This window comes from Octopus sinensis, linkage group LG6, assembly GCF_006345805.1.
Source record: "Octopus sinensis linkage group LG6, ASM634580v1, whole genome shotgun sequence".
In the NCBI taxonomy this organism is placed as follows: domain Eukaryota; kingdom Metazoa; phylum Mollusca; class Cephalopoda; order Octopoda; family Octopodidae; genus Octopus; species Octopus sinensis.
Window position 1 is genome coordinate 18,513,199 of NC_043002.1, and position 72,089 is coordinate 18,585,287.

Consider the following 72,089-nt stretch of genomic DNA (forward strand, 5'->3'; position numbering starts at 1 on the left):
TTTCGATTTGAGATTGTGTGTTAAAACTAAAGAATTTACACTTAAAAACTCATTTCAGCCGTTAAAAACACAGAAACGCTATTAACTTCACTTGATTATTTATTATTTGATGTGAAAATTTTCGTCGCGCGATCTGCGACCTAGTAACTGACAGAGGAAATACCAAAAATATATGAAACTACTTTATTGAGTATGAAGTGTTATAAAGAAGACTATAGATTTTATATTTCAAATAAAATTTTAATTTTAAATATAAATTGTAGAAATACAGGATATTATCTGATTTTACTAAAACTTAATCAGTTTTAAACTGACATCTACGAAATTTGTATGTTATTAAAACTTTCATTTCAAGTAATTACAAACTACAGACGTTGCAATTATTTTAGTCATTCTTTTACTTGTCTCAGTCATTATACTACGGCCATGTTGAGGCACTACCTTGAAGGATTTAGTTGATCAAATCTGCCCCAGTACATTTTTATATAAGTCTTTGTTGCACGCTTTTTTCGAACTGGTGGGTGACGGAGATGGATACAAACCAACACCGATTATTAAGCGGTAGGACAAATGCAAAGACATGCACACAGACTTACACGCGTATATGTTTATATGTAGGAGAGGAAAAAATAATAAGGCAGGCAGAATGCTAAACTGAAAGTAAATTTTAATAAAAATGGGTGCATTAAAAATTAAAAAAAGAGAAATCAAACCGACTTTCATTGCAAGGCAAATTTTCAAGATTTGGAAGTTCAATATTATTCCATGGAAATACTTCTTTGGAGGATTAGGATGCATGTGTTTTAGTGTAATGTTTTGTTTGAAAAGGTTGGATGTTATGTGTCAAAACAGGAAATGGGGTAGGAGTTATCCAGTTCCAGTGAATCAGGCGAGACAATTCTGTGGATTTTATACTCTTTAATTGGAATGCTGGATTTTTTTGTCAAACAAGATGCTTATATCTATTTTTTATCAGACAGGATGCTAGCAAAAGGAATACGGTCACCGTAGAGTTTGCATATTAAGAAGCGTTTGGAATTTTTCAATAAAAAGATTCTCCTGGTTGATTCTTTCTTGTGTAGAGATTCTGTCTTTATATTGATAGAAAGGGAATATATGAAATTTGGGATGTTTATTTCTAGCGCAAGAGTCTATGTGGCTACTGAGTTGAATTTGACGGTATTGTGGGAGATTTATCTGTTCTTTATGGACTGCTACTCTTCTGCGTAAAGGAAGGCTCGTTTGTCCGATATAATTGTGTTGGCAACCAGAGCATGTAAGAATCTAAATGAGGTTCTCGGAGGAACAAGAGAAGTTGGTCTTGATTTTAAACTTTATTCCTTGTTTGAAAGTAAATTCAGAGCCTTCAAGTAGACGGGAGCAGGTACCACAGTTAGAGCATGCACATTTTTTAACTGATGTGGGTGTATGTGGTGTGTGAAGTTTAGCATTTTTTAAGAGTTTTTTCAATGATTTATGTTGCCTTTTGTATTTAAAGATTTTATGTGTATTCATTTTGGGGGTCTGTGAGCAGTAAGAGGAGGTTTTGTATGATTGTGGTGTATGCTTCGATGTTATTTTTTGGGGGGGATGTATAGAAGTATTTTGAGGTTGGATGTGTTAATGTGTTGGGTGGTTTTCAGTGTATTATTGTCGAGTTCCTTGGCACGTTTTATTCCAGAGTCTATGAGTGTAGAGGGATATTGGCGTTGTGATAGTGTTTTTTTTTTTTGAGGTCTTGAAAACTGTGTTTTGGATGGCATGAACTGAAGAGGAGGTATTGTTGTGATTCTGTAGGTTTGTGGTAGATGTCGGTTGTGATTTGGTTGTTAGGTGTTTTTATAATTAGGAGATTAAGAAAAGGGAGATGATGTTTGCTGAATTCCATAGTGAATTGAATATTGGGATGTATGTTGTTAAGTTTGGTTTTGAATTCCAGAAGTTTTTCATAAGATTCTTTCCATATGAAGACACAATAATCTAAGTATCTTTTCCAGTTTTCCATTAAGTATATGTGGAAAAGGTGTCCAAGTTTCTGGCGTGATATCTCATAAAGTGATAGATCGAAGAAACCCATTATGAGGTTCGCAAGGACTGGTAGTGTGTGTTTTCGAAGAGGAAGTAATTGCTTGTCAGAATGAACTTGAGTGATTCCGTAATGAAGGTCTTGCTAACGTGGTTAGGAAATGCTTCTGGGTGTTTCTTTTGCCAGAAATCAATTGCCTCAATACCATATTCAATCTGAACGTGAGAAGAGAAACACCACCAAATTATCGAGTGATTAATCACATCCTGAGCTTAAAAGACTGTAGCAAAGAGTTTAACATCAAGTACAACATACTAGAAATTTTGTAGCCAAATACAGAAGGAACCAAATGATGTGACATCTGCCCAGCTGAGAAGGTCCACATTTTCTGGATTACAAGAATCTTTAATGCATACTTAAATACTAATTCTGAAATCTTGACAAAATGAAAATGCTTCAACAACATTCAGCTTAATACTTGAACCCACCACAACTTCCTACAAACCAGACAGTATTATTCTACATTAGCCTATTTAGAACTCAATAAAGTCACCCGAACATTGTGCAGCTCTAGCATGATAAAACCCAAGTTTCCCATCGAGTAGTTGCTCCTTTTCTTTGATTTATATTTTTACTCTCCTCATTTCCTCCGCTCTCTGTTTTCTTGATCGTTCTTCCCCGCAGCCGCCATATTCACCACCTTTTCCACTTTCGCTGCATCTCAAATCTACGTTCTTCTTGACTCCAAAATAATATACATGGGTCTATATAGATAATCACCTGTACTCTCCGTAATGTATGTGACTTTGCTTCGAAGTCAGTAGTCAGTATAACACAAAAAGAACCAAACTTTCAATATTGTTGTTATTGTTGCTTATCCACATAGTACATATGTTGATAGTACCTATTTCTTTACTATCCACAAGGGGCTAAACATAGAGAGGACAAACAAGGACAGACAAACGGATTAAGTCGATTATATCGACCCCAGTGCGTAACTGGTACTTAATTTATCGACCTCGGCGGAATTTGAACTCAGAACGTAACGGCAGACGAAATACGGCTACGCATTTCGCCCGGCGTGCTAACGTTTCTGCCAGCTCGATGTTGATAATACTGTTAACATGTTAAATGTATGATTAAGCACACTTAACGTCAGTGGTTTGTTTGAGAGGTGCCTTCACAGCGCATGAATCCGTGTTGTGTCTTCATCATCTGAAATTGACATTTGATTGCCGTCTTGGTTTTAGGTCAGTACAAACCTAACTATTCGCTCGGTACTTATTTTATCCACTCCACAAAAGCGATATCGGTAATCAACAAATACAAGGTACTACTACAGAGTTCTCAAATCGATAGACTTCTAACAGTTACTTTTAAACGCCATATTGATTTTTCCCAGCTTACAATACAACACCCACATGGATCTACGTTTTATCTGTCTATAAAAAATTACTTCTACGCCTCCAATATTTTATTATTTGCCCATAAGTGACTGTTTTTGAGAAGATTCGACAAAATCTTTCGACAGCGAATACCATTTCTCTCCTTGATACCTTGATTATTTTGTAAGAAACTCAAGACAATATTTTTAATGACTTGAGAAGGAATTATAATATTCAGAAACATCTGACAAGCATCTTCTCTTAATTCAGAGACAGATTATATGCAAATTTCACAGTTATCTAGAATTCATGTTATTTGTATTTGAGGCAATGTAAAGGTGAATAATGAGAACAGCAAAATGCTTTCTATTTTCACTCCCTTTTGGTGAAAAGCACAATCCTTTGTTTGCCTGTAAGCCTCACTTTACCTTCACTATCCATAAAAAGCTATTTTTAATCATTGTAACACAACCACACTGCAAAACTGCCTTCTACTGCTTTAACCACTCATATCAACATCAGTATTTATTCAATTTATTTCAATTTTATATTTATTTTACCAGTATCATTTTCTACTCTATGTACAAGGCCCGAAATTTAAGGGGAGGGGCCAGTCGATTAGATCAACCCCAGTACGCAACTGGGACTTAATTTATCGGACTCGAAAGGATGAAAGGCAAAGTCGACCTCGGCGGAATTTGAACTAAGAACGTAAAGAGAAACGAAATACCTATTTCTTTACCGCCCACAAGGCGATACACACAGAGGGAACAAACAAGGACAGACAAACAGATTATATCGACCCCAGTGTGTAACTGGTACTTATTTAATCGACCCCGAAAGGATGGAAGGCAAAATTAACCTCGACGGAATTTCAACTCAGAACGTAGCGGCAGTGAGAGACATACATACATACATACATACATACATACATACATACATACATACATACATACATACATACATACATATATATATATATATAATATATATATATATTATATATAATATATATATATATATATATATACATCATGAGCTAATAACTAACGGAAATAATGGTCTTTCAGTGTGGCAACGAAGGTTTAGTTATCTCTCTGTGTCTGAGTGTGTGTATGTTTATGAATGTGTGTGGTTGTGTGTACATCTGTGTGAGCACGCGAATATATGTTTATGCGTATGAATGTGTGTATATTTTATATATTATACATATATATATATATATATATATATATCTATATATATATATATATATTATATATATATATTATATATATATATATACATAGGCACTTGTATGTATGTATGTATGTATGCATAAACGGCTAACCTTTCGTTGCGACAACGAAAGACCAGTTGCTTCCGTTAATTCCTTGATTGTGAGAGAGCACACAGAATGTGAAGTTATAGGCGGAAGTAGTTACGATTCTCCCGGCTTCTGCACGTCTGCGTCCACTACTGAAACGCTGACGGTGTCTAAGTGGCGTAGTTTTGGTGTTTTTTCATTCAAATGTATGTCCTCGTTATCCAGTTTGGTGAAGAGAGGCACTAACTCATTAAAAAGAAGCAAGAGACCATATATATTTGCATACGTGTAAGCACGCAGATAGTTTTTGCACACGCACACACACACACACACACACACATATATATATATATCCATATTTATATATATATATATATATATATATATATATATATATATATATATATATATATATATATATATTCATATATACATATACATACGCATATATATGTATGGATATATATATATATAATATATATATATGACCGCGTTAGTGCCGTTGGCGATTTTTTTTCCTCCGTCTTCCCTTCTCTGGATCTTTCCTTTTCCTATATTTCTGATGAAGAGCTCCACTCAAAACGTTAAACCCTCCTTCTTTCCTTCTTTCCTGAGCGTCCATAATACTATATTTGTTCCACGTCCTCGCGTTGTTGTGTTTTCTGTTTATGTTTTCATGTTTGGATTAACTTTAACTATATATATATATATAATATATATATATATATATATATATATATATATATATATATATATATATATACACGTATATGTATACACGTAGTTTGATCAACAAGTATCTGGAGTGTAGCCATAGTCGTATTCCACTATACTTCCGCACTTGTACACGTTTACACTCATACACACATCACATCTCAAAAATCTACATACGATCACTATCTCATATATGTCGACCTCTTTTCGTTACCTTTTCCCTATAGAATCTCGTTCTTGCCTAGCTTTCAACCACAGGCCAATTTTTTTTTGTTTTGCTTTTTTTCTTTCCTTTTCTCCCTCCTTCTCTGCTTGTTTCTTTCTTCTGATGAAAGATTAATGTCCGAAATATTAAGAATCTTTTCTTCTTTTGAGCATTAAGCTAATACAGCGCTTGTTAAACGTTGACCCTTCTGTGTTCTCTGTTTCTTCCATTTATTGCTCATTTGCAATCTAGTTTTAACGCTTTCGTGGACATAATATGTGCATCTGTATGTGTCTCTATGTATGTGTATAAGTGCACATATATACAAATGTATGTATATATACGTACACAAATATACTCTTCTCGTTAAAGAAGAATAAATTTCTACTCCACCATATGTATTGAGTAATCCTTCAATTTAGTGTAAAAAAATATTGTACCATAAAACACACACATACACTCATAAATATACATGCATACTTACAATATACATACATACATATATATATGTATATATATATATATATCTATATATATATATATATATATATATATATATATATATATATAATATATATATATATTTGTGTGTGTGTGTGTGTGTGTGTAGAAGTAGAAAATGGGGATTGTGAAGTAAATAAGAGTTTATTATTAACGAAAAAATTATGCTCGATTTGTTGTTAATAATAAACTCTTATTAACTTCACAATCTCCATGTCCTTCTTCTTCCTTTATATGAATATAAGCTACCTATTATTTTAAGGAAATCATTTCCCCCAAAAATATTAGGTATTGAACCTATGTTTCTCTGGATGCCACCATCCCTTCAGACAGCCGACAACTGTTGAAAGGACATTCTTTATGTTTTCCATTTGTTTCTCTCGCTGTTTACGTATTAAACTCATTCGTTTTCGTACTTCATGTTGTTTACTGTTGGTGACGTCATGTACCCATACATGCATACGTATATATATACACACATACAAACAAACATATATATACATATATATTATATAAATATTTTACATATTATATATATACATACATACACACATATACATATATGTATACACACACAAGTATATATTCTTCGTTGAATGAGAAGCACCTGAACGTCTTCTTGCATTCTTCCCCATCAGTTGGTATTCTGGCGTTAATGATGATTCGCTGAAATACTTGGGTACTTCCCCACCATTCTATCACCGTTTCTGTTGGTCACAGGAGATAGAACTTCAAGTCAAATTAGATGCCACTAGATACTCTTTCAACCAAGCGCCTAGGTGTAATACTTTATCTATATTCCCAAAGCAGTAAACGGATAAATTTGGACAGGTGTTGTGTTTCTTTTTGGAATAGGTGCTGTGTGTTTCTTTTTTACACCAGTGTATATGTTTCTTTTTGGAATAATAACCCTCCTGAGATAGAACCATATATCTTTCAGATCATTCAGTTTGTATTGCTTTCATATGCGTGTAGTTATGATACAGTAACCACATACTGTTGACAATCATCACCATAGCTTTTTCAGTTGAATTTGCGTGGTATTTGATACATCAGTATGACAGTAAATATCAAACTACTTCATCTTGCTGATATTTGAACAGTTTACCATCATAAGAACGCTCCAACGTCTGATATTGTAATTTTGTTATAAAGCCATTCTCGACGTGAAGGCGAAAATTGTCTTTACAAGAGGCACTTGTAAACATGATGTTGAGATTTGTTTAAAGCTGAGATATGTTTGACAGATAATTCTGTCATTTAAACTGGAACCAAACTAGCAAGAAGAAATTTACAAATATGCCTACTGCTTTCTTTTTCTGAACATATGGAAACAGTCGCTATTTAACGAAGCCTATCTTTTCTAATAAAAACAATGGTCTAATAAACGCACTCTGATTGCTATTAAAATGCAGCATTCATGGGCCCGAGAACAGGGGTGCAAGTGGTGCAAGTGCACCCCCTAGAACTTTTGCAGAGTGCAGAACCAAAATTTGCAGCCCTATTTATTTTCCTCGGGTTTAGAAAACGGTAAATAAAAAGTGATGTGTAAAAAGTAGCTTGAAGTTGGGTTCCTTCTCAAAGAGCAAAACACAAAAATAACAAAAAAAAATAGACCTTTTTTGTAAATATTTTTGGACCTGGGTTTGCAACCCCTAAGCAAATTTCATTCCCGAGCCAGTGGCAGCATTAAAATTAACTTTTACTTTGTAACTCAAATGCAAGCTTGAAGATAGAACTTCAAGTCAGAATACGTACAACCCAGATAGACGCTAATAATAAGCATTACTTTCGATACTCTTTCAACCAACCATCTAGGAGTAATACTTTATCTATCTCCCCAAAACAGTAATACCTTGCGGATAAATTTGGACAGGTGCTGATGCTGTGTGTGATATCTTAACCATTGGATATGCAATCTATACTTTCTATCACGTCGTGTACGTTTAGGAACAGCCTTAACTCTAATCTTTTAATACGTATTTCATGTTTTTGCACTGAAAAGACGTAGCCTTCTAGATGAGATGAGATGTTGGTATCACAACTCCCCGTGAAGCTATAAATCATGCCAATGATTAATTGTCAATGTTGGTATTCTCCAGCGATGCGTAACTTTCTGCTGGAATGAGTATTTTCTTCACCACGTTTATGTTAAGTAAGTTAAACCAGCTATCCGTGCTTCACATGGAACAGCTGTACATTCGGATTACCTGCTGAGTAGTTCTTCATTTAATTCAACTGCGTTATTCATTTCTCTCTTTTCTGTTATCTAAGTGATATTATGTGACACTCAAAGGCCGTCTGGATTGGCCTTATGCTTCTGTAGCCATCCCTCCGTTTAACATAGATCCTGCAAGCGTCACTAGTGATGTGGAAGTTACTAGGTTGTATCCTTCTAGATTCGATGTTTAATTTAAAGATCTCTTCAAATGTCCATTCTAGTATCCGAAATGTTAGTACACTGGTCCTACCAAAAGCATTCTGAGTGACGGTCACATTGATTTCAGACAGCACTGATGTCTATATATATATATGTGTGTGTGTATACATGTGTGTGTGTGTCTGTGTGTGTGTGTCTGTGAGTGTGTCTGTGTCTGTGTGTCTGTGTGTATGTCTGTGTGTGTGTGTGTGTGTGTGTGTGTATGTGTGTGTACGCGCGTGCGTGTACAGTAGAAGCCCTTATTAAGACGACTTTGAAATAGAGTCTCTTTAGTTTGCAGTAATCAGCTGATAACTTAGGTATATGTTAGAAGTGTCCGTGGGTAGACATATGTGTACTTCCCCCCATTTAACTTACACTAGATCCATTATTTTAGGTCATCCATAAAAGGATATTGTGAAGTTAATTTCTATATATACGACAATTATGTCTCAAATTAAATGCTTGTTTTATCTAATCTTGCGCTCAGGCTGCTTTCTTTTAGTGACACATATTCGTTGATTCTCGACATCTGGTGTTCAAGTTGTGAATTTTTTGCACCTGACTGTTTTCACAATCGTTTCTAGTTGACGATGTCAGTAATAAAGCATTTAATAATGGACAAGTTTTAAAATCATTCCACGACTCTGTAAATCAGATCATCTCCTCCAATAGATTTCTCACTCTGCCGAAGTCATAACATTGAGAAATGATTTGATAAAATCTTGTTCGACAATGGATGACATTTGCTTCCCAAGTGCCTTTATTCTTGATTATTTTATTGCAAAATAGACATTGTTCCTAAAATAAAGTGTAAGCAACAGAAGCAGCATTGAATTGAAATAACCATCTGTAAGCTGTACTTACCGTAAATACACCATTGCAAGACTTGATGCTATAGTTTGCAAAATGTCTGCGAGAAAACTTCTTCACAGATATATCTTGTTAAAAACACAATATATTTTGGAGTAAGACGAGTATCGTCCTAGCAGCGACTCTCATGAACATCAAACATGTTTTTCCCTTCTTGGGCCTAGTCAGTGACAAATACCCGATTGACTCGTTCCTAGACGGAATATGTCACATCCGTCATATAGCGATCATCGAATAGCACATTCACAAACATTGCGCACAGCTTGCCGAGCGTAAATAAACTCAGTGTACGCAATTGAAACAGCATTAAATTATAAATGCCATCTGTGTATCATATTCAGCAAATACACACCATTGACAGGGATGACAAGCTCCAAGAAAGGCGAAACGCGTCTGACGTTCTCATGATTCACTGCTGTGGCGATGTTTGTCTCTTTCCGATACATATTGTGTTGAATTTTTGTTTGTGAATTATAATGTTGCTGTACTATCAATAAAGAGATGACTTTCGGTTTCAAATCTAGTGAATTGTAAGACAGCATTTTTTGGTGAGGACAGGAAACTGTGATGCCGAGCACTTAGTGAAAACACTTTTCTACTGGAGAAAGCAGATTGTCTTTAGCCGAGATCAGAATTTCTGATATTCTTACAATCACAGAATAAGCATTTCTAAATAACATGCATTGCACAAAATGAAATACACATTTTTATGCGTACAAAAATATGGAGTCGTAGAGTAAATTATTTTTCACTGTGGGGCTCAAAGTCTATAAAGCTATAAATGTTAGTATGTAGAATATTAGATGATAAAGAGTTCCCTGGATGGAAAAAAAGTAGCACGTTGACCACAGGACCCAAACCTACTTTTTTGTAAGAATGACAGACACGCCAACCATTACACCAAAGCAACGCTTCAAATTTTTTCATCCAATTTAGAAGTTTTGTTCTTATCGGGGCGGATTTTTTCTCATTGGCAAGATGTTTACATGGTAAGAATTCAGAAAATGAAAGAGATATGAAGTAAATTGATTTTTGACAGTGAAACTGTAAGTACAGTAGAACTTCGTTTTACGAATGCCTCTCATCACGAACAAATCGGTTTACGAACAAGTTTTCTGACATAAAATTGTTAGTCGATGGTTGTTTCGAATTGTATTTTGTCAATTGTGGAAATGGAAGTTGTACGGAACCCATGTCTGACAAGTATAGAAGTCTTCAAACATTGTAGCAGGGAAGACGTATCGAACACTACTAGGTGTCGCCTCTTGAAGCAGGTAGCCAGGAATTTGTAGGCCCCTTGTTTTCCTTTTTAATAGTCCTCAATGCTACAATGGCCTCGATCCTTTTTGAGACATGAACGTTAGGAAATTAAGAAAGGAAATTGGTTTACAAATTATTCAGAGACATTTCAAAAGAAAATTGAAGCTACATGCATATAAGACACAAATAGAATAAATATATTATAAAGACCAGAGAGTCAAGTTAGTACAAGTGTGTTTTAATGATCCACTTATCAATAACTTGTTCATCTTTTGCCTCACCGATTTTCCGACTCATCACCTCATCGCTCATCTGCGCATGTCCAGTAAAAAGTTGCTTCTACCTCAATTAATTTTGTTCATTAAAGCTTTCTTGAAGCTGGTGGCCATCTTCACCGATATTACTACGCTGTACATGTAAATAAAAGAAAAATACATTTGGAGAGAGTCAACTGAATGATAAAATAGTTTGAGCAATTGAAGTAATACGTGGGTCTGGGACTTTGTGTGTATGTGAGTGAATGCTTGTATTTGAGAAGGTATACGTAATTAAAAATTTGAGTGAACTGTATGTAACAACTGGGATTGTTTCTTGTCGTAGAAATAGTGTAGTCATTGAGGATTTTACCCAATTTTAATAATAATAATAATAACAATAATAATAATAATTATTATTATTATTATTATTATTATTATTATTATTATTATTATTATTATTATTATTATTATTATTTTGTCTTGGTATAAAAGATAGGCTACAGCAAATATTCTGCTCAATACCACAGATTTGATTGTCAGTTGTTTGACCTTAACCAGTTGAGTATGTCCCTTAGTGGCTGACGATATGTGCATCTCTGATCATGAGCAGAAGTAGTGGAGGAGAATCATAGCCATGTGTTGAAAGGAATTCTTGGAGGTTTGGATAATTCACCTTGGAAACATGGGTGGTTCGTCCAACATCCTTAAACAATCCTTATTCAGGGACTTTTTGAGCGGGAAGAAAATTCTAACTGGGCCCCACCTGCAAGGTCATGTGCTGTTTATCTTGATATGAGATCACCATGTCGCGCACATATGGTTGTGATGCATGTGCCTGGTGTACCCTTTTCAGACGGGTAGTCATGATGGGTATACTGGGCTTGGTATATTTTACCCCAGTATCACTTTGATGGCATGCACTACTCTCTCACTCAATAATGATAATAATAATAATAACTGTAAACCACAGCAAAATTCATAGAAAGAAAAAAAGAAAAATTCAACGATGTGACCATCAATATGTGTGTGTGTGTGTGTGTGTGTGTGTGTGTGTGTGTGTGTGTGTGTATGAGTATGTGTGTGTATCATTTTTCTATCAGTAATAAAAAATAAAACAAGGTGATTATTTACATTATTTACATTTGACGGATATTTGTTTGTTGTTAACACAACGTTTTGACTGATATACTCTCCAGCCTTCATCAGGAGTCTTAGGGAAATTTCGAACCTGGGTTCTCATTCCTTAGTTATTTTTCGATGTTGATATTATTATTATTATTATTATTATTATTATTATTATTATTATTATTATTATTATTATTATTATTATTATTATTATTATTATTATTATTATTATTATTATTATTATTATTGTTATTCAGGTCACTGCCTGGAATCGAACTCGGAATCTTGTAGTAGCTCTTAAGCACTACGCCATATGCCCGTGGCGTAGTGGTTAACAGCGCGGACTACTAACCCCATGATCCCGAGTTCGATTCCAGGCAGTGACCTGAATAATAATAATAATAATAATAATAATAATAATATAATAATAATAATAATAATAATAATGATAATAACATCGAAAAATACCTTAGGAATGAGAACCCAGTAACAATAACAAATAGTAAAAAAAATGAAAATAATAAAATCAGTGATGATAATAATAATTATGAAAGGAAGCGGTTGGAATCTCCCCATGTCCTGATTGATGATATATCTAGTAATGGTGTCACGATAAAAACACTGGTAATTGCGCAACCTAATAATCGCTACCTCATACGAATGACAATGAAAAAACAAAATATTGTGAATAGCGGTGGTAATGAAACTAAAGCCCTTGATGGTGACAGGGTTGCGCCCAGCAGGCTCAGAGATACTGGTCTGACTCCAGCCTGTCGTTATTCAGCAAGGGACCAGCACACACGGCGTAGATGGGACAAACAAGTCAATGCTGTGGTTATGGAGTGTTACGACCTGAGCAACCCTGTAGACGAAAATGGTGTTCTTATTAGGGGATACCGACAACGTATTATGGAGAGAGAGTGAGGATTGTTTCAACTCACGGAATAAAGATTATGTGATCAAACTAGAGCAATAAGAAAAAAAACGTTGGCTCACAGAAGTAGAGCTCGAGGCTATCAAAAGACGGGTATTGGATAACAGCAACAGTAAGAACGATAAAAATAAAGTTCTTATTGATAAAATTAATCTCATGGCAGAAAACAGAGGTGAGATCTCTAATAAACCACAAGAAACAGTGATAGCTTGTCAATGAGAGACAAATAGATGGTCTGGAAGAAGACAATGAAACTAATGGTGATATGACAGATGGGCAAAAGACAATCTACGACAGAATAAAGGCAAGGCTACAGGAGAACGATAGCGACATTATTTGCAACCTTAAAAAGGTTGATGGGTGGAAATTGAACCAAGAAACGAACAAATGTGAATGAAATACATCAGAACAAAAACCATCACAGAAACAAATAATTTGATCAAGGTAAGTATTGTTATAGCAGAAAATATGGGTGTTGATGTCATATAAAAAAGAAAAGATCCATAGTGGAAAAGAAAAATACAGGCGGGGTTAGACATGTTCTCGAAAAACATTTCTGTGTTAGACCGAAAAGATAAGGGCGGGGCTTAAAAGCAAATAAAAATACAGAGCACTGAACAGGAAATATGATATTGAAGGTAAGGGCCTGAAAGTGGTAATGGAGAAACTGAAACAGCGCATCGCTGCAAAGAAAGCAAAAATAGTAAAATACAACCAAAGAAGGAAGGGATACAAGCAGAATAGGTTATTCAGAGAAGATCAGAAGGGATTTTACAAAGAAGTAAATGGAGTGTGTACAGATGAAAAGTTGATACCAGATAGCATTGAAAACCAAAAGTTTTGGAGTGACATCTGGAGCAAAGACAAGGAACACAATAAGGATGCTGAATGGTTGCAAGAACTGAAATAAACAGTAGTCTGTCCAAAACAGGCAGAACTACTCATTTCAGTTTGGGAAGTAAAGGAAATCAGCAACAAAATGGGAAACTGGAAGGCCCCAGGACCAGACGGAGTTCAAGGTTACTGGATAAAAAGATTTGGTGAATGCCATGCATGAATAGCTGCACAACTCAACATCCTGTTAAATACCGACCAAGTAACACCAGAGTGGTCGACAATGGGTTGGTGCTATGCCTGAAAAACTTCGAAAAAGGCAATACGGTAGACAATTACAGGCCGATATCCTGCTTGCCACTTGTGTAGAAATTATTGACTAAAATAGTCGCAGTTAATATACGAAAAAATGGAGTCCTGCCACATGAGCAGAAGGGTTGCAAACGTAAGAGCAGAGATACCAAGGATCAACTCCTGATAGACAAAACTGTACTCAGAGACTGCAAGAGGAGGAAAACTAACTTAGTTATGTCATAGATCGATTATTGTAAGGTGTACGATATGATCCCACATTCTTGAATTATGGAATGTATGAACCTATTTGGTATTGCATCAAATGTTGAGCGATTGCTTGGAAAAAGTATGGTGAAGTGGAGGACGGACCTGACAGCATACGGAAGAAGTTTAGGGAAATAGAAATCAGGAGAGGCATCTTCTAAGGAGACTGCCTGTCCTCACTGATCTTTGTACTGTGCTTGATACCACTAACAGTGATTCTGAGGAGAGCAAAGGCTGGGTGTGTATCAAAGAAACGCCAACATAAAGTCAACCATTTATTACTTATGGAAAACTTCAAACTTTATAGTAAAGATGAATCTCAAGTCAGTTCCCTCGTTGATACGGTGCATACTTGCAGTACTGATATCAGAATTGAGTTCAAACTAAAAAAGTGTGATGTGTTAGTCTTGAAGAAAGGCAAATATCAAATGTATGGACGGGTCAGCGATACCGTTGGGGGAGGTTATGAAACAAATAGAAGAGGTGGGCTATAAGTACTTGGGGATATTTGAAATTGATAAATTGATGGAGAAAAAAATGACAAAAATATTTAAGGTGGAGTACTTGGGCAGACTGAGACGGATCCTTAATTTGAAATTAAACGGACGGAATAAGATTGAAGCGATCAACACCTGGGCGGTTTTACTCCTTAGATATAGAGCAGGGGTGATCGCATGAACAGTAGACGAACTAAACAGCTTAGACAGAAAGACAAGGAAGTCGCTAACTAGATATAGGATATTCAATCCAAAAAGTGACTCAGACAGACTGTATGTAGAAAGAAAGAGAGGAGGAAGGGGACTGTTTGGATGCGAACACAGCATTAGAGCAAATTAAAACAACATAACGTGGTATGTAACAAATGTCTCAGAACTGCTATTATTGGAAGTAAGAAGGTCAGGCTTGTGCAGGATGGAAGATTGCAAAAATAAAGCACTGTGCAAGCACTTGAGAATGAATCAAACTGAAAATAGGCGGATAAAGAAAAGAATGCATGGACAACTTCACAGGGATGTTGAAGATAAAACAGACACAGAAAAAAGATGGCTATGGATGAGTAAAAGTAATTTAAAAATGGAAACGGAATCTCTAACCTGTGCTGCCTAAGAGCAAGCGTTAAGAACCAATTACATCAAATACAGAATAGAGAACACATCAAATAAGTGCAGAATTTGTAGACAAAATGGGGAAACAGTCTGGCATATTACCAGCCAATGTACGCCACTAGCCCAGAAAGAATATAAGCGATGTCATAATATAACAAGGATTGTCCATTGGACACTTTGCAACAAGTATGGACTTGACAGAGCAAAAAAGTGGTATGAAAGGCATGAAAGGAAAAAATGTACGGCCAGTTTGCAAGAGATGAGAACGCCAAGACAGATACAGGTGGCTATCAATGAGGAGGAGTGACCTGAAGATAGAGACAGATACATTCAGCCCAGGAACAAGCGTTGATAACCAATTATATGAAGCGCAGATTTGACAACACTACCGATAGCGACAAATGCAGAATGTGAGGTAAGAGGGGTGAAAGAGTATGGCACATCGTTAGCGAATGCCCGAATACAAACGACACCATGACAATGTGGTAAGAATGATCCATTGCGAGTTCTGTGGAAATCACGGCCTACAAAGAACAAAGACGTGGTATGAAAAAAACCACACAAGGAGTCACCGAAAATCAGAACTGCAAAATCCTGTGGGATGTAATGATCCAGTACGATCACCTGACCAGACATAGAAAACAGGACATTGTTGTGGTGAATAAAAAAGAAAGAACATGTATGATTATCGACATAACATGTCCCGGTGACAAAAGGATTAATATGAAAATCGAAGAAAAAAATAAACAACTACGACGATTTAAAGTGAGAAATACGAAGGTTGTGCTCAATGAAGAGAGTAGACGTGATACCAATAGTAATTGGTATACGGGGACGTATCAGCATTCAGCTACCAACATGGTGAAAAGGATTGCTTAGAACTGCAAGAATTCATCGCAGGGTTCTTGAAGCATGACCAGTAAACAAGTGTCACCTTAGTCTGCTGGCTGTGGACAGCTAATACTTCCCATCATACCCAGCAAAATGAGCTGTGAGTTTTCATATACTAATAATTATAACAATTCTCTCTACTATAGATACAAGGCCTGAAATTTTGGGAGAGGGGACTAGTCGGTTACATCCACCCCAGTGTTTCACTGGTACTTAATCTACCGACCCCGAAAGGATGAAAATCAAAGTCAGCCTCAATCAGAACTTAGCGACGGGCTAAATACCGCTAAACATTTCGTCTAGCGTGCAAACGATTCTGCCAGCTCGCCTCCTTTATAATAATAATAATATTAATAATAATGATAATAATAATAATAATAATAATAATAATAATAATAATAATAATAATAATAATATAATAATAATAATAATAATAATAATAATGTCTTTTTTATTCTTACTAAAAGGCTTCAGATCATAAAAAATATATTAAAAAAAATAAATAGATTATTTAATACAAACGGTAAGACTCTTTAGTAAAGATATAGACATGGAATTTGGTATAGATAAGTGTGAAATATTTATTTCTTTATTACCCTCAAGGGAGCTAAACATAGAGGGGACAAACAAGGGGATCAAGTCGATTACATCGACCCCAGTGCGCAACTGGTACTTGTTTAATCGACCCCGAAAGGATGAAAGGCAAAGTCGACCTCGGTGGAATTTGAACTCACAACATAACGACAGACGAAGTACCGCTAAGCATTTTCGCCCGGCGTGCTAACGTTTCTGCCAGCTCACCCCCGCCTAATAAGTGTGAAATATTAGTCATGAAAAAGGGTCGGGTAGTCAACAGTGAAGGCGTCCAATTACCAGATGGCCAGACATTAAAATCATTAAAAGGAGAGAGTTGTAAGTATCTAGGAGTATTAGATATCTAACAGAGCACTAACTATAGAAAGGAAAACGAAAACTGAGAAGGAGTACATCAGAAGGGTGAGAAAGCTAATGAAGTCAAAGCTAAATGGTCCGAATTTGTAGATTGGACAAAATCTGAATGAGCAAGTCTACACAGAAGTAAGAAGAAATTCAGTACAAATAGAGGACCTCTCTCAAGAACAGGAGTAGTAAGATTATACTTACCTGGAAAGGTAAGATAGAATAGGGTTAATATCAGTGTAAGACTGTGTGGTGTTAGCTAGAGTAGATGTAGGTAATAGTGAAAGAAATTTAAGAGCTGCTAGAGTCACAAGACATAAGGAAACCAAAAAGCCAAATGAAATTAAAACCCAAGAAAGGAAGAAGGATATCAGACTGGCAAGAGAAGACTTAACATGGTAGATTCCCAAAGATAATTGCAGCAAATAGTAGCAGAGAGATATGATTATGCTTGCAGAAATACTGTTTACATTATTTACATTCGATGGATATTTGTCCTCATCTTGTTTGTTGTTAACACAACGCGTCGGCTAATATACGCTCCAGTCAGCTAGAGTAGATATAGACTCCTATGTAGGTAATAGTGAAGAAAGCTTAAGAGCTGCTAGTGTCACAAGATATAAGGAAACCAAAAAGCCAAATAAAGTTAAAACCCAGAAGAAACATTATCTGTCAGGCAAGAGAAGACTTTTCGTGGTAGATTCCCAAAGATAATTACAGCAAATAGTAGTAGTGAGACATGATTATGTTTGCAGAAAGAGAAGCAGAAAAGGGAGGCAGAAAGTTTGTTAGTAGCTGCACAAGATCAAGCATTAAGGACTAATTGGATAAAAGCCTAAATAAACAAAAACCAGGTAGATTCCTAATGTCGGTTATGTAAATCAAAAAAAGATAGTGCTACTCATATAGTAAGTGAATATAGCATGGTGGTACAGAAAGAATACAAGAATAGTCATGACAACCTAGAGAGCATAATCCACTGGGAATTATGTAGGAATCTAGGATTTTACGATAATGATAGATGGTATGAACATGAACCTAGTAAATTAGTAAAAAGTAAGAAAGATGTTGTGGGACTTTAACATTGAGATGGACAGAGTAATAGAAACTAGAAGTCTTGATTTAGTAGACAAAAAGAATAAAAAGTACCATATAACTTTACAGTTCCAAATGATGAGAAAGTCAATATGAGAGGTATAGAAAAAATAGCAAAGTACTACGATCTAGCCATTTAATTACAGAGACTATGGGAACTATTAGTAACTATCACTAAGTATTTGAACAGATGGACATGGAAAATAGGCATAAAACATAGTCTTGTGCAACTCCAGAAAAAAGTGTTATTAGGGACAGTTAGAATACTTCGGAGAGTTCTTGGCATCTAAGATTACTTGTTGTAACCCGATGTTAGGAATTTTTCCAACAGTCTAATCTGTTGTGCGTATATAAAATAATAATAGTAATAATAATTTATATACTTACCTTGATATCTCCGCCTGACAGGAACACTTCAGCCACCAATAAAGATCCAGCTATAATCATTCCAATGAGCAATATTATCAAAGGGCCAGCAAATAAAGTGATGTTAAGACCGCTGAAGATGTTGTCATGTATTGAAGTGATTTTATCAAAGTATGCTTGACTGTCCATGAAGACTTCCCAAAAGATAGTCGTGTGACATTCACCCAGCATCCATTTCTTATGTATTTGTTCAATAATATCCATTTCTTTTAGGCTAATAATAGCATGATTTACCTCATTACTCAGTAAAGAATTCTTCTGCGTGACAAAGGAATAAGAGTGATCTCCTATGTCTCCGACTACCATAAGGTCACAGGGTTTTTGACTAACTAAAAATTCAGCCAGATCGCCTTCCATAATATAGGCATACATGCCATTTGATTCTCGCACCCTTTGCAAACCTTCCTCTGTTGACGATGTCAAAACACTTTGATCCTTCATGATGTTTTCATAAATATGTCTTTCCATAGCAACTGATGACCTTTTAAAATAACGGAGAGTTGAACCTGATTTTAAGGCCCCATAACGGACTTCACTTTGTTTGGCCATTTCATAAAAAGTTGTGAATGGTAGAAAAGCATTCTTTGGTCTGTTTGCCAGTAAGTGCGCTGCCATGGAACCGATGTAAAGAACCAGTGTTACCAAGACGAATATCCACCAAAACACGCTGAGTGTTCTTCCAGAATAAGACCGAGGCGCAATACGATATCCTAAAAATATATATATATATAATTATGAATATGAATATATGAGTACCTATGTATGTGTTCGTGATAAATATATGTGTGTGTATGTGTATGTATGCATATATATATATATATAAATTTACATGTGTGTGTGTATTTGGGTGTCAACCAGAAACGGTCAGAAAGACACGAAACGCCGCACCATTTGACTTTTGTTGGCAAAGTATGAACTTCCGGAGCTGATGTGATGAAAGATTTAAATTAATTTAATTTATTTCAATTTATTTTCCCCTTTATTTCAGTATGACTAAATCATCCTTTTAAAACGACTGAAACTGGAAGTTTACTTTCTTTAAAATGTTATTAATACATTTTCCAAGATAAAATTTCCAAAGCATTTTCTTTTTTTTCTATTCTTAATGTATTTTTAAATGTGTATGTATATATATGTGTGTGTGTGTGTGTATGTGTGTGTGTGTGTACTTGTATGCTTGTATGCACATATAAATGTGTGTGTAGGTAAATATGTATGTGTGTATGTATTTATAATCACAAATCAGGCTGTTATAGGTGGTAAGAATTCATTTATATGAGATGCTACACATACATATCCATATTACAATATGAAGATAGATCTTTACAGCTGTTTCAAAGATTCAGTGACTGGTTGAGGCTATAATGCATATCATGCAAAAAGACGTACATAATGAGGTCATACATATACACAGCAAGTAAACATAATTATTATGAACTGGCATGAAACATGATACGTTAATATTTTCAAGCAGGATACTCCGAATATTTTCATCAGAAGGATTAGTGACAAATGCAATAGTAACAGGTCACATTTTTATGATAATACACAGGCATCACTAAACAGAAATTGAAATTATAGGAAATTTCTTAGAACATGAATTTGTAAAAGTAGTTCCAGACGGTAAAGTTTTTAATATTGCTTTCTTTTAGTACTTTTAGTAATACATACCAAATACCTAGTTGGTAAGCAGCTTTCTCCATTGTAGTATAGATACATAAGTATAGCTAAAAGACTGTATCTAACATACATACATACATACATACATACATACATACATACATACATACATACATACATTCATTCATACATACATACATACAATCATACATAAATGCATACATACATACATACATACATACATACATACAATCATACATAAATGCATACATACATACATACATCATACATACATACATCATACATACATACATACATACATACATATACATACATACATACATACATACAATGTGGCTAGATTACAAGAAAGCCTTTGATTCCGTTCCCCACTCATGGAAGCTAGAAGCTCTTCAACTTCCTAAAGTTCCAGTGAGAATAGTCAAAGCCATAGCTGACCTGGCTTCATCGTGGACCGCCATCTTGAAATTAAACCTGATATAATGATTTAGGATAGAGGAGAGAAACTGTGTTGTGGAAATTAGCTGCCCAACGGATGTAAACGTAAAGCTGAAGATCAGTGAAAAAGAGAACACCTATGCTGAACTATTGAGAAATCTATAGTTACTTTATTCAGATTACCAGTTCAGGTTTATACCTGTAATTATTAGGGTACTTGGATATGTAACACACTGACTAAATACCAATCTTCAGAAATGGGAGTTACGATTCAAGAAAATTCTTCTTATAAATGTTTTGCTTGTATCAGGTACGTATATATATATAAAGTGAGGGAGGAAGAGGAGGAAAAGCATTTCTCTTAAATGTGCACTGAAAACATGTATGCGTTCTCGCTGTGCCTTTTTACCAAAGTTTTTCTCATATTTCCATGCAAGTTCCTTTCCATTTTTTCCTTAACAGTTATGTTCCCAAAGCCACCATTAAAATTTGTAGAGCCTTCATGTTGATGTATGAGATAAAGTGATGTAGGCTTGTGTTGTTGCGTCGAACCTTTGAAAGTCTGATATTTTGATAATGCGTATGAGGATTTTACTATAATAATGATAATAATAATAATGATGAAATAATAATAATAATATAATAATAATAATATAATAATAATAATAATAATAATAATAATAATAATAATAATAATTATGATAATAATGATAATAATGGTAATATTAATAATAATAATAATAATAATAATAATAATAATAATAATAATAATAATAATAATAATAATAATAATAATAATAATAAACGATACGAAATTATAGAAAGGACCTCGGTAAAGAAAATACAATTAATTTTATAGACAGTTGTGTTTTAGATACAGCATGCACAATCTTACACAGTTACAAACATGCGCACATAACTGAGCTTTTAATTTGATAATGGACTTGATAATTAAGACTGGTCTGGACTGGATTGGTAAAATGCATTTGCATACTTTAAGAATGTGAGTGAACAAATAGTAATAAAAATGAAAGGTAAGTGCCATCATTGTGACACAGCATCACTTACCTTGCCACATGAATGTACTGAAGGTGAACCAAAAACTATTCATACAATTAAAACTGCTACGTTTTTCCGAATCAACATCCACGTCCGACGTGTTTGTCCATTCATACGGACTAATTCGACCGATTATTGCCAGAAAGCTACCGGTCAGTACATAAGCTAATATGATGAAACACCAAACAGGAGTTGTGAATGGTTTTAAAATAATGAAAAGTCCACGTGTCACTTGTGTCAGCTTTGGTTTTTTAATAACGATTTTATATCCAGAACTTAGAAATGGAAAAGACATATCCACATGTCTCAAACGGTTTGAATCGAGGGTAAGAGGAGCGGCAGCGATATCAGCATGCTGAAAAGGAAATAATTACTTCCTTTAGAATGGAAACTAGACCAAAATCTATTGGTTTGACTTCAAAGATGATGCTAGAGGTTATTAATTTTAAGAAAATATGAATGAGTACAGTTTCTTGTATTTGAAACCGAAATCGCATTATCAGGGAGCAAATAGCACATTATATTTCTTTACTGCCCACAAGGGGCTAAACATAGAGGGAACAAACAAGGACAGACAAAGGGATTAAGTCGATTACATCGACCCCAGTGCGTAACTGGTACTTTATTTATCGACCCCGAAAGGATGAAAGGCGAAGTCGACCTCGGCGGAATTTGATCTCGGAACGTAACGACAGACAAAATACGGCTACGCATTTCGCCCAGCTCGCTGCCTTAAGCAAATAGCACATTACATCGCATCGGGAGTTTTAACATCATTTTTTTGAAATTTTAAATGTAAGTTTTAAATATTGACAAACTGGGACCTAATCTTATAATTGCCTGGGTAGGCTAAATATATTCCTTTTCCAATAGCATTAGTAAAGTAAATGAAATAAGATGACTAATTAATTTAAACATCGTCTAAAGGATATAAAAATGTTATTTAAAGAAAATATAAATGAAATTTTTTCTTGGGGTTTAAATTTCCATCAACGAGGTACTGCTGAGGGACTAAGGAGTTCACTTTGTAACTATGTGTCTTTTGGGGTACGATCACAGCATTTGATACCTTGTGTAAATGTGTCTTACCAATGCCTTGGATCAACCAAAGTCTTGTACAGAAAATCGACCAGTTCAACTTCACCCACTTCCTTCTGGGAGATTTGAGCGGGGCCTATTGCGTTTCAAGTATTTGATCCTGGTCTCCTTAACTTTCGTAATCAAACCTTCTCGAGGTTGCCTAAAAAGGGTCGTGGACGCCGCGCTTCTTTTTTTGCTTACAAATCTATTAAAAATAAGTTTCTATTTGTTTAATAGAACAAAAGTCTGGAGATGTTTCCAAGAGAATAGGAACATCCATTAATTATTATTACACTATAGTACTGCCCATTATATGACGGGTAACTTTGGAAGTATATTGATGGTAATGCTGTCTTTACTTCTCAAACAACAAATAAATAAATATTAGATTATTTTCACTTGACACAAGAACAAATTCTACTAAGCATGGTATAATTTTTATCCTTTAGTCAGGAGAGAAGGCAGTGTCCAAGAACTGCTACCGGATCTCAGATGCAAGTGGATGTGGGGAGGAAGGTGCATTCAAACAGGAGACCTCTCCCGAATGCTTGTAATATTAAACCGACCAAAGTAGGCTATTACAGGACTTGAATTTTAAGAGCCGGAACAAAAACTGCAAGGCATCCGGTTCGATAATTTGCAGTTCCACCAATCCACAGACTTACATTCATATCTTTTGAACGACCATGAGAAGCTGACTGAAAAAATTATCCTCGACGGGATTTGAACTCAGAGTGCAAAAGAGTCAATACAAATACTGCAAAGTATTCTGCCCAACGCTTTAATGACTCTGCCAATTCACTGCTTTATCGTGTCAGACAAACGTCGATGAACGTACAAAGCTAAGGTGATGCGCTGCAAGGTACCAGGATTTTCGACTCGAGTCAAATATAGCAAACTGCTGCAAATCGCTGTTAGAATATCCGTACAGGTGGAGTCTATCCCGGTTAGTTTGTATGGCATCTAGTTGTATAAGTTCTAATTATGAAGTCAGTCTCTGAAGAAAGAAATGTGGATAACTGAGATGGATGAAAATGGTTCACCCATTTCATACCATATGTTCTTGAAACGGCCGTAAGAATTTGAACTTTCACTTGATTTACCAATCGATTCCTCTTAAAATCATTGCGAACCATTCTTTCATCCATTTGGTAATTTAGATTCATGCAATTATGACCTTGCATGGATAATAACTTTCTCATAGATTCCAAACACAGACGTACAAGTTCATACTATATCATGAGAGTATAGCTATGTTTTGTATTTCATATCGTATTTACATATTTATATTTACGCGTATTTTTATGAAGTATTCCGATGTCGGGAAATATACTGACGAGATGAACTCTGACTCCTGAAATTTATTCTCTTCTCTTTATATTAATATTTATATTTCATGTTCTATTAATTAGGACGCTAATGAGTTGTTCTGTACAGGGAGATAATTACCTTTCTATCTGATTATATACATTATACATATATATCTATGTATGTATGTATGTATGTATGTATGTATGTATGTATGTATGTATGTATGTATGTATGTATATACATATATATATATATATATATATATATATATATATATATAGAGAGAGAGAGAGAGAGAGAGAGAGAGAGAGAATTAAAAAAATACAAACACAAAAAAAAACAACGCGAGGACGTGGTACATGTAAAGTATTAGCAGATGCTCAAGGAAGGAAAGAAAGGTGGTTTAACGTTTCGAGCAGACGCTCTTCTTCAGAAACAGAGGAAAGTCCAATAGAAAAGGAAGACAGAGCCCCAGCCTCCTGACTGACTTTGGAGTACCTAATTCGCGGAATTCTCTCAACCATCGGATTACATTACCTTTTTCATTCGGAATACGCCATTTCTGCACGTTGATTGTGAATCATTATATATATATATATATATATATATATATATACACGTTAGAGACATTAGAGACATATGCATCAGAGCGTTATCAATATCTTTTTCAGCGGATAAAGATATATTTTCAAAGTAGTTTCAAGTCGCCTTACCCCTGATACAACTTCTCCAATCATTCCGGTCCAGTTTCCATCTTCATCAATATGTCCAAAGCGTCCGTCTTTCACTAAGTTTATGTCAAAGGTCACATTCATTAATGGAGCCATCTGAGCTAACATGTCAACTATGTAGCCATGCTGTTCTCTTCCGCTTTCATGCTTTTCTTCCATGTAAAAGGGAGGAATCTGGAGAAAACAAAAACAACCCATTAAGCAAGAATATAAAGCTGTCGAGTAAAAAGACACAGAATTATGTAACCGTCACCTAATTTGTCAGTTACATGGGTGATAATGTACAGGAAGCAGCAGATAGCTTCAGATTTATAGTCTTGGTAAACGTTTCATTAACAAACTCACAGTGTGCATTGATTTAAACCCTATTGGTAACTGAAAAATAAAACGATGAAACATTAGCAGCATGAAGGCGCCATTATTACTTAAATTAATAAGCGTCACACTCATTTTAGTCATTAGAGTGCGGCCATGCTGGGGCACCGTCTTGAAGGGTTTTTATTTGAAAGAATAGAACAAGTTTGGTGCTTAATCTATCGGTCTCTTTTTGTCGAGCTCTTAAGTTACGGAAATGTAAAGAAACCACCACCAGTTGTTAGCGGTGGAGGAAGACAAACACAAACACAAAGACACATACACACACACAAACACACACACGCATGCCCGCACACATACACACACACACACTCACCCGCACACATACACACACACACACACACACCCACACATATATATATATATATATATATATATATATAATATATATATATATATATATACGGCAGCGGGCTCTTTTCGGTTTCCGCCTACCAAATCCACTCACAAGTCTTTGATCGGCCTGGGGCTTCAGTTGGCAACAATTGCCCAAGATGGTTCTGGGACAGAACCCAAAACCATGTAGTTGAGAAGCGAGCTTCTAACCTCAAGGGCATGCCCAAACCCATAAAAGATAATCAACCACGCCGAGACGCGAAAACGCAACCTTCTGATTCGAAGTTAAACGCTTTGTGCCGCACACTGCATTAAAGATAATGATTCAAAATTATTTTGAAATTAATTGAAATGTCGCTATTTGGAAATAAAAGTTTAATTTCAAATTCTGGTATTTATATTAAATCATATTGAATTAGAGATTTAATCAGAGGACAAGCTGTAGATATGAAGTATGGTAACAACCTAGACATGCTTGTCTTACTAGGTCTCCTCAATATATTTTTTATCAGTATTTATCAGGCCCTTGATAACAGACATAAACATTTTAAATGAAGTATTTTAGTTCACTATCTTAAGTACGTTAACACCAACACTTAATTTCTCATGCTGAATATGTAAGTTGGTAATTTCCCCTCTCTCACTCTCTCTCTTTGTTAAAATTATAATTGTTTCCGATTTAGATACAAGAAATGTTGTTAATGAGTAAAAGTAAATAGCATACAATTTATTACAATGATTCAGACAGATTTTATACTAGGAAGTAATATGAATAAAGTTAAATACTTTAGTGTAAATAGTACTATAATCTTGCTACTTTATATCATCTTTATTACATGCAGTAATTGAGATGGCTTATATTTGGAAAACCGCTTCTGTTTCCACGATTTTATAAACCCTTCCCCGCTAAGCCAGATATCAGCACAAAAGCTTCTAATGTGAATGTCAGTTGCTAACAAAGGATTCACACCTCGTTCGCCCGATCAATAAGAAGTAGTTGTGAAATCGTAAGATTGTATTATACCGGCTTGATAAGAGGAAACATCAGACAAGGTAATCCTATATATAAAATATCTGAGAAAAATCTGGATGATCAGGGTTAGAATGCCTTCGATCCAAGGTCCGCTTGATCAGGGTTGATCTGGAACTAAACAACAACAAAATAATCAACCACCTCCAGCCAGAAGTATTCTTCTTTAAGATTTATTAAGTCACTAAGCTTTCTGCTTCTTTCGTATAAATCTTATAGAATGAAAGACTTTTATATTGGTTTCAGATATTTATCAAAAGCTTTTGATGTAAATAACAAACATTTTGTATTAATTTGAATATTAATAGGCGTGAGTATGAATAGTGATAATATTCTTAATTAGGTAGCCAATCCATCAGAAGTGATAAATTATTTTAGAACACGGACAAGAGACGATACAAAGCACTTACTTGTAACGTAGAAACCTTGATAACCTTTTTCGCGGGATTCTAGAAAATAAAAAGAAAGCATTGTTTTGATAATTATCTCAAAATATTTCACAAAAATATTAAATTTTGAAATATCTATATTGGAAGATAACTGACAACAAACACATATTCTGAAAACTGGTCTTGGGGTAGGTTTTGTGTTGCCTTGGTTACGGAATTGAAGTCATTACTGCTTGTCAGACATGGAAACGGCAATTTAACATGTAACATCACTTTTAAGTTATATCTACTTTGTTATTGTTGTTGTTGCTGCTGCTGCTTTGTTTGTTTGTTTTGTTTGTTTGTTGAGCGAAACGGTCTTCGTCCCAGAGCTTGCAAGATGGGAGAAGTCCGAAACGTGGTCCTTTGCTATTCGTAAGACCCGCAGAAGAGAAAGCAGGTCAACCCCCGACACCGAGAGCATCGACGGATGGATGAATGCGCATCCAGGCTCAGCGGTTGCGTAGGAGGTCGGGGTGCTGCTGCTGCTGCTACTGCTGCTTTTGGTACCTATTTCATCCTCTTTTTAATGTTATCGTTATGTAGAAGAAAGTGAGTCATGATCCATCAAAATTATACTCAATTTTTTTTCTATTTGCTCTATCCCGTCTCTTTTCCAGATTTAGTGTATCTAAAGCTACACAATCTAAAATGTCCTTCATTGTTTAGGTCTTTAACGTGTGATTTCAGTTAGATTACTGATATTTCTAGTATGTCGATGAACACTTAAGAAGCTCCGTGTTGCTTTCTAATATCTCAACACCACCACAGCCTCGTTGTTGCAGTTGACGCCTGTGCTGACTCAAGAACCTTCTTGCTTTTTAGATGACAAGACACAAAAGAATCATTGGCTGCGAGGTTGATGAACCATGGATGATGATGAAACTATTGGCTCCTATTGTTACAACTGCACAAGATTTTCTTTTACGGGGCTTAGAAAAACCAAAGAGTCACTGCAAGAAGAGTGTGAATATGAGAGGGGAATATGTTCAATAAAATCATAATTAATGAGCCTGCTGTATTATCTTTTGCACAAAACCGGAACTTTTCAGCACACCCTCGTATTTACATATATATTCGCATAGACATGTATATATATTGTTGTATTTCGGGATGGTCATTTTGTCTTTTTTGCCAAATAAACACACGCACTATATATTTTTCTTCACTCGTTTATTACTGTTCTTATTTTATTATTTTAATTCATGTTCATTGCCCGGAAATCTTTCGTCACACATCTGTGACCTCTTCAGGTACACTTTTCTTTTTCATGTGTGTTCTTGCTCCACTTACTCCATCCTGTTCTTCTTAGAAGAACATATATGTGTGCATATGTATACGTATATATGTATGCATGTATTTATACACATGTTTGTGTGTACGTATATATAAATATATATATACATATATGCATACATACATATATACACACTGGTAGAATATTCTCATCCAAACTTCTGTCAAATGTAAACATAACAGACCGGATATTGTTGTTTGGGACAAAGTGGTAAAGGTGTGTACCATCATAGAGGTTAACTGCCCTTCAGATATAAGTATTTGAAAATCAAAGAAAAAGAGGATATTTATGGACAACTGCTTCGAAACATCCTGCTTCTATATCAATACTATGAATTCATATTCATACCAATAATAAATGGAGCACTAAGTTTTGTTAGCAAAAGCTTAAAGGAGAATATGAATAAACTGGGATTTTCAGAAAGAGAAACTGACCGGCTAATTCGTACATTACAAGTGCAATCTGTGAGTGGAACAGTAAAAATATGCAAGACTTTTATCAAGTTCCAAACGTGAATTTGTCTGTGTTAACTACATCCCAAAGATTGAGCCTTGTATCTTTGTTGGAAACGGGCTCCCTCCTCAGTGGAAGATTTATAATAATCAAAAAATAGAAAAGACATACATATTTCTTGTTATACTGAGAGGCGGTGCACGGTACCAAAATTTTGGACTCGTATCAAATATATCAGACTTCCAAGTCATTGTCAAAGTATCTGCATAATTTGTCTAATTTGTACTGGCATCGACTCGCATAAGTTGTAAAATGAAGTAAAACCAAACAGTAATATTTTGAAATTATTTAGTACGTACGTTTCTAGCTTTCTTAATATACAATAAGAAATTCATCGATTACACAAAACTCCCTCAGCTTAAAGCACTTTAAAATATTTTGAAAATGCTTTAACTGAGGAAGATATACGTAATGAATGCATTTATTAAATATTGCGCAAAGCTGAAACGTACGTATCAAATGATTTCAAAATATCAACAAGGCAATGGTTATATTGCCTTGCTGTGTCGGCACCGGAAGTCTCTTGACGGTTTTTCATAGATACTTATATTTCCTTGTGTTTGTTACCATTATATTTCCGTTATAATTGGGTTTTGACCTTTTTTAACTAGGCTATTGAGGTTAGGTTCAAAGCAGATAGTATAAGTTTAACTTTTTCGTATCGTTGTTAGCTAGAAAGACATTTGTTATGCATTGTAGATTCTGTTTTATCGCAAGAATATGTATGTTCTGCTTGCGTGAGAGTGTGTTTGTACGCGTGTGTGTAAATGAGTGGGTGAGTGAGTGTGTATGTACGTGCTATCTCTTTTAACTCGCGTGCTGCGTTTAAATATTTTGTTCTACGCTGTCGATGCCGTTGGATTGGATGGTACAGTTAGCTAGGTATCAAAACCATAATGATTTACAACAGATCAGCATACGATGGGCATCTATAATCGTTTAGAGAAAAATTGGTGTTATTGTGATATCTATGAGGTTGATTATCAGTTCTGGGGTTCGGTCTTGAGTGTGCACTTCAGTATATTGATAACATCAGAAACATAAATATATGCATTCATGTGTATATATATATATATATATATATATATATATATATATATATATATATATAATAGAATAATAAAGAGAAAGTCCTTGGTACATTATTATATATATATTTGAAAGAATGAGTAGTGATGCTTTTTTTAGGGGTTAATTAGGGGATAATTTTTATTTTAATCTTAATAATTTTTAGTGGTTACTCTGAGCTTCGAACTTCAAGTAGCCTTTTTTCAAAGTCGAAAATGTATGTCTTACTGGTTACTTAAATAGCAAAAGATTTCTATTTAAGCAAAAAGTAAAACATACATTATATATATATATATATATATATATATATATATATATATATATATATATATATATTATATATATATATATATATATATATATATATATATATATCAGGTATTGAAACTATCCACATCATAATACAGCTTAGATGGTCAGGTTATCTCTCACATATGTGTGATATCAGAATACCGAAGCAACTTCTCTTTGGCCAATTCCCAAGAGGAAGGTCAGTTGGAAGGCTGCACTTGCGCTTGAAAGACTAACTAAAAAACAATCTGAAGCGATGAACATTCTCTTTTTTTCCAGAGAAAACAAAGTATCAGAACGCAGGACCTGGCGCAAGTCCTGCTTCTTCTCAGTTCAAAGACTTGACCAAAGTCGACTCCAGCACCGGGACCAACAATTGTGCAAGCATGAAAGCACGCTGGTAAAACACTGCTCCCGTCATTGTGGTTTCGTGATACGAAGCAAAGCAGGCCTTGCCGCCCGCTCAAGAAAACACATAGTAAATGATCCACAAGCACTTAAACAAACTGAGTCCTCAACTTGTTCCATTTGCCTAAAGGTTGCAAGGCACCAGCAGGCCTCAAGAGACACGTCCATAGAACATTATTGCCACTTGTTACTGGTGATAATGGCCAACCCATATCAGGTAAGTCAACATCGTATGTGAAGAATTCCACTCACTTCACAGAATTGATCAAGGATACTCCCATATGATCCAACCAGACGGTTAGTCTGGATGTGATAAGTCTGTTTCACAACGTCCCAACTAATGAAGCACTATCAGTGATTCAAGATAAACTAGTGGCGGATACCTCTCTAAAAGAATGCACAAGTATACCAATAGAAACCTTGATGGAAATGTTGACTTGCTGCGTAGAAAGTACCTACTTTAGAGTAGATACTGATATCTATCGACAGGATGATGGTTTAGCTAAAGGTTTGTCATTATCACCAATAATAGCTAATATATACATGGAATACTTTAAGAATTAGGCTTTAGGATCAACATCACTAAAGTCAACTCTAAGACCTCGATATGTTGAAGACACCTTCATACTCTGGCCCCGCCAGGAGGATGTCCAAGTACTACTAGATCATGTGAACTCAATAAAAACCATCCATACAGTTCGCAATTGAAAAGGAAAAGGACAATCAGCTAGCATTCCTGGACGTATTAATAACGCGCACTGAGTATGGATTCAGGACATCCGTATATCGCAAGCTACCTTCACTGGGCAATACCTCAACTTCAATTCCAACCATCCATACAGTATAAAGAGGGAGATTGCGCAGTATCTAAAACATCGAGCAAAGACTTTAAGCAATGATACTGATACACTCCAGGAAGAAATGATCAGGCTAAGAAACAATTTACTATACAACAACTACCCAAATAACATACTGTCCACCACAATTAGGAAGAGAGGAGAGCATGAAACCCGTAAATTGAGTACAGTCTGTCTACCCTGTGCCAAAGGCCTCTTGGAAAAGACTTTGCAAATATCTTCTCCGAATAAAACCATCCATAGAAGAGATTATGAACAAAAATTACGTGTACCCTATCCCATGCAGTTGTGGTAGGTTATACAAAGGTGAAACATGCCGTCCCCTTAAAGTAAGGGTAGAGGAACATCGTAAATATGTGACATGAGGGGATTTTGAAGAATCGGGTGTAGCTGATCATGTCTGGAAAAACGGAGACCACATCCTGCTGCAAGGATGAAGTTAAAATAATCGATAGAGAACACCACTGGAAAATACGAAGATTAAGAGGCAGCACATATGCTAGGACATAGTAACCCCTAAGCAGACCAAGTGCAAATATTAATGTAATATGGGAACCAGTATTAAGAGAAGATAAAATACTAGGTTTATAGACCCTAAAATTCACTATACAATTGCCCACGGGCATATAGCGTAGTGGATAAGAGCGCGGGCTACTAACCCTCGGATTCTAAGTTCAATCCCAGACAGGGACTTGAAAAATAATTATTATCAGCAGAAAAATAACATCAGCAACATACCTTAATGTACCCCACTAGTCAAATTCCACCTGAACACCTGATGAAGGCTGGAGAGTACATCAGCCGAAACGTTGTGATAGCAACAAACAAGATGAGGACACCTATCCCTCCATTGTAAATATGGTATTTTTAATGCATGTAATTCAGGGGTGATTATTTGGGACTTCTGAGAGGGAGAGGGAGAAGAGAGAGAGGGCGAAGTGAGAGAGGGGGAAGAGAAAGAGAGAGGAAAGAGGGAGATAGTACGTCTTATATACCATCAAATACGATCTGCTAAGCTTTTCAAATATGTAAGTAAAACAGGAATGCAAATCTTGAAGATGATTTGCAGATAGAATTCGAAAGTGGTGCAAATCTTTTGGAAAATACAATCTTCACTAAACTTTCACCATTGTATAAGAAATGATACTAAAGTACCTATTTTCAAAACGTATTTTGCCTTTTTCTTGTGTGGCTTTAAAACATGGTCATTGTATTTAAATCATCTTAAACAGTTGGAGATTTTTCAATAACAGTTTCTTTAACAAATTGTAGAGACAATCGGAGTGATGTTGGGATTTTAGAATTAGTGAATACTTTGAGCTTAGAAGCTTTCTTACGATATAGTAAAATGAAATGAACAAGTGATGTAGCTAGTATGATAAAGGAATTTTAAAACATTTAAATTTGGGGGAACCATATTCTGGGAAAAGTCTCCATCTTACAAACTGAAGTTAAGATATAAAAACTGACAGCAAAAAGATGTTATATCCTCATGGGATTCTGGAGAGAAATGAAGGTTAATAGAGTATTATAGAGAAAAAGAAATTGTTTTATCTATATATTTGAAATGTAATATATGAACTTAGAATCAACCTACCTTAGCTTCTGCCAACGTGACTATACATTGAAACGATATCAGCAAGAAAAATCCCAAAGATGCAAGATTTATGGAGAACATAAATTTCTTTAAAGACATTGACATTTTAACTGGTGATATAGTGGGGCAAATGATGCCTAAAAAGTGTATGAAATGTACTGACAGGGCAGTTTCAGCAAATTCGTTTTTATACCAGCGATGACGGATTTCTATATATGGCTATGTCTCTCTGATATATTATTATCACAAGCACAGCGACATCGATGTGTTAGCTTGTGTGTGTGTGTGTGTGTGTGTGTGTGTGTGTGTGTGTGCGTGTTGCGTAGGCGCGCGTACGTATAATTGTGCGCTTTAACAGAGCTTAAAAGGTCTAAATGCCTGTGTTGCATGCGTTTCTATGTACGTATGTTTGTACTTGCTTGTAATTATGCGTGCGGAAATAGATACATAGACATGAATATGCATACACATACACACACAGACACACACACACACACACACGCGCACACACACACATACATACATACATATCTGTAAGTGGTTGTCTATGAATGTGTGTGAGTGTGGTTGTACGTGCTGAAGTACGTGTGTAAGTTTGTGTATGTCCATCAGTGTATATGCGTTAATATGAATACATATATGTATTTATGCATGTATGTATGTATGTATGTATGTCTAAAGGCCAATAAACAATTCAACCTAACTACGATCCATTCTTTGCCCCAATTTTCCACTTCTCACCCTCACACTCTCTCTCCATTCTCTCTGCCACTCTGCTGTTCCTGTCTCATCTCTGGTCTTTCTCACACCATTCTTATCCATTAATTGCGTACAATCTGTTCTTTAGTACAAAATAGCATAACATATGCATACAAATACAAATTTCACACAGGCTCCACGAACGCCTTCCAGAGGAATATATAACATATATATACATGTACGTATATATATATTCGTGTAACATCGTCCGTTTTTCCGTCCTTGTTTTGTATACATTCGAAGCTTTCTTCCAAGGAATCTAATGCGCTTGGCTTAGATTTTCCTTTGGGGCTGGCCAGATCGGAGCAATCTCAAGATTAATCCACCGAAATTGCGAGGATGATCCGGTTCTTGACTGAAGATTGAAGGCTTCGAATGTCCCGACCGTGTATTTTGTATCGTCTTCTAAATGTTTTGCGTTCTTGTCCCAGTTTGTATTTTTTTACTTATCTATATATATATATATATATATATATATATATATATATATATATATATATATATATATATATATATATATGTATGTATATATATATATATATATATAAAATATATTTCTAAATCTCTCAGAGAAATTTATGCAGCGGTGATACGATAAAGTAGTTGTATACTGTCAACTTAATGTGACAGTCCCATGAAGGGAATAATGCTACTGCTATTTAGCCCTAGGATGCATCAACGCTTCCTGTCGGCCTTGACACATTTCCTGTGTCCCTATGTTTACAAGGGGGAGATAAGCACCCCTACCCAGCTAAGCCAGCACTCAGAGACTTGTTTCTGAGTATTTGCTCGTCATCAGTCTGGAGTAGCATGGTTTGCTTCTTGGAGATGCCTATCTAACCCTTGTAAACATATAATTATTCTAGTGAAATAGATTCACTGATTTCAAAAATAGAGATAATATTCCCTTCATGGGAATACTATTTCACATTACGTTGACAGTATACAACTAGTTTATCGTATCACTACTGTATAAATATCTCTGAGAGATTTAGAAATGTATTATTTAATATATATATATATAATATATATATATATAATATATATATATATATATATATTATATATATATATATAATATATATATATATATGTGTGTGTGTGTGTGTGTGGTGGTGTGTGTGTGTGTTGTGTGTGTGTGTGTGTGTGTGTGTCATTATTCAGTTTATTTCAAGATTTCTTGCCAATAGAGAAAGAAACTGTTTCTAACCTAGATCCAAGGCTCTTTCGTTGGAATTTCAACATGTATGTATGTAAGCATACATGTATGTATGCATATATCTATAATAATTGGATAAGTATAATCCGGGCGATCACCTCATCAGCACTGCATGTAGGCATCTAGTTAACCTAAGAAGGTCAGTTATACATAAAAAAAAATGGTCCGGAGTGGCTATGTGGTAAGTAGCTTACTCACTAACCACATGGTTCTAGGTTTAGTGCCACTGCGTGGCACCTTGGGCAAGTGTCTACTGCTATAACTTCGAGCCAACCAAAGCCTTGTGAGTGGATTTGGTGAACTGAAACTGAAAAGAAGCTCGTTGTATGTGTGTGTGTGTGTGTGTGTGTGTGTGTGTGTGTGTGTGTGTGTGTGTGTGTGTATGTATATGTTTGTGTGTCTGTGTTTGTCTCTCCCCACCATCGCTTGACAACCGATGCTGGTGTGTTCACGTCCCCGTAACTTAGCGGTTCGGCAAAGAGGCCGATAGAATAAGTACTAGGTTTACAAAGAATAAGTTCTGAGGTGGATTTGTTCGACTACAGGCGGTGCTCCAGTACGGCCGTAGTCAAATTACTGAAACAAGTAAAAGAGTAAAAGAGTATATTTATACATATGTACATAAACACGCGAGTATGAAATTTGTGCTTGCGTGATCACTTGTTTACTGTAGTCTGCGATTTTGTCATGAACAAAGAGCCAACGAAAAATTTTGCATTCAACGTGGGAAGTCTGTTACAGAGACATTGAGCATGCTGCGGCAAGCTTACGGCGACGAGGCATTGGATCGTAGGCAATGTTTCGAGAGGCACAGCTGCTTCAAACGCAGAAGAACATCCCTGGAAAACGATGAGCAATCTGGAAGACCCACCACGAGCGGCAACCCCGGAAATGTGGGAAAAAATTCACCAACTTGTACATGGGTATCGGAGGAGGACAATCAACGACATTGCTGATGTTGTTAGTCTGTCGTACGGGTCCGTGCAGGAAATCCTAACGTCTGAATTGAACATGCGGCGTGCCTGTGCCAAGTTTGTCCCCCGCCTGCTAAAGCACTGAGCAGAACGAACATCGCATCGAAATCTGTCAAGATCTCTGTCAGCGTGCCGCTGATGACCCATCCTTCATGTCGAGAATCGTTACTGGTGACGAGAGTTGGGTTTACGGGGACGATTCTGAGATGAAGCAGCAGTTGTCACAATGGAGGAGGCCATCATCTCCACAACCAAAGGGAGCATGACAGAGCCGCAGCTCAATCAGAAGCATGTTCATCCTTTTTTATTTTTTTTTTTTCGACATCATGGTATTGTGCGTCGGGAATTCACCCCCAGCCGAATCTCTGAAGCGTGAAGAATTAGATTCTTCACTCCGACAATGCACCCTGTCACCGGACTCTCTTCATTCGTGAGTTTCCCGCCCAAAACAACATAGTATCGCTTCGGTACCCACCCTGTTCGCCAGATTTGCACCTTCGAACTTAAATTGCTTCCCCAAGATGAAAGTGCAGCTCAAAGGTCGTCATTTCAGCACCGTTGTCGAGTTCCAGAGCGAGTCGCAGAAGATCCTCGACAAGCTTACGGAAAGCTGGATTCCAAAAGTGGTAGGAACTCTGGGACCGGTGCATTGCTGCGCAAGGTGACTATTTCGAAGGAGATGGATGTTAAAAATTTGGTTAAAAAGTTATTTTTCATTAGACATAACTAATCCGGGGATGTTTTGATATCACCTCGCATGTCATTCAGAATATATATATATATATATATATATATATATATATATATATTATATAAAAGGGCTTAGTAAAATAAATTACTTTGCCGCATACTGAACTCATTAGAAATAGCAGCTAAAAAAACTTTTTTAAAACTATTTCTAATACTTAAAGAAAACCTCTCTCATATAGTGTTTGCTCAACTCAACTCACGCAAATATGGGGGTAGAGACATTAAAAAATCAAGTGCAAAGGTTATTTGAGAACGTACGTTTCAAGATTAGTCAACACGACACTTCTATCATCAGCTCAGAACTCCCTGGTTTGGATTTGAAAACACTGAAAGTGGGAGCATACCCTCTCGGCTTCCTCTCGCTTCCGAAGATCTGCTCGTAACTAACAGTGCCAACAAACTCAAAAATGCAAGCGAAGAATTTCTGCTCTCCCCTTTCCACCAGCGTGGGTTAAAATCAGTAAACACTATGCTTTTTTCGGTAAAATCCGCGGCATTATATATAGAGAGAGATGAATTATAATTTCAACAATTGAGGGTAAAATTAATTAATTAATCAATTTCACCAAGTATTCAGTATGCAAAGGGACCATTTAAGGCGAATTCAAATTATTACATTATATAAAAGGGCTTAGTAAAATAAATTACTTTGCCGCATACTGAACTCATTAGAAATAGCAGCTAAAAAAACTTTTTTAAAACTATTTCTAATACTCTATATATAATGCCGCGGATTTTACCGAAAAAAGCATAGTGTTTACTGATTTTAACCCACGCTGGTGGAAAGGGGAGAGCAGAAATTCTTCGCTTGCATTTTTGAGTTTGTTGGCACTGTTAGTTACGAGCAGATCTTCGGAAGCGAGAGGAAGCCGAGAGGGTATGCTCCCACTTTCAGTGTTTTCAAATCCAAACCAGGGAGTTCTGAGCTGATGATAGAAGTGTCGTGTTGACTAATCTTGAAACGTACGTTCTCAAATAACCTTTGCACTTGATTTTTTAATGTCTCTACCCCCATATTTGCGTGAGTTGAGTTGAGCAAACACTATATGAGAGAGGTTTTCTTTAAGTATTAGAAATAGTTTTTAAAAAGTTTTTTTAGCTGCTATTTCTAATGAGTTCAGTATGCGGCAAAGTAATTTATTTTACTAAGCCCTTTTATATAATGTAATAATTTGAATTCGCCTTAAATGGTCCCTTTGCATACTGAACACTTGGTGAAATGATTAATTAATTAATTTTACCCTCAATTGTTGAAAGTATATATATATATATATATATATATATATATATATATATATATATATATATATATATATATATATATATATTATATATATATATATATATATATATATATATATCAAATGCTTTGATACGCGCTGTTCTGCACATCTATGGTTATTTATATTTGAATAATTTCTCCATTTCTGTGAGCAAAATATATCTGCTGGATCTGTAACTTTGATTAGAAAGCATAGTTTTCATGGTGGACCTTGAGGAATATCAGGTAGTTTGATCTTGATTTTCTTCTTTTTGTATATGCGTATTGGCATATCCCAGAGTATAGTGGCATTCTCATTCTCCGACTTTTTGCGATATCTGTTTATGCTACCTCTTTTCTACTGGTATCTATAATGCATAACTTCCAGAGTATTTAAGTCCTAGCTCTGTCATCTCTGTGAGTATATTCTTTCTTAGTTTACCCTGGGCAGCAAAAGACGATATGGTTGTTTCTTCCTCAACTGCACGGATTCTATAGTTATATTATTTTACTGCATTATGTTTTTTATGGTTTCTGGTTTGAGTTTTGCATTTAAGTTGTAATGAAGAACCTTTCAAGTTTCAGTTCTGAGTCCTGTGCCTCTCTATCGCTGTTGCAAATTGGCCTTATCTACTTCATCTATATTCATTTTTTGTTTATTTTTGTTTTTTGCCTTTTGTTATTTTGTTTATTTGTATTTTCAGGTTTTGACCGACTTCAGGCTCTTATTTTTTTTTTTTTTTTTTGTCATCGTTTTATCAAGGTATTTGTGGCCCAATTTTTAGCTTAGATTTTGACATTTTTGCGGTTATTGATTTTCTTTTCTCTCCACATCTATCGGCCATTGAAGCTTCTTGTGTGTGGGGGGGGGTGTATTTTGTAGCTTCCTTCACAGAAAAAAGGGAGATTTTTCTTTTGTTCTTGATTTGTAGTAGTTCGTACAAATTTTCAATAATTTTTAAACAAGATACTTTTATAGTCCTACTGTAGATATTTTACAAAAGTTTTCTGTTTGCGTAAGATCTCTACCATTCAAGGTAAATATTTTCTTCTATGTCAGATTTTTAGGGTGTAGTCTAAATGCAATCATAATTTTTCTCGTTTTTCTGTCTAGTCTCGCATGTTCATTTAGCGTCCAATCAAAAATATCACAGCTTAAATTCATTAATAGAACAACTGGAGTAGTGATATATATCTATTTCTATTTCTTTACTACCCACAAGGGGCTAAACACAGAGGGGACAAACAAGGACATACACACGGATTAAGTCGATTATATCGGCCCCAGTGCGTAACTGGTACTTATTTAATCGACCCCGAAAGGATGAAAGGTAAAGTCGACCTCGGCGGAATTTGAACTCAGAACGTAGCGGCAGACGAAATGCGGCTACGCATTTCGCCCGGCGTGCTAACGTTTCTGCCAGCTCGCCATCACTTTAGCTCTGTTTTTCGCATTAATATAATGTCTTTATTACTCCTTCCTTATCTAAGGCGTTATCGTGCTGGGAAAATGCTTAGCAGCCTTTCGTCCGTCTTTACGTCCTGAGTTCAAATTCCTCTGAAGTCGACTTGCCTGTCATCCTTCCGGAGTCGATAAAATAAGTACCAGTTGAACATTGAGATCGATGTAATCGATTTATCTCCTCCCACGAAATTGTTTCCCTTTTGCCAAAATTTGAAATCAATATTCCTTCCTCATCTTTACTTTCCTCTGTGTGCTGTACATTGTTTCTTTGATTCATAAGTATTTCTATATCTTGTCTCTTATCTCGGTTTCGTTATCTACCACAATATCACTATCCTTAATGAGTTTTCCTCTTGAAACATTTCTCTCATCTAAATATCATATTAATTACTTTGGTACATCCAAGTACTGCTTGCTGTAACATTTCTAGTTGTTTGTCAGTGGAGGCGCAATGGCCCAGTAGTTAGGGCAGCGGACTCGCGGTCGTAGGATCGCGGTTTCGATTCCCAGACCGGGCGTTGTGAGTGTTTATTGAGCGAAAATACCTAAAGCTCCACGAGGCTCCGGCAGGGATGGTGGTGATCCCTGCTGTACTCTTTCACCACAACTTTCTCTCACTCTTACTTCCTGTTTCTGTTGTACCTGTATTTCAAAGGGTCAGCCTTGTCACTCTCTGTGTCACGCTGAATATCCCCGAGAACTACGTTAAGGGTACACGTGTCTGTGGAGTGCTCAGCCACTTACACGTCAATTTCACGAGCAGGCTGTTCCGTTGATCGGATCAACCGGAACCCTCGTCGTCGTAACCGACGGAGTGCTTCCATAGTTGTTTGTCATTTGCAAAGTACAACTTGAGGTCAACCATATATAAATGATGGTTGATTGTCTCTTACCTTAGCATACGTCTTTTGAATGTTCCTCTTATAGAGATAGAATTTCTTCATAAAATTCTCTTTTGTCAGTGTCTTGTCAATGTTCCTTTGTTTCATTTTCTTTTATTAGATAAGTTCATTAATAAAAAGTTGCGTAGTGTTTTTACTATTCACACAAAATAATAATTCAGCAATTTTTTTTTTAATGATGAGTGAGCATGATAAATCTGGCTGCATCATGATTGGCTGAAACTAAAAAGCGTATCGCAACTTATTTAATTTAATTTCTTATTTCTTATTTCTTTTTGCCCACAAGGAGCTACACACAGAGGGAAAAATCAAAGACAGACGAACAGATAAGTCGATTACATTGACCCCAGTGCGTAACTAGTGCTTAATTTATCGACCCCGAAAGGATGAAAGGCAAAGTCGACCACGGCGGAATTGGAACTCAGAACATAAAGACAGACGAAATACTGCTAAGCATTTCGCCCGGCGTGCTAACGATTCTGCCAGCTCGCCACCTTATTATTTAATTTAATTTCTTCAAAAGCAAAATTATGTTTGTGTGTGCAGGTAGGTGTGTGTATGTGTGTACATGTCTGTGTGTGTGTGCGTGCGTGTGCGTACACATGACTAGCACAGAGACATGTGTACACGCACACACGCATAATGTACCGATACACATACAAATACAGACGCAAACGCATGCGCATAGAAGGACAAAACTATTTCCCTAATTAGCATGAAAACAACATATGTGCAGAAATATTTTTAAAAATTGGATTTGGTTTTATTAAACCGAAAAGATCCTCTCTCTCCTCCTCCTCCTCTCTTTCTCCTTCTCTCTCTGTTTCTTCCTTTCCTTCTCCTCTTTCTTTCTCCCTCTCTCTCTCTCTCTCTCTCTCTCTCTCCTCTCTCTCTCTCTCTCTTATTTCATCTCTCAAAATTAATAAAACAAAACAGATTTATACGCATTCGAAAAACCCTAAATACCTGTTCAGTATCTCCCTTACTTGTCCTCTTACTCCCTCGCAGTAAAAGACACTATTTTCCGGCGGATACGTTTTGCTTATTCGAAAACTTGGATCTTTTCGGTTTGAACGGCAGTTTTTAACATAATTTCCAGGTAACTAAAAAATTTTAAACTTCGTATACTGGTAGAATGTGTTTATAAAACATCTTTTTCTCTTGGCTTTATTGAGAAAATTCTATAGTTTGTAAGATATTTGTTGTTGTTTTTTTTCTTCAATTTCTGCAATTTCAACCAATCACTGACGTCTATTGAGGTAAAAAAAACATTCTGTGCCGTATGAATATGTCCCTCGTTTAAGAAACAGATTGGGTTTATTTACATTTGTGAAGAAATAAAGATACCCTTCTCCCACCCCTAACCCTAAAACAGATTGAAATGCAATAGATCGATACTAGGGTCATAATTATAGGTGACAATTTCATATGACACCGCTAGAAAAAAACTGCCCTTCAAACCGAAAAGATCCGAAAACTTTACTGTTATTTTGTGTTTTTTTTTTTTTTTTCGCATAGTTCCTAAATTCTCGTACTTTCCTTTCCTTCTTCTCACGCATGCATCCCATATATTTTTTCGGTATGTTTTCGGAAAATAGACGTCGGCAAACGAAAAACATCTATTTTCAAATTTAACGACAGTTTTATAACTTGGTGATCATTATCATCAATCCCTGAACATTACTACCTCAAGTCCTCGGTCTAACAGGGTCACTTACCCGGTTTTCTTGCAAGTAAGTGTTCGAGATCATAAAACTGTCCGTGAATGGGACGGTTGTTTGTCACGCAGTTATTCGTTTACAGTTAACTAGACTGGAACATCGTGAAATTAAATGCTTTGCTTAAAAACACAATACACCACACGATCCGGGAATCGAAACCACGCTCTTACGATTGCAACATCCTAACAACTAAATCATGACCCTTCTTGGTAATCTGTTAGAATCTTTTCTACTCTAGGCACAAGGTCCGAAATTTTTGGGAAGGGAGCCAGTCGATTAGATCGACCCAGTACGAAACTGGTACTTAATTCATCGACTCCGAAAGGATGAAAGGCAAAGTCGACCTCGGCGGAATTTGAACTCAGAACGTAACGGCAGACGAAATACGCCACGCATTTCGACCGGCGTGCTAACGTTTCTACCAGCTCGCCGCCTTCTTGGTAAACTGCTAGAATAATAAATTCAAACCCATTCACGTTAAGTATTGCCAAAACACACATACACACACACACACCACACACACACACACACACACACACACACATACACACACACTCACACACACACACACACACTCACACACACACACACACAAATTCTTCATGATATTTTTTACTTTGAAGATTGTATTCCGTGGCAATGTATCACAAGACCAGTTGATATTTGTTGATTGGTCGGCAACATTTTATACATGATACTTCTATCTGCGAAATCGAAGAAGACGTTGACCTTGTTTTTGCCGCAGTGGGTGCAGTTGTATTGTTTTGACGAGAGAGATATGAGGTCGACGGAATGAGGGAGGAAGAGAGCGGGAATGTGGTTACCACGTGTTGTTGAAGCTGTTGCAGGCCATTTCTTCGACTGTTATAATTGTTCTCTTTCATACACAGACCCAGTAATCGATTCTAATAGTGCCACGTTTTCATAAACGTCCGGTTAGATTTTAAAGTGTTATTACTGCATTCTTTTTATTATGTCAAGATCCATAGGTCGAACAGGAGTTCCTGCATGGATCATATATGAAACCAAGGAACGAACTTCCAGAGCTGCAATCAGAGATGTCACGATGTAATATATGCTTTCAAAAGGTCACATTCATAGGCACCGCTTGTCATTGTTGCAATCGGAAATACAATGAACTATTAATTGGCCTGTAGGAATGTAATTCGAGCTCACATATTCAACAACGCTATTTTTCACAAGTTCGTGAAACATATAGATATGTGTGTGTGTGCTTACATGTGTGTGTATGCGCGCGTGCGTGCATGTGTGAGTCTTCATGTGTATGTATGTGTGTGTGTGAGTGTGCGTGTGTGTATGTGACGAACAGCTTGCACTTTTCTAAGCTAGGATTCGAAACCTAATCCACATTTTTTCACCACAAGTTATCGGCCTATTGTTTTCTAAGAGATTAATAGGCGTAGGAGTGGAGTGGCTGTGTGGTAAGTAGCTTGCTTACGCACCACATGGTACCGGGTTCAGTCCCACTGCGTGGCACCTTGAGCAAGTGTCTTCTACTATAGCCTCGGGCCGACCAAAGCCTTGTGAGTGGATTTGGTAGACGGAAACTAAAAGAAGCCCGTCGTATATATATGTATATATATATATATGTGTGTGTGTGTGTCTGTGTGCGTGTGTCTGTGTGTGTGTCTATATGTTTGCGTGTCTGTGTTTGTCCCCCCAACATCGCTTGACAACTGATGCTGATGTGTTTACGTCCCCGTAACTTAGCGGCTCGGCAAAAGAGACCGATAGAATAAGTACTAGGCTTACAAAGAATAAGTCCTGGGGTCGATTTGCTCGACTAAAGGCGGTGCTCCAGCATGGCTGCAGTCAATTGTAAAAGAGTAAATCCTTTGTTTCTAGCTTGACCTAGTTTAGTTAGTCTATAAAAATGCAACAGCAAATTAACTCCTCTTTGGTAACTCGGCGTTTATCAAGAGCACACATCTACCCTTCTCACTTCAAGCATGGCCTGTCACGCGAGACTCAGAAAGTCCTACCATTTTTATCTACCTGGACTCTCTCTCTCTCTCTCTCTCTCTCTCTCTCTCTTTTCTCTCTCTCTCTCTCTCCGTAGTGGTCACACTGATGAAGCTGACATACACAATGAACTATAGAACTGGAGACAATTTCTTTACTGTAGGAACACACAAGTTGTGTACACAATCTATTAGGTTAGCAACCATGTTCCTGCTGTTTTGTGTTTTTTTTTAATTTTGGAATTTATTGCGTTTTTAAATTTTGGGATCTATGTGTTTTCGAGAATTCTATTTTTGAATCATTCTGGAATATATTTTGGGTTTTTTTTTTTTAGTTAATTTTAGTTATTCTTTGTTTATTTTCAGATCATTAAAATAAAATGTCTAGTTAAGAAAACGAGCATTTTCGACACCTTCTTTTTGCTTTTAATCAATGTTCTAAAGCCGAAAAAGCTGCTCACGACATTTGTACTGTGTATGGAGAAAGAACCGCTCGTGATTGGTATGCCAAGTTTAAAAATGGAAATTTTTGCCTCAAAGACGCACCTCGTTCTTGCCGTCCAGTTGAGCTCGATGAAGAGCGATTAAACCAACTTTTGCACGAAAATTCTCGTCAGGCGACAAGGGAACTGGCAGAGAAAATGGAATGTTCCCACACTGCTATAGAGAAGCATCTTCACTCGATGGAAAAGGTTCAGAAGTATGGAGCATGGGTTCCGCATGCTTGAAGTGACAATAACAAAAATCAACGAGCCACAATCTCGATTGGATTGTCAAGGCACTGCAATGAGCCAAAGTACAACCGCCACAAAAAGCTGTCATCGACCACCTAACCAACAACTGGTACGATTTACTTCTTACAGGTTACATTGAAGACATGGAGGCGCAATGGCCCAGTGGTTAGGGCAGCGGACTCGCGGTCATAGGATCGCGGTTTCGATTCCCAGACCGGGCCTTGTGAGTGTTTATTGAGCGAAAACACCTAAAAGCTCCACGAGGCTCCGGCAGGGGATGGTGGTGATCCCTGCTGTACTCTTTCACCACAACTTTCTCTCACTCTTACTTCCTGTTTCTGTTGTACCTGTATTTCAAAGGGCCGGCCTTGTCACTCTCTGTGTCACGCTGAATATCCCCGAGAACTACGTTAAGGATACACGTGTCTGTGGAGTGCTCAGCCACTTACACGTTAATTTCACGAGCAGGCTGTTCTGTTGATTCGGATCAACCGGAACCCTCATCGTCGTAACCGACGGAGTGCTTCCCCACATTGAAGACATCAAATCTTACATCATACACTACCAAAAAGCATCAGTTCGCTATATTGTCAGTACTACTCATTGTATTCTTAATGAATCTCCTCGTATAACTAGTCACAAAACGCAGCAACTATAGGAGTGGCTCCGATAACATCTTCCGCCTTGTCTTTGTTGTTGACTTAAAGCTGGATAGGCCAAATATTGATTAATGAAAAAAAAACACTGGATCTCATAAATCAATTCTCCAGAGACATCGAAATGAAATTTGCTGAGTCCAAAAGTGCATGTTTTGTGCTAAAACGTGGCCAACTTGTGCCCTCATCCAAACACTAAACGTACACAACCTAGAAATACAGCCAGCCTCTGCTCTCTGGGGAAAATTACAAGTATCTTGGGCAGGATGAGAATGTCATCATCTATGACGAACCCATCAATGAAGGAAAGAGGTATGAGTACCTCAAGAGGGTAAAAAAATATGATCATTTGAAATCTCAGCTTAAAACAAGCATATTGCCCGCAACACCTTAGCAATTGAATGTTCGAACTCACAAACTGTTCGGTGTTACAGGAAATTTGATGTAGACAGGTTATGCTTCATATGCAAGGATGGTAGATATTGTCTAAATCTGTATTTATGTCATACGAATATTTGCCAATATTTCCCAAGTTTGCAACCATGAAATCATCTACATTACTAGGATTGCTAATGAACTTGAGGAGACGCGTGAAATAAGAGCTGATACAGATCAGCTCCCCAAGGAACATTGATAAAAATTTATTATCAGGTAAGCAAAATTTATGAATATGGACCAGTTCACTGAGAAGATAGTGCATGAGTACTTGGCACGAAAGATACAAACCACAGAAGAAATCGATTATATCAAAACCTTGGCATGGAGAATGACAAGTTTATAACATTCCACTTCCAAGGTTTACCGTTATGCAAGTCAAGAATTAGAGATCCTCACTATATACATGCAACGTAATTGGCAGAAAACATTGACAGACAACAAATGGCAGCTGTGCAAAACAAAGATTGAAAGTATAAGCCACCTTATTGTCATCTGTAAGAGAATGTCTTCCAGATATTATCTTCCCTTGAGGCACGATGCGGTGGCCAGAACAATCTGGAACAGGATAAGAAAAAAGAAAACGCTAACTGATGATGTTGACTGTATTGAGGCCGATACGTCAAAAGAATATTGGTGGAGCATTTTTAAGCTTCGGGGTCTCGACGGATAGAATTGGGGGTGTGCTCTTGGTGATGATTGCGGGTGATAATATTCTACATATTGGTGCAGTAGCTGTATTATATTTTCACTGAGCGTCTATTAAGAATGTTGCTGTATTTATTAGTTTGCTACGGAAAATGCTTATCCAAAAGGAGCAAGAAGGCCTTGCCTACGTAAGTTTTAACATTTACGGGACAAGGTTGCGGGTTGGGGTGAGATGGAGGGTGAGAAGCAGCCTCCAAACCGAAAGATCTTAACTGCAGTTACCATTTGAGGGTCTCTGTTTAGAAGTTCTGAAAAATGCCCTTTCCGTCGACTGGTGGTTTTGTAACTCTAGCTTTATTTGAATTTTGTTTTAAAATTTTTGATTCCCTACGCCTATAATATATGTACATATACTATAGGCGTAGGAGTGGCTGTGTGGTAAGTAGCTTGCTTACCTACCACATGGTTCCGGATTCATTCTCACTGCGTGGCACCTTGGGCAAGTATCTTCTACTATAGCCTCGGGCTGACCAAAGCCTTCTGAATGGATTTGGTAGATGGAAACTGAAAGAAGCCCGTCGTATATATGTATGTATATTTATATATATATATATGTATGTGTGTATATGTTTGTGTGTCTGTGTTTGTCCCCACAACATCGCTCGACAACCATCGGTGGTGTGTTTATAGCCCCGTAACTTAGCCGTTCGGCAAAAGAGACCGATAGAATAAGTACTAGACTTACAAAGAATAAGTCCTGGGTTCGATTTGCTCGATTAAAGGCGGCGGTGCTCCAGCATGGCCACAGTGAAATGACTGAAACGAGTAAAAGAGTAAAAGAGTGTATATCTTTCATGTATCTACCTTTTACATGTTTCAGTCATTGGACTACGGCCATGCTGGGGCAACGCCTTGAAGGGTTTGGTCGAACAACTCGACCCCAGTACATCCATGTTTTAAGCCTGGTACTTATTCTATCGGTGTCTTTTCCGAATCTCTAAGTATAGAGGAAGTAAACAGACCAACAGGTTGTCAAGTGGTGGGTGGGGGACAAACGCATATAGAAAGACAAACATACATAGATATATCCATATATACGACGGGCTTCTTTCAGTTTCCATCTACCAAACCCACTCACAAGATTTTGGTTACCCCGGGGCTATAGCAGAAGACACTTATCCAAGCTGCCTCACAAACTTCTTACCACTCATACGCATAACTGTTTACATGTGTGCATACATACATGACAAATATAAACATCTTTTACTCTTTTCTTGTTTCAGTCATTTGACTACGGCCATACTGGAGCACCGCATTTAGTCGAGCAAATCTACCCCGGGACTTATTCTTTGTAAGCCCAGTACTTATTCTATCGGTCTCTTTTGCCGAACCGCTAAGTGATGGGGGCGTAACACACCAGCATCGGTTGTCAAGCAATGCTAGGGGGACAAACACAGACACACAAACACACACACATATATATATATATATATATATATATAATATATATATATATATATATATATATATATATATATATATAATATATATATATATACATATACACGGCAGGCTTCTTTCAGTTTCCGTCTACCAAATCCACTCACAAGGCATTGGTCGGCCCGGGGCTATAGCAGAAGACACTTGCCCAAGATTGCCACGCAGTGGGACTGAACCCGGAACCATGTGGTTGGTAAGCAAGCTACTTACCACACAGCCACTCCTGCGCCTATGAATTTGTATCTGATGAATTTATAAATGTATCCGAAAGCGTATGAATGTGAGTGAGAGATATGATGGAGATATCTGCCAACAAGGATCTCTTATTATAAAAGGCAGATTTTATCTCCCTCCCTTTGTCTCTTATAGAAATCTACAATATAGGATTTCTTCAATTACAATTTACCTAGCATTTTTAAGAGTAGAATGCATCGGTCGTGCCAGATCCGGTTTTTAAAAATTCAACCCCAATTAAGCAAAATTTAGAGAAAACTCACATTGTGGTGTGTAAGTGAAGTGCTTTTCTTAGTGTGGGCTACAGCACACGCACACACACACACACAAAAACGGAGCGATCTGATTCACTCACGCTATCACCCTAATTTCTCCTCCTTTCTCTTTGCAAGTGTGCAACGATTAAAGTGAAAGCTCTTTCACTCTGCATTCCCACTTCCTCTTTACACACATAGACACGCAAATATATAAATAAAATTGTAAGCTAACGTGTGTGTGTGTGTGCGTGTGTGTGAGTATGTGTGTGTGTGTGAGTGTGTGTGTGTGAGGGTGCGTGTGTGTGTGTGCGTGTGTGTGAGTGTGTGACAGGAAAGTTTTTTAGGACGAATATAAGATCTAAAGTATATCCAAGTAGCAGAAAGATCGCCCAAAAGTGTATATAGATATTTAAATGTATTTATATATTCATCTATACACATATGTATGTATAATGTGTGTGTATATATTTCCATAGAGGTAACCATTCACTCCGCACAAAGTTTTTTTAGGACGAAAATAACATCTAAAGTTATCTCTAAGTAGCAGTCGCCCAAAAGTGTATATAGATATTAAATGTATTTATATATTCATCTATACACACATGTATGTATGTGTGTGGATATATTTCCATAGAGGTAACCATTCACTCCGCACAAAGTTTTTTTAGGACGTAAATAACATCTAAAGTTATCTCTAAGTAGCAGTCGCCCAAAAGTGTATATAGACACACACATGTATGTATAATGTGTGTGTATATATTTCCATAGAGGTAACCATTCACTCCATACAAAGTTATTTAGGACGAATTGGACGAACATAAGATCTAAAGTATATCTAAGTAGCAGAAAGATCGCCCAAAAGTGTATATAGATATTTAAATGTATTTATATATACATCTATACACACATGTATGTATAATGTGTGTGTATATATTTCCATAGAGGTAACCATTCACTCCGCACAAAGTTTTTTTAGGACGAAAATAACATCTAAAGTTATCTCTAAGTAGCAGTCGCCCAAAAGTGTATATAGACACACACATGTATGTATAATGTGTGTGTATATATTTCCATAGAGGTAACCATTCACTCCATACAAAGTTATTTAGGACGAATTGAATGAATATAAGATCTAAACTATATCCAAGTAGCAGAAAGATCGCCCAAAAGTGTATATAGATATTTAAATGTATTTATATATTCATCTATACACACATGTATGTATGTGTGTGGATATATTTCCATAGAGGTAACCATTCACTCCGCACAAAGTTTTTTAGGACGGACGAAAATCTTTATATATAAAAGAAAGGTTGTGTGTCTGTCTACTCCGATTTAGATTCCTAACTACTCCCACATTTTGCGATGCAGTTTAACCAAAACCGAGTATCTTATAGTCGTGATTCATATCGAGTCCTTCTGGGTATTAGCGCGCGTCTACGATGAGTCTACGATTTTACAAATAATTTATCATCATTTTCTCCCATTTTAATGCATATTTTTTTTAATAAAAGGAAGTAACTCTCAAACTTCACACCAATATGCGTGCTCATATGCGACGTAATATCACATCAGCAGCATTTCCTCACACCCTCCTTGCACTTGGCGAAGGCAAAATACCAGGGGATGAAAATGGTAATATTGCCATCGATTTCATTTGTACCATTGTTAAGACGCCTTCTGATCTCAGAGATGCAGTGTTCCAAGATCTACAAGCTAATTATCAGAATATGGATTGGATTGGCAAAAAGGCTATACTGGCCCCGAGGAATAAAATTGTTCACCATATTAATGATGAAATGCTAAAACTCATTCCTGGGGAAGTCTATGTATATCAGTCTATCAATACAACTCCTGACCCACAGGACGTCATCAAATATCCAATAGAGGTACTCAATTCCTTTGAGCACCCCAGACTAACACCACACATTCTCAAACTTAAAGTCGGTGCCCCTATAATGCTCATCAGAAATTTGGTTCCCCTAAAACAATGCAATGGCACACGTTTGATCGTTAAGTCCTTATCTCCCAGCGTAAACTTATATCAATATTTGCCTGAATAATCATCATAATTCAGTGCAATCATTAACAGTACTTTCAAGCAATTCAGCCCCGAGCAACGCCGGGCAATTCTGCTAGTCGATTATATAATGTAAAGAGTGGAGCGAGAGAGGGGACAAGCAGACAGAGGGAGGAAGAGAAGTGTCTGGGTAAAACAGTGGGAGAGTCAAAGAGGAAAGGAAAGGAAAGACAAGGAATAATAGCGAGTAATTTGGGAGAGTAAATGCGAGAGGAAGATGTTATAAAGTAGGACATACAATGGGACATAATTGTATTAAATTAATATTGACCTTTACACTCTCGCGCATACCCACTTTGCGGCAGAAACCCTCCCATATTTTACATAACCATTGATATAGCACTGAGGAAGCTAGGCAAGCGACAATAGGGTCATCCTGTAGCTTATGTCTTACCGTTTTTGTTTCTCTTATTGGTTTTTATTGTAATTTATATTGGAATATATTGTTGTGTTTGCTTTTAATATGTTTATCGAAAATTGTGAATCTGGATGTTTTTGCTACACCCTGTATACGCGACGTATACACACATATTCACATTCATATACACGCAGACATACACATTATAATAAATACATGCACTTTTGCACACATTTATGTACATACTGACGCAACGGATATCAATATGCATCTATATTCCCTCAGACTTAATGTTCATTTAATGCGTTCACAGTTGTTTTAAATAATTAGATCTATTAATATTATTCATATCATTATTATTAACATTATTATTATTATTATTATTATTATTATTATTATTATTATTATTATTATGTTATTGTTGTTGTCGTTATCATTATTATTATCATTATTATTATTATTATTATTATCATTATTATTATTATTATTATTGTTATTGTTGTTGTTGTTATTATTATTATTATTATCATTATTATTGTTGTTGTTGTTGTTGTTATTATTATTATTATTATTATTATCATTATCATCATTATAACAACTACTACTACTGTTTTATCATTACTAACTAAAATGCATTTGCAAGAATGTCTGGCGTGAACTATTTGACGCTTTTAATTACGCTACCAACAAACTTTTCTATTTTTGAATACTCAAGTCAACAAGAGAGCCATCAACACGCTCGCTTAATCCGCTAAAGCAGCAGCCAAAACATTTTAAGTAATATAGTCTAAGATATCGCTAGAGAATCAGGATAACAACTGGTATGATAGTTTGGTTATAAGTCTGTTTAAAGAGGGTCCACCTGGAATTATAGAACAACAACAAAAGTAAAAGGTAAATGACTATGAGATTGCACCTAGAAAGCTCCCCTCCGAGATACGAGTCCGGGTAAAGATATTTATGGAAGACCAGCAGTCGTCCATACAGACAGGCTCCCCTCTCCACGTTATTGATGTTATCCAAGGGAAAGTCAAAGGCCGATATAGCTTGGCACAAATGACACCGAAACTCATTTCTACAGCTGAGTGAACTAGAGAAACGTGAGACGAAGTGTTTTGCTCAAGAACACAACAAACAGCCCAGTCCGGGAACAGAATTCACAACTCGTCTTAAACTTAATCCTATAATTCAACAACGATTTATTTGAATTCAATAACGATTTATTGTCCTGAGTCTAAGTCTGGAACATATCCAGGCTAAAACGAAAATCTTGTAGTAAAGGTCCTGCTGAGTTTTGAGCCATCGTTCTCAGACTTTCTCAGCTCAGGACTACTACCTACCATATTACGTGCGTGGTATGAGGAAAATTTAGATATTATTTCTTGCATGTCGAGCGAATATGTAATATATTTCTTCATTGGCTTCTGCTAACACAGAAACTACAACCGCTGCTCTTTTACTCATATATCCTACTTATTTTTCTGCTATCTAGACTCTATTCCAAACCAAGTACGTGCAGTCTTTAAGACTGGATAGTTCCTGGGAGAATCAAGGGCCCAATTTTAATCTAGGTATGCCGTGAGTTAGGGTTCCAAGCGTTGTTTTGCCAAGGAATCTATAAAGTTACTAAGGCAGACCAGAGTATACTTCTTATTTTTCGTAATATTTACCCAAAACAGCAATATCCAAAGTATCATTTATAAAGACAGCAGAATGCAGTTTGCTGGAAATGTAGCTGGTCTTTTTTTATAAATCGCTTCGTAATGTAAGAGGCTCTCTTTCATTGGTTCATGATGTGTCGCGTCTAGTTTTGCATGTACTGGAAGTGAAGTTGCTGATGGCGATAGCAGAGGTGATGATAGTAAAACTAAGAATTGTATAGGAATAAAAAATAATATTTAGAACATTAGCAGCAACACCAAGAAGAGAATCTCTTCATGGTTGCTTAGTCTGCTAATAGCAGTAACTAAGTAAGCCTCAAATCACGCTCTCCAACTTAAAATGAGAAAAGACACATTGGATAATGTAAACTAGAAAAATAGATGGGATAACTGTAACTGAAAAACTTTTGATCGTGCTCTGCTCGATCAAGACTGATCTGGGTCTAAACCAGTGTTACCGCAACCTTTTTTCCACTTATGGTATACTCATATTCTTTTCCAAATTTGGTGGCACACCTGAACTAAAATTATAATTAAAACTATAGGGGGAAATTAGATTCAGGTTACATTGCGGCACACCATACATCGTCTTGTGGCACACCTGTGTGCCGTGGTATACCAGTTGCAGAGCACTGGTCTAAACAACAGCAAAAACGCCAATAAAAACGATAATACTAGGCAACAAAATTTTTGCTACTATTAAACGAAATCGTGCTCATAGGTAACTTGGAGGCGCTGATTCCGAATCTGCAACCATTTTTGTTCTAGCATGTCACGTTTTTGCGTTGTCATTATTCTACTGTTATCAAAATTACAATAATGTGAAAATTCATGACAAATAAAATTAATGCTACTCTTGACTGATGATGAGCACTCAGAAACATGCATGTCTCTGGATGCAGGCCTAGCTGTTAGGGGTGCTTGTCTCCCCTTCGCAAATATAAGGACACAGAAAATGTGTCAAAGCCGACAGGAAGCGTCGATGCTTCCTAGGGCTAAATAGCGGTGGTGTAATTCCCTTTACGGGACTGTCACGTTAAGTTGACAGTATACAACCGCTCTATCGCTCCACCACCGCTCTGAGATATGTAGAAATTTAATATTTCTAAAATTAATGTTATGTTAAGCGTAAATTACCATTATTTGGTGTAAGAACAATAGCAAGTAGGTGGACAAGTAGCTCTAAAACCAATAAAACACAAAACAAAAAGTGTAAAGTGAATATTATTAATTTAATGTTTTTCAAAAATAGCTTTGGCGTCTTCTTTTACGCTTATGTTGCACGTTCGTTTCTCGTTTTAAAAGCCAGCAGTAGTCCCTCAGCAGTTTTGGTGTAATTCTGCCTCTGTAGCGGCATTCTATTTCTTTGATTTATTGATGAAATCGTTCACCATGCTCATCGCTTACATCACCCTTATTGGATGGAAAAAAAGTCAAGATGAGAGTGAAGAAAATGTCTGTCCTTGTTTGTCCCCTCTATGTTTAGCCCCTTGTGGACAATAAAGAAATAAGAAACGTTAGCGCGCCGGGCGAAATACTTGGCGGTATTTCGTCTGCTGCTACGTTCTGAGTTCAAATCCCGCCGAGGTCGATTTTGCCTTTCATCCTTTCGGGCTCGATTAAATAAGTACCAGTTACGCACTGGCGTCGATATAATCGACTTAATCCGTTTGTCCCCTCTGTGTTTAGCCCCTTGTGAGTAGTAATGAAATAGGTATTTCGTCTGCCGCTACGTTCTGAGTTCAAATTGCGCCGATGTCGACTTTGTCTTTCATCTTTTCGGGGTCGATTAAATAAATACCAGTTACGCACTGGAGTCGATGTAATCGACTTAATCTGTTTGTCTGTCCTTGTTTGTTTTCTCTGTAAAGAAATAGGTATTTCGTCTGCCGCTACGTTCTGAGTTCAAATTGCGCCGAGGTCGACTTTGTCTTTCATTCTTTCGGGGTCGATAAATTAAGTACCAGTTGCATACTGGGATCTATCTAATCGACTAACCCCCTCTCCAAAAATTTCGGGCCTTGTGCTTAGAGTAGAAAAGAAAAGAATATTATCAATTGTTTGGAAAATCTGATGCTGTGAATAACTAAAAAAAAAAACTACCCGTACTGTTTGAAAACTGATGTCAGACTCGGATCCAGCATCCTAAAATTACCCTAAATCAGATGAAAAAGTTAAAATAGCATGAAAAACAATTTTTGTTTTGTTTTTTTGTTTTTTGTTGCCCAGTGTAATCAAACAAGCCAAATAAGTGATTGTTTGACCTACTAAAAATAGCAGCCAAATCGCATTCAAATCACTCCACACCGTTTAGCAAAAAACAAGGGTTTATTCATAGGGTGGTTGTCACGGCTGGAAGGCTTTTGATTACAGATATGCTTTATCAGGGTTGACCTGGGGCTAAACCAGAACAGTAACGACCGTCATAAAAGCATGTTAACGATGATAAGCGAAGTGTCAACGTACTCTCGGTGTAAATGTCAATGTAATCATATCGACTTGACTGACATTATCAGGATACAACTAATATTAAAAACAACGCCAATAGGTATGTGTGTGTGTATGTATGTATGTATGTATGTATGTATGTATGTATGTATGTATGTATGTATGTATACAATAACTCGTACAAACATAGATATATATAATATATATGATGTATATTATATATATATATACACATACATATAATACATACATATATATATATATATATATATATATATATATATATATCTATATATATATATATATATATATATATATAAGATATAATGGTGTCATTGAGACCCAAAGGTGTCATGTAATGCTGAATAAGTGCTATAGACAGACCATAGTTAAGTTCCAGATTCGGTAATTTTGCGAATGTGAATAAGGGGTTCTATGTCAACGTTGGTTCTATGTCAGCGTGTGTATGTAAGAATTTCTTCTGTAATAAGATAAAAAAAAACCAAGGCTGTGTAGATATTAGAGCATGTATAGATAGAAGGTCTTACAGCTGTAAGACCTTCTATCTATAAATAATCTAATATCTACACAGCCTTGGTTATATATATATATATATATATATATATACTTTATTTTAAGCAGCAGAAAATTCAACAAAATCTGTTACTCTGAGTTTCTCGTTGCCGTTCATCAGACAGTTTTTGCTAGAATGGAACTTATATATTAATTAATATATAAGTTCCATTCTAGCAAAAACTGTCTGATGAACGGCAACGAGAAACTCAGAGTAACAGATTTTGTTGAATTTTCTGCTGCTTAAAATAAAGCATATTACTCTACCACTGGTATTTGAGTACTCTTTTTTCCACCTTGTTTCACATTTATGTGTTTACTCCGGTATATATATATATAAATATATATATATCAAAATAAAAATGGCTGACGACTAGCATCACGCTTGAAACTCAAGAGTACCAATAAGTTTGAACCAAACTGTTTAGATCCATACATGTAACTCCTAATAAATTGTTTGAGCGCCCTTATTTCGTTTGTCCACTCTCTCGTATATATATGTATATATATATATATATATATATATTAGCTAAAATGTCTTATATATGTATTTTCGTATGCATGTACGCATGCATACCAGTGTGTGCGCATGAATGAAGATGTTGTCTTCATTGCCGCGCTCGTCTGCTTGGACGAACATGCACGCGCGTACACGCGCACACATACACATGCATACGCACACATGCAAACACATACACGCATAAACACACACATGCGTATTCATTCATGTGGACATATGTATATTCGTATGCATGTACGCATGCATACCAGTGTGTGCGCATGAATGAAGATGTTGTCTTCATTGCCAAGGTATTCCGTGGCCTCCTGAAGAAGATGGTGAAAAGCTTTGATATGTGGATACTCTTTTCTTCACACCATTGCTAGCAGGGAAGGGCTCAGATAGGGCAATGCTGTATATGATCTGGCCCTGAAGGTTATATGACAATGATACGCATTTAAAAGTATTATGTGATGTTAAGACAAGGGGTAAACATTCACATATCTATCTATATATATATATATATATATATATATATATATGTACGCACACACACACATATATACGCACATACATATATACCCACACACATGCACACACACACACACATACGCACATGCATGCATGCATGCATGCATGCACACGCGCACACCTACACGCATACACACACACACACGCACGTACACATACATACATACACACACGCATACATACACCCATACACATACATGCATCCTACACACACATACATACACACACACACACACATACACACACACACACACTCACTCACACACCTGTATGTACGCGCACACACATGCACATACACACACTTCCCCACACCCACACGTACATACATACACACTCACACATACACACACACACACACCACACACACGGACATACATCTATGCACACACATACATACACACATACTCACATAATTCATCGGACACACTGCCACCCGGACATACACACAGACACACTCACACATCCACACACATACATACTTACGCACATACTCGCAGGCTCGCGCACGCACGCGCTTGCGCCGGTTCGCGTACGCATACGCTCCGCAGGCACCTCGCTCTTGGAACCGACAAGACCTCCCGCCCGTTCCTGGGACCGTCGCGTGTCGTTGGGTTTTCCCACGCCCGCCTCCGTGGGACCACTCTTCCATCTTCCCCTCAGCTGGAGTCCTTTTTCCTTAACCCCCCCCCCTTTTTCGTTACACACGCGCGCACACATATACACACATTGCTTAAATATATACATTACTCTTACACACATTCAATCTACTCGCCATTTATACCACCACGACACTGGACACACACACACACTACTACTCAACAAACGCTGGCACGCTACATACGCCCCCACCCCTTCCCCTCCCTCCCTTCCTCCTTCCTTCTTTTTCTTACTACTGCCCTTTGTCTGCTAAGCTGACCACTATCTCGCCCTACCTCACACGCCTACACACAGACGCACACACTAACACACACACATATATTTTTTTGTTTTTTCATCTCGCCTCACACACACACATACACACACGCACACGCACACACTCACACATACACACACATCTGTTGCGTTACCAACCTTGTCTCCACTCTTTTGCCTTTAAAAACCCACTTTGCTCTGTTTTCGTAAACATCCGCCTTTCACCATGTGCAACTCGTAAACACCATCGTCTTTTTTCTCTTTCCCTGTTGCCCGCTCTGGGATCTTTCTTTCCTCTCTCTTCCTTCTTTATGTTTCCGACGAAGAGCTCCGCTCGAAACGTCATACCTCCCTGCTTCCTTTTCCTGAGCGCCTATTAATAATAATACTGTAATTGTTCCATTGTTGTTGTTTTTTTTGTTTCCCGTTTGGATTAAAATTATATATATATATATATATATATATAATATATATATAGTCGATTCTGGTCCATAAGCGACGTATATTACATGATGTCTCTGTCGTGACGCCATTCAACACCGGTAGCGATCATCGTCTGGTGAGAGCGAGGGTCGTCATCGACGGAACGAAGGAGAAGAAGGCGCTGCATTTGGCGCCAACATGCTCCAGGATTTGCATAGATATTTTCTATTCAGTGTCAAATATTTTGGTGAGGTCAACAAAGGAAATATAAAGACCTTTGTTCTGCTCTCTGCATTTCTCTTGGAGCTGTCTGAGAATAAAGACCAAGTTGGTGGGACTCCTGTTCGCTTTAAAACCACACAAAGATTCTGGGAGGTTTTCTTCTGCAAAGGCAAATTTTAGCCTGTTAAAGAAAAGTACTATACTGACCTGTGCAGCCTGCCACAAGACACTCCAGTGGATGACAAGGTCATCATCCTTGGTGGCATCAACACCACAGAAGGCTAAGATTCAAAAGCCTAGAAAGGAGTTCTTGGAAAACATGATGTTGGAAATTGCAAAGACCATGAGCAGCTTCAGTTGGAGTTTTTGCATGGAACTGCATCTAAGTATCATCAACAGTCTCTTTTCCGGGAGAAAGATGATCTCAAGACCAGCTGGATGCATCCTCAGTCCGATCACATCAAAAATATATATGTGAAAATATAAATTTTCAATGCGTAAATATATAATGTATAAATAGAAATATATAACATCAAAATACATAAATAAATGAACAAAATGTTTTTTAAAGATATTTTTATTGATTTCTATGTTAAGTTCATGAATTTAAAAAATTTATTTTAGATAATTGCAAATAATTTTTTATTTTTTTCATTTTTAAAATCATTATGACACCCTGGATTCTTGATATTCTTCACCATTTAGTTTGTCTTCATGCACTTTCAGAGTCAATTTTAGGCGAGGCTTCTCTATGGAACTGGTAACAGAAGATTTGTGACGAAACAAAATGAAGAGGTCAAAGGTAAAAAAATGCCACAGGAATTCCAGCGATTGGGAACTTACAATGGTTTATCAGAATTTGATGCTTTAGATCAATTATTCTTTAACTGGTTCCAGTCATCTGATCATGATCACGCTGGAGCGATAACCTCAAGGATTTTAGTCAAAACCCGTTGTTTTGATATTCATTTTATTACTCTTGGAATACAAAAAGGCAACATCAGCCTGAGAAAGGAAGAACGTAAGCAACGACCATAGTATATTTTATCCATTGTTTCTACTAATTCTGCTTTCTATTTATTTATCATCATCATCATCATTCAGATAGAGTGTATTGAAAGATTTTCTTTAACCAGATTTCTCTTTCTGTTGTCAATGCTCGTCTGATTCCAAGCAAGGGAATATTTCTACATGACCAACATGTTTCACAGAATACAAGAAATGGATGGCATTGCTTGTATAATAGTAACACTCATTTACAGAACTAAGTGCCGTGTGACATCTTATAGCTTCGTCAGAGCCATATTTAAATGTAAGTATATTGGCTTCTAACAACTGCTTTATAGCATCACTATGGCTAAGCAGAGTCACAATCATCATCATTGTATTGAACATTCACTTTCCCATACTTGCATGAGTTGATCAGAATTTACTGAGGCAGATTTTTGAGGGACAGATGCTATTCTTGTCACCAACCTATTTCCAAACAAGGGAGTATTTCCCTATGGCCTGCCATACTTTCAAAGATTACTGAAAATGAATGACTGCTTATATGATAGTGACACGCATTTACAAGTATTATGTGATGTTAAGACAAGGGGTAAACATTCACATTCACACATCTATCTATCTATATATATATATAGTCGATAGTCGATTCTGGTCCATAAGCGACCCATATTACATGACGTTTCCGTCGTGACGCCATTCAACACCGGCAGCGATCATCGTCTGGTGAGGGCGAGGGTCGTCATCGACGGAACGAAGGAGAAGAAGGCGCTGCAATTGCCGTCGAAAGGAAAATGCGTCCGAGTCTTCAACGAGTCGAAGCTGCAGGAATCCATCATGCAGGAATCCATCATGCAGGAATCCATCATGCAGGAAACTCGGTGCCAAGGAGACAGCATAGACGATGACTACAACTCACTGATAGGCAAACGAAAGGAGTGTTTAAGGAAGGCTAAGTGAGTGTGTCTGAGAGAGAAGAAAGGAAGAGTCTCGGAGGAAATTACGAAGTTACTCGAGAAGAGGAAAAATATGAAAGAGAACTATTGAAGATCACCTTGAATATTCCCTTCTCAGCAGAGTGATTCGTCAGCAACTGAAGAGAGACTTTGAGGTATACCGGATGGAGAAGCTCTTGAAGGCCGCAGAGGAAAAGAAGAGCCTCAAGAAATACAAGAGGGACATGGTACTATATAGATCGGAGGTGACGGCCCTGAAGAATACAGATGGAGTATCTATTTCTTTACTACCCACAAGGGGCTAAACACAGAGAGGACAAACAAGGACAGACAAACGGATTAAGTCGATTATATCGACTCCAGTGCGTAACTGGTACTTATTTAATCGACCCCGAAAGGATGAAAGGCAAAGTCGATCTCGGCGGAATTTGAACTCAGAACGTAACGGCAGACGAAATACTGCTAAGCATTTCGCCCAGCGTGCTAACGATTCTGCCAGCTCGCCACCTTATGAATACAGATGGAGTACCGGTCAGCGATAAGAGTGTAACTGAAAAAAACTGGAGCCAAGAAGGGGTACGGTTGTGCATTTATTTTTTTAATTAGTAGAATTTTTTTCAACGCATACATGCACGCACACGCACACACACACCCATGAAAATTCATTTCTTTCAGTTTCCATCTTGCAAATCCACTTACAAGGCTTTGGTCAGCCTGGGGCTACAGTAAATATAGTCCTTGTATAAGATAAGACATTGATACTTAAGTTTCATGCCAAACGTTATAAAATTATGCTTATTTCAGACGGAAGCACATTTCATATAGATATATCCAGTCAATGTTTATCACATAAGCATAAAACAAACAGTTGCACTATCTTTACTTTTTACCTGACAATATAGTTATAGTATATTTAAACTCTCAAACTTTACTCTTTTACTTGTTTCAGTCATTTGACTGCGGCCATGCTGGAGCACCGCCTTTAGTCGAGAAAATCCACCCCAGGACTTATTCTTTGTAAGCCCAGTACTTATTCTATCGGTCTCTTTTGCCTAACCGCTAAGTTACGGGGACGTAAACACACCAGCATCGGTTGTCAAGCAATGCTAGGGAGACAAACACAGACACACAAACACATACACACACATGCATATATAAATATACATATATACGACAGGCTTCTTTCAGTTTCCGTCTACCAAATCCACTCACAAGGCATTGGTCGGCCCGAGGCTATAGCAGAAGACACTTGCCCAAGATGCCACGCAGTGGGACTGAACCCGGAACCATGTGGTTGGTTAACAAGCTACTTACCACACAGCCACTCCTGCGCCTACAAATTTTCACTCCACCAGATCGCCTCTTCCTTGTTAATTCACTTTATTTCTTATTATTCCATGATCTGATTCATCACTTTAATTCAGTTAGTTTGTACAGGTGACTTTTCTGATAATCAGACTTTTTTTTTTTTTTTTTTTGTTTGCTCATGAAATTTTCCCTAATAGGTAATAATTTCACACAAAACCGCCATGTGTAAATGTAAGGGAGACGACCCATTACACCGAAAGTTAGTTGGTAAGTTGTGTCCCTTGCTTGTGAGGTTGATACACTTCTATTCATTTCTGTATGAGTGTTAACTCTTTGATGCAAACATTTTTTCCCTCATAGTTTCAGGTTCAACCCATGTCAGCCGCACCCCCATTTTTTATTTTCCAATTAAAAATCATGAGTAACATAGTGCTCATTATATAGAGTAAATATAGTAATATTCTTTTGTACTCTAGGCGCAAGGCCCGAAATTTTGGGGGAGATGGCTAGTCGATTAGATCGACCCCAGTACACAACTGGTACTTAATTTATTGACCGCAAAAGGATGAAAGGCAAAGTCGACCTTGGCAAAATTTGATCTCAGAACGTAAAGACAGACGAAATACTACTACGCGTTTCTGCCAGATCGCCGCCTTATAAATATAGTAATATTATATCATCTGTTTATATGAAGCATTAAACTCTGAGTAAACGACTGAGGAGGTGAAATCATACCAAGAGCACCGTGTTTGGTAGTCTCTCAACGACACTTGAAATTAATGTGTTTCCTCACAAAGTCCTTGTGTGTGTGTGTATGCGCGTGTGTGTGTGTGTGTGTGTGTATGTGTGTGTGTGTGTGTGTGGTGTGTGTGTGTGTGTGTGTGTGGTGTGTGTGTGTGTGTGTGTGTGCAATAGAAGCCCTTATTAAGACAACTTTGAAATAGTCTTCTTAGATTATAGTAATCAGCTGATTACTTTAAGCAGAGAATAGGTCATGTTAGAAGTGCGTGTGTGTTTCCCCCAATTAACTTACACTAGATCCATTATTTTAGCTCATCCATAAAAGCATATTGTGAAATTAAGTAATTTCTATATATACGACAAATATGGTCTCAAATTAAATGCTTGTTTTATCTAATATTGCGCTCAAGCTGTTTTCTTTTTGTGACACATATTCGTCACATCCGTCATATAGCAGTGTTTGACATTGCAGAAAGCTTGCCGAACTTAAATAAACTCAGTGTACGCAATTGATGCAGCATTTAATTATAAAAGTCATTTTTGTATCACACTTAACATATATACACCATTGACAGGGATGACGCACTCCAAGAGGGGCGAAATGCGTCTGGCGTTCTCGTGATTCACTGCTGGAGCAATATTTGTCTCATTCTGATATATATTGTGTAAAATCTTGGTATCTGAATTACAACGTTGCCATACCATCAATAAAAAGATGACTTTCGGTTTCATTTCCAGTGAATTTTAAGATACCGATTTTTCGTGGGGATCTTCTTTTTTTTTTTTTTTGACAGGAAACTGTGATTTATAATGCAGAGCACTTAGTGAAAATACTTTTCTACTGGAGTAAAGAGACTGGCTTTATTTAACCGACGTCAGAATTCCTGACATTCTTACTTTCGTAGGAAAAAACATTTCTAAATAACATGCATTGCACAAAATGAATTACACATTTTTTTGTGCGTACAAAAAGTATGAAGTCGTAAAATAAATTATTTTTAACTGTGGGACTCAAAATTTATAAAGCTATAAATGATAGCGTGTAGAATATTTGATGAGACCAAAGGAACCGCACCTATTTTTCTATAAGACACGCCAACCATTACACCAAAGCAACGCTTCGATTTTTTTCATCCAATTTCAAGCTTTGTTTTTATCGGCGAGGATTGTAAGATGCTTACATCGTAAGAATTTAGAAAATGGGAGAGATATGAAGTAAATTTATTTTTGACAGCGAAGCACGAAGTACAGTGGAACCTCGGTTTACGAACACGCCTCTCATCACCTACAAATCGGTTTACGAATGATTTTTCGGGTGACGAACGGTGTCTCGAGTAACGAACACGCAAGCCGGCAACAATAGTTGGCGACAAGCTGGGAATATGAGAGAGAGAGGGGGGAGAGAGAGGGAGAGACAGACAAACAGAACGAGAGAGAGAGAAAGAAAGAAGAAAGGGAGAGAGAGAAAAAGAGAGAAAGGGCGTTAGTTGCTGACTAGCTTTTACTCAGTGCACATCCTTGCTTCAATTTACCGTACTTTCTCTTCAATTCTCTTTGGGGGAAAATACTTTTGGTTTACTAACACTACAGTTGACGAACTGCCTTCAGGAGCAAATTAAATTCGTAAATAGAAGTTCCAGTGTAGGTAAAACTATAAATAACAATGTGTAACAAGTCTTCGACATTCTTCTTTCATGGGTTCTTTTAAGTCATATTATTTATGCTATAGCTTATAGCTTAATCTACATAGAGTTCTATCATTAAAAGAACAATTTATTTCATAGCTCTCCAATTTCTAAATTCTTATACGCGCACTTATATGAATGCATATTGAAATATGTGATTATGTGTGTGTGTGTGTGTGTGTGTGTGTGTGTGTGTGTGTGTGTGTGTGTGTGTGTGTGTGTGTGTGCGCGCGCGTGTGTGTGTACGGTGCGTGTGTGTCTTTGAGTTTGTGTCAGTCACCGACCCTCACTTGACAACCGACGGGATCAGGGATCAGCTAATTGCTTCGCTACGTACCGAAGTTAGAAATAGGCGCTAATGTCATTTCAACTGCCATAAGTATCTCCGAGACAATAACACACTTTTTTTTATGTAAGCAAAAAGATATATAATGATAAAACTAGCAACTTTATTCCGATTTTATTATAAAGATTTTATTTATAAGCGTCATATTTAGGACTATAATATCGTGACAATCAGTTATTAATTTATTTTACCAAAGCAATCCCTTATTATTTCCTCTTCGTGGCGGAGATAAACAAATGGGGGAGGAAGCACTCCGTCGGTTACGACGACGAGGGTTCCGGTTGATCCGAATCAACGGAACAGCCTGCTCGTGAAATTAACGTGTAAGTGGCTGAGCACTCCACAGACACGTGTACCCTTAACGTAGTTCTCGGGGATATTCAGCGTGACACAGAGAGTGACAAGGCCAGCCCCTTGAAATACAGGTACAATAGAAACAGGAAGTAAGAGTGAGAGAAAGTTGTGGTGAAAGAGTACAGCAGGGATCACCACCATCCCCTGCCGGAGCCTCGTGGAGCTTTTAGGTGTTTTCGCTCAATAAACACTTACAAGGCCCGGTCTGGGAATCGAAACCGCGATCCTATGACCGCGAGTCCGCTGCCCTAACCACTGGGCCATTGCGCCTCCACATAAACAAATGATAAGTGGAATTAACAATGTATTCTATTTCAAAGATATCTTGAAAATGTTATATTGAAAATGATAATATAAGAGAAATGATTAATATATTGGTTTGATACATTTTTTTAGTAATACACACTACTAATACTGGGGTGTAAGCAATGGCCCAGTGGTTAGGGCAGCGGATTCGCGGTCGTAGGATCGCGGTTTCGATTCCCAGACCAGGCGTTGTGAGTGTTTATTGAGCGAAAACACCTAAAAGCTCCACGAGGCTCCGGCAGGGGATGGTGGTGATCCCTGCTGTACTCTTTCACCACAACTTTCTCTCACTCTTACTTCCTGTTTCTGTTGTACCTGTATTTCAAAGGGCCGGCCTTGTCACTCTCTGTGTCACGCTGAATATCCCCGAGAACTACGTTAAGGGTACACGTGTCTGTGGAGTGCTCAGCCACTTACACGTTAATTTCACGAGCAGGCTGTTCCGTTGATCGGATCAACTGGAACCCTCGTCGTCGTAACCGACGGAGTGCTTCCATTTTTCCATAATGTGTAAGAATTAAAACTTCCTTCTCTAAGCCTAGATTCGAAACCGAATCCAAGAATTCTCGGTCGTCCAAACCACGACGATCAACAGGCGCGAAAAAAGGTTTTCTTTGTTCTGTCAAAAAATTGATTGATTGACCTGCGACCTCAGCTATGTTAGGCTAAGTTCAACTGGACAAGCGCTGACCTATTTAGGTACAAACTCTGCTGCAGTATGTCTGTTTTTCTAGCTGCCACAAATATTATAAAACCGTGGTGAAACAGAAGATGCAAGCAGACAAACGAGATAGATCTATCTACGACCCAAGTTTTTGGCAGACCGCAGTGGCAGAGAGAAATGTTCGAAGTGCCGATAGACTACTGTTTCGAATGAAACACGCACACACGCGCACACACAAACATAGTCATTCCTAATATGTACTCTGTATTTCTAGCAACTCGTAGCAGTTGCCTACTTTTTTTATGTAGTGTACTTATAACAAATCAAACCCTGTAAATAAATTCCTTTCAATCATGAATCGGTTTACGTATTTGTTTACATACACACTAAACCACTACAGGGCATTAATATAATTAATAAGAAATTGATTAAATACAGCATTTTATTAAAATGTATATAATAATGACAAGGTAAATAATTATACTTGGTTTGTGTCAATTACGAAAGGAATATATTTATCAGAAAAGTAGGCTTAGAATCATAGAATAAAAGATATATATATTTACTTAAATACAACGTCTAAATGGACAATATATTTAAATACATATCAAGTAATTAATTTAAAGATAATTTATGTAATTAAATAAATAGTATTTCGAATTAACTAAATATATTACATGTGAAGAACAGGAAAAACTATCGATTGACCTTATATTGTTGTTTCTAACCAAACACGGGGTTGAAAATGTATATGAGATATGATTGATGGCAGTTACTAAAATGTTACATAGGATATTGTTTTTATTTTTTAAATATATAACCCCTTATATGGTATTTAAAGTTGTACATATATGTATGCTTTTTTTGACCAGCAAATAAGGGAGAATCGAGAGCGATGTTTACTTAGATATACTGGGAGGGAGTAATGAATAGATAGTGATACAAACAAAGTTACGCTTATAAGCTTCAGTTCTGAATTTGAATTGACGAGTGAAAGGAAAATTAGTTAGAAAACGAAACTACAGTTCTATATTTAAGAGATGAGGAATTATGCACATTATTTACATTTTTTACATTTGACGGGCATATGGTGTAGTGGCTAAGGGCGTGGGCTACTAACCCCAAGATTCCGAGTTCGATTCCAGGTAGTGACCAGAATAATACTAATAATAATAATAACAACAACAACAACATCGAAAAATACCTTCGGAATGAGAATCCAGATTCGAAATTACCCCAAGACACCTGCTGAAGGCTGGAGGGTATATCAGCTGAAACGCTGTGTTAACATCAAACAAGAAGAGGACAAATATCCGGCAAATGTAAATAAAGTACAAAGCGAAATTAATACAAAATAATCGCAAAAGAGAAAACTAAAGGTACTAATTTTAAATATCTAAATATTATCTACTGATGAGTCCTAAATGATATAATATAATAATGAGTATTACTTTTGTTGAAATTCCTGTTCTTCAATTGTATACCCGAAATATGTCTTGTTAAATTAAGTAAGTAATCAATATTAGGATCAAAACCTGTTCCATTTATTTGATGACATTTATTGGACTCTGTCTAATAAATTATTTATACTAATGATTTGTATTTATATATATTCGTACGAATATGAAAGGAATTCCTTAAATAAAGTATGATAAAAAAAAGGAATTGGAAAGCTAGGGAATAATGCCCTAAACGGAAGAAGTATTTCCATCCGGAAAAATATTATATGCTATCAGTATTACCCGGCTTTGCCTGGGATTAAGTTAGGATTATTAAGCTAATCAAGTTCTTTATTTCAAACCAAACTAAGTAACATCGGCGTCAAATTTGGGCTAAATCCGTTGGAATTGGTTTATATATATATATATATATATATATATATAAACAATTGCAGCGTGGAAGGTGTTTATAAGCCATTTAAGAAACACACAAAACCGTTAGATTCACTTCAACATTTAAATTTAATTTGTCAAAATATTTTCGTCGCTTTGAGACCGCGACCTGTTCACTTCGTCAATAATAATAAGGGTAAAATTAATTAATTAATTAGTAATTAATTATGTATGTATGTATGTATGTATGTATGTATGTATGTATGTATGTATGTATGTATGTATGTATGTATGTATGTGTGCGTGTGCGTGTGTGTGTGTGTGTGTGTGTGTGTGGTGTGTGTGTGTAACCTCTTCCTTACAGCAAAATAAATTATTCCAATTTGCGAACTTTTTTGTAATTTGGAAATTGTCTGATCAAAAACTGAACAAATTATTAAAACAAATAGGCTGTGCTCTGGAACTCTCCCCCATCGTTTTGTGTTCCGTTGATCTATAATATTCAGTCCTTTAAACGTTCTATCTGTTGACATCTATTGAATTTGTAGGCCCCTTCTTTTCCTTTTTAATAGTCCTCAATGCTACGATGGCCTCCATCCGTTTTGAGACATGAACGTTTGAAAATTAAGAAAGGAAATTGGTTTACAAATTATTCAGAGACATTTCAAAAGAAAATTGAAGCTACATGCATATAAGACACAAATAGAATAAATATATTATAAAGACCAGAGAGTCAAGTTAGTACAAGTGTATTTTAATGAGCCACTTATCAGTAACTTGTTCATCTTTTGCCTCACCGATTTTCCGACACATCACCTCATCGCTCATCTGCGCATGTCCAGTAAAAATTTGCTTTTATCTCAATTAGTTTTATTCATTAAAGCTTTCTCGAAGCTGGTGGCCACCTTCACGAATGTTATGACGCTGTACATGTAAATAAAAGAAAAATACATTTTATATATGTGTGTGTGTGTGCGTGTGCGCGCGCGCGTCTTATATATTGTATGTATGTATGTATGTATATATGTGTATATATATATATATATGCATATATATATATATATATATATATACATATACATATATATATATATATATATATATATGTACATATAGATATATATATATATACACGTTTGAGTGAACCAACGAAAGAAGGGCACTCAACAATTTGACTCAAAATCGTTGATACTCTTGAGTTCTGTCATTCAGATTCAAAATAGCTGACGACTGGCATCACGCTTGAAACTCAAGAGTACCAACAAGTTTGAACCGAACTGTTTTGCTCCATGTGTGTGTGTGTGTGTGTATAACGCGCATGTACACTCAGTCGCAGGTAGTTAGACACGTGAATTCAGTTTCGACTAGCATTTAAAATAAAGAGGAACCTAGTCCGAAACATTTATTCGTTTCCAATTAGATTTTATATAACTGTTAACAATATGGTTAGGTCAATTATAACAAAGTAGGCACATTTTTTTCTGCTGGTGACAATATTTAGAGATAAGCAAGATTACATTATTTACATTATTTATATTGACGGATATTTGTCCTCATCTTGTTTGTTTTCAACACAACATTTCGGCTGATATAACCTCCAGCCTTCTTCAGGTGTCTTCGGGAAATTTCGAACCTGGGTTCTCATTCTTAAGGTATTTTTCGATGTTACTATTAACATCATTATTATTATTATTATTATTATTATTATTATTATTATTATTATTATTGTTCAGGTCACTGCTTGGAATCGAACTCGGAACGTTGGGGTTAGTAGCCCGCGCTTTTCACCTCTACACCATATGCCCGTGGGCATCTGGTGTAAGGTTCAGATTCCGATTCCAAGCAGTGACCTGAACAATAATAATAATAATAATAATAATAATAATAATAATAATAATAATAATAACAACAACAATAATAATAATAATAATAATATAATAATAATAATAATAATAATAATAATAATAATAATAATAATAATAATAATAATAAATAATAATAATAATAATAATAATAATAATAATAATAATAATAATAATAATAATAATGATAATAATAATAATAATAATAATAATAATAACATCGAAAAATACCTTAGGAATGAGAACCCAGGTTCGAAATTTCCCGAAGACACATGAAGAAGGCTGGAGGGTATATCAGCCGAAACGTTGTGTTAACAACAAACAAGATGAGGACAAATATCCGTCAAACGTAAATAATGTAAATAATGTACATAAGTCCTCATCTCTTAAATATAGAACTGTATAAGCAAGATTATAGTGCATTTATTAGAGGTCAGGTTCAGCCCCGATATCTTTTCATAAAAGGTACAAGAAACCCGAGATAGAATGAAAGTTATTTTAAGAACCACAGATTGGTTTTAAATATTTTAACTACACATGCAAAATCGTATAATTCAAAACGATTAATATTCGATATTTTAATTTTGTTCTGTAATTTTTTTCTTCTTATAAATTGTTTTTGGGAATCTGAACTCTTTCTCGTTGCTCTTCTAACAGGTCGTGTTTAGTGTAAACAGAAGACAGAGAACGGGAAATGAAACTACAGACAACTCCCGAACGGGAAAGGAAACTACGGACAGACATACAGATAGATAGGGAATAAGCTAGGGAGACGTCAAGGACTATATAACATGAAACAGGAGTTAATGATAACGGTTTCAAATTTCGGCACAAAGCCAGTAAATTCGGGGGTGGGAGAAAGTCGATTATATCGATCCCAGTGCATAACTGGTACCTATTTCATACACCCCAAAAGGATGAAAGGGAAGTCGACCTCAGCGGAATTTGAACCCAGAACGTAAAGACGGAGGAAATTCGGAAAAGCGTTTAGTCAAGTGTGCTAACGATTCTGCCAACTCTCCGTCTTAAAAAAATAATAATAAACAATAATAATAATAATAATAATAATAATAATAATAATAATAGGACCCCCATAACAACTGAAGAGGTCACCCAGGCACTGCAAAGACTAAGCAACTGGAAGGCACCTGGGCATGACAAGATCCCCAACTTCTGGTTGAAATATCTAACAGGAATGCACAAAAAGCTGGCTGAAAACTTTAACAACGTACTAGCAGAGCCAGAGACAATGCCTGAATGGCTCACGAAGGGGAAAACCATCTTAATTCCCAAATCAAATGAAACAGAAAAACCAGAAAACTACAGACCAATAACCTGCCTCCCTACTATGTTCAAGGCATTTACTGCAGTGATATCACAAAGGCTGAACAAGCACCTGGACGAAAACAAAATGTTCCCAGAAGAGCAGAAAGGATGCCGCAAAGGCTCATATGGCTGTAAAGATCAATTAATGATTAATAAAGCCATAACTGAAGACAGCCACAGAAAGAAGAAAGGCCTCAGTATGGCCTGGATTGACTACAAAAAGGCGTTTGATAGCATCCCCCACACATGGATCCTCGAAACACTAGCCATTAACAAAGTAGCACCAACAATCATAAAATTCATAGAGCACTCTATGAATAAATGGCAAACAGTCCTACACCTCCAAACAAAAGAGGAACTCATGAAAACCGAAGACATCCCCATTAGAAGAGGAATATTCCAGGGAGACACGCTCTCTCCACTCCTTTTCTGCTTGGCACTGTCACCTCTATCTGATATGCTAAATAGAACTGGATGCGGATATAAATGTTACGGCAAAACGATCAACCACCTTTTATATATGGATGACCTAAAACTATACGCTGCAAATGACAAACAGCTGGAACACTATTAAAGACAGTTCATGGATTTACCAAAGAAATAGATATGAAATTTGGGTTAGAAAAATGCGCCAAAGTAACCTGAAAAGAGGAAAACTAGTTAAGAGTAACAACATCACACTAGATAAAACCAATGAAATAAAAGAATTAGACCAAAGCCAAACTTACAAATACTTAGGAATCCATGAACTAGATAAGACACAACACACACAAATGAAAAAGAAAATAAAAAAAGAATATTGTAGACGAGTTAGATCAATACTAAACACAGAGCTCAATGCTAAAAACAAGATAATAGGTATCAACACTTTAGCTGTCCCAGTTATAAGTTACAGCTACAACATCCTTAACTGGACACGAAATGAACTGACCAAAATAGATAGGAAAACAAGAAAATAATGACAGGCTCTAGGATGCATCACCCAAAATCTGACATAGAAAGACTATATTACAACGTATAGAAGGTGGTAGAGGCCTTATACAGCTGGAAAACTACTATAAAATAACCACCATAGGACTGCAAAAATATCTACTTCAGAAGGAAGGAAAACTGATCCAGATAGCGGCAAAACACGAGCAAAACAAAAAACTGTTCTCAGTATTTAAGGAAGCTGACAAATACA

At 36.6% G+C, this 72,089-nt stretch overlaps 2 protein-coding genes across 2 annotated transcripts in view; both read right to left on the minus strand.

Moving 5' to 3' along the window:
- Positions 1-10,906: 10,906 nt before the first annotated feature.
- LOC115213120 (glutamate receptor 2-like) lies at positions 10,907-33,505 on the minus strand. The gene is made up of 6 exons (XM_029782048.2): positions 33,315-33,505; positions 27,266-27,304; positions 25,097-25,288; positions 22,002-22,347; positions 18,816-19,564; positions 10,907-11,097 (listed from the first exon to the last, which is right to left on the minus strand). Exons 1-6 carry the CDS (start codon positions 33,417-33,419, stop codon positions 11,038-11,040), a joined length of 1,491 nt encoding a protein of 496 aa, XP_029637908.1. The 5' UTR covers positions 33,420-33,505; the 3' UTR covers positions 10,907-11,037.
- A 34,946-nt stretch (positions 33,506-68,451) lies between these two features.
- The window catches only part of LOC115213040 (glutamate receptor 2), a 20,190-nt gene continuing 16,552 nt past the window's right edge, over positions 68,452-72,089 (minus strand). Inside the window, exon 6 of the mRNA XM_029781945.2 lies at positions 68,452-68,642. Within this exon, the coding sequence (XP_029637805.1) occupies positions 68,589-68,642 (54 nt within the window). The 3' untranslated portion in view covers positions 68,452-68,588. The remainder of the gene's footprint in view (positions 68,643-72,089) is intronic.

Bases quoted from the DNA above. Each gene is read 5' to 3' on its own strand.
- LOC115213120 (XM_029782048.2), bottom strand. From the start codon at position 33,419: ATGTCAATGTCTTTAAAGAAATTTATGTTCTCCATAAATCTTGCATCT. The intron at 25,289-27,265 runs GTAAGTGCTTTG...TGTTTTCTCCAG, and splicing joins TCAAGGTTTCTACGTTACAA to ATTCCTCCCTTTTACATGGA. The intron at 19,565-22,001 runs GTAAGTGATGCT...ATATATTTTTAG, and splicing joins CAGTACATTCATGTGGCAAG to GATATCGTATTGCGCCTCGG.